Source organism: Scleropages formosus, chromosome 12 (genome assembly GCF_900964775.1).
Source record: "Scleropages formosus chromosome 12, fSclFor1.1, whole genome shotgun sequence".
NCBI lineage: Eukaryota > Metazoa > Chordata > Actinopteri > Osteoglossiformes > Osteoglossidae > Scleropages > Scleropages formosus.
In genome coordinates this window covers 12,035,800-12,092,909 of record NC_041817.1, presented here as the reverse complement: position 1 = coordinate 12,092,909, position 57,110 = coordinate 12,035,800, and the positions used below count along the sequence as shown (strand labels likewise).

At 44.1% G+C, this 57,110-nt stretch overlaps 1 protein-coding gene across 1 annotated transcript; it reads left to right on the top strand.

The window, feature by feature from the left end:
• The first annotated feature begins 40,506 nt into the window (after nucleotides 1-40,506).
• On the top strand, nucleotides 40,507-55,759 carry LOC108929555 (mothers against decapentaplegic homolog 7-like). The gene is made up of 4 exons (XM_018744184.2): nucleotides 40,507-41,923; nucleotides 42,735-42,788; nucleotides 45,459-45,530; nucleotides 54,896-55,759. Exons 1-4 carry the CDS (start codon nucleotides 41,902-41,904, stop codon nucleotides 55,426-55,428), a joined length of 681 nt encoding a protein of 226 aa, XP_018599700.2. The 5' UTR covers nucleotides 40,507-41,901; the 3' UTR covers nucleotides 55,429-55,759.
• The last annotated feature ends 1,351 nt before the right edge of the window (nucleotides 55,760-57,110 follow it).

Sequence of the window (57,110 nt, the reverse complement as noted above, 5' to 3'; positions counted from 1 at the left end):
TATAATCGATAATCTGTAAATTTCATTTCTGTATGACTGAGTCTTTAGCATTCCAGTCAGCTGCTTCACAGAGGTATCAAGTTTATCTTATGCACTGGTTGTTCTCTCATCATTGTACCATCTTTCTTACAGAGCTTGCCAAGAGCTCATCCTGAATGTCCCTCTGAGATCTGTCAGACCAGGCTGTGCGAATCTTCTTCCAAAAGTGTTTAAATTAACCGGCGACATGTTCTGAAATGCTTTCTTTCAAGATTTTATTTCAAGAATCTCTTGTTTGTCCATTGTCATGCTGCCGTGTACTGAAATTACTTTACAACTGAGCTACAGCTCTGTCCCCTCATAGATGCCCTGCATTAGAACCCACTTGATTAATGTTGTTAAAAGCTTTAGAGACCCAGACCAGAGTGGCAGCCGTGTTCTAATTTCATAACTTGATGAGTGATAAAAAAATTTCATGCTTTGTAAATTCAATTTTTATTCACTTTACAAATTGATATGAAGTACAATTTGTGCACACAGATTTCAACAAAGATAAAGCCATGCTTTTCAGTTGTCTGGTACTCCCCAAATGCAAGGTTACTAATTATTTTTACTAGTGTTTTACAAATAAAATAATCAAAGAAAAGGACATAACTCATGACATGATCTAAAAAAACATTTTATTATAGATTTCCACTAACTAAAACTTATATATTGTTACAATACTCTATGTACTACAGTACTCTGATGTACTGTACAATGGTTTAGAATTTATTTACTTTATCGAACAGCTGCATTCTATTGACCCTGTCTACCTTGTAAGCATATGTTTGGCTCCATGTGTGCCCCGAGACCTCTTGCTGTTACGTTCTGGGCCCCTCACACTGCCTTCCGTGGAACGTGCCGTTATCCCTCATATTTTCCACTGCTGTTGACCACAGAAAAGACCACGTTTGAAAGAACAATCTACTTCAAGACCCACTTTTTTAGGGGATTCATAAGACCTTTTGTGAACATCTGAGGCATGTTTATTTTCTGTTCTTGGTTTAGGGCTGCAGTAATAATCTCCCTCTAGTTATATAAGGCAGCAGGAAGTTTTGAGGGTCACCAGAGGGTAGGATGAACACGCCAGTCCTCAGGCCCGGCTGGAATCTCCACACACAGTCAGCGGTGATGGTGGTCCCCTTAAACTCTAACCAGAAGCTGAACAGCACTGAGAAGTGCAGTTATTTCCTCTTTCTGGGCTTGGTCGTCAACTTCAGCAGAACAGTTACTGTTTCTTGATTTCATCCTCATTTTATGCAATACGTAACACATAAATGCAGCCATTTACAAGAATTTCCGCATTTCAGTTGGGTGGGCTGCTCCTGTAAAGGTTAAACAATGTGTTAATTTTCTGTTTGTCAAAGGCCTTAATCCAGATTAAATGCTTTCATAAGCATGTCATGAGAGTGACAGAAAGGATGTTTTCAACAAGCACATGCTTTTTAGGGATTTTTGGTAGTTTTCATTTGCTTATTCACTGACCTCCTGGGCCACTTTTCTGTAAGTTACCTGTTGCACTCGTCTCTGCAACACAAGTACGTAACACAGGATTTTCCCCAAGGTACCTCTTGCTTCTGGTCTTGCGGTGTACTGTACTGTATGTAGAGAATGTATAGAGGAAACAAGCAAAAAATCTTAAAGCTTGGTACATGTTACCAGCTGCCAGATGCCCAACCAACAAGCTTTGTACAAGCAAACAAACAGCAGCCCTGTGCTTTGTGGTTTTTCTGCATCCAACACACAATGTGACAATGCCCGATTCACAGAATCTGAAATTCCCTGTGATCCATATACACCATCTAATGAGTAGGGCCAATTAATTTGATTTTAGAGCCCAATACTGAGCTGCTTCTTCCTGTCAATTAATAAATTACAATTCATATTATACCACAGAGCATGAAATTTCAGCTTTCAGAAATACAAATAAACCTGGTCATAGGTCCAGGATGAACAAACTTGACTCCCGTCCCAGTTTCCTGTACAGAGCAATAGCCCCAGCGTTCCTAGGATTTCCAACAGTCTTAAACAAGCCGGTACAATTGTTGCTGCTCCAATTGGGTTTTCACATCACAAATTGTTTCTTTTTTCCTGTTTTATGTTACTTTTGTTTACTTAGCCAATAAAGTAGGCCTGAAAAGAACTGATAGTGCTATTAAGAAAAGGCACATAGTTACTATGGAAATAAGAAAAGAAATAAAGAAAGCTGAACAAGGTTGAGAAATTGTAAAGGTTACAAAAGTGTGAACAGAACCTATGAACAGCATCTTCTCTCTGTGTTCTTAACCTTCATTTAATTTTAGTTCATCTTTGAAATAGTTTGACAGTGTTACTAGTAATTTATCGGTTCTTAGTTCGCAATATTTACATTTTTTTCTTGCAGGCAAATTCTTCGTAGTCCTATACTGATCTTGTGTTAACTGCAGTGCAATATTTCAGTCTGAATTTTCATCATGGTTATCTTGTAACCTTCCGGGCCCTTTTTTGTGCATTATAAGTCACATTGGACAAGGGAATCAGCTAAATAAGGAATAATAGAAAACAAAAAGTCCTCTATGCTTTGAGTAGTGGTTATTTTACAAGTTTACAAGTAGTTTTTATTGTTATTCCTTCATACAGCTTGTGTACAGTGGAACAAAATGTCGTTTCTTCGGAGATCTTGATGCGACACAGAACATAGCACAAGACAATAAATAAATAAATACGCAGGACAGGACGTGGACGCGGGTATGGCTGTTGTGGAGTAGTGTAGTGCCAAGTTAATTGTTCGACGGAGCCAGGTGAGTGTTGGGAGGCAGCTAGGTGTTGAGTAGTCTGACTGCCTCAGGGAAGAAACTGTTGAGGAGTCTGCTGTGGTAGCGTGGATGCTCCGGTACCTCCTGCCTGATGGCAACAGGTCAAAGAGTCCATGAGAGGGGTTATTTTACTGCCTAAATTAATTATTTGCATATTTATATATTTTCCACATTTGATAAAGAATGAGAAAACTTCAGCTCTGTTCAACTGCAAACCTTTTGAACAGAATCATACATTTAGGATTGTATAATCATGGAATTTACCAACTTCTGAATTACTCTGGTAATAGCTGTAAATTGTTAAAGAACCCTGGTGTACGCCGGTGCATTAGAGCAACTAGGCTGTATGATCCCCTTTCAGTCTATGTGGACTTTGCATGTTCTGCCTTTGCATGAGGTTCCCCGAGGTGCTCAGGTTTCTTTTTCCAGTCCAAAGACATTTGTTTCACATGAACTGGTGGCTCCAAATCGCCTGTTGTGTGTGAGTACGTATGTGTGTGATTGCCCTATGATGAATTGGCATCTATCCAGGGTGTACCCTGCCTTGCACCCTATACCAGACTGTCACGATCCTGTATCAGGACAAGCAGTTATTGATAGTGAGTGAGTATAAATTTTAGGTTTACATCATTTTTTTAGAAATACCTTAACTATAAGGTTGGAGAACAGAGTAGTTACTTATAAGTACTGTGATATCTGTTCAATAAAACTCTAAAGCACTGTACAGTATTTCAGACTTGGGTAGTAATAAAAAGGAAGCTGAACAAGTGGATTCTATGTACATCCGGAATCAAATCCAGAATCAAAACCTGCCAGAGGGTCATCTGTTGACTCAGAGGCATGGGCATCATCTATACTTCTTCTGCGAGCAAACCATGGCCTGTGAGGAGGTAAGGCTAATTTGTCCTTGCACTAACCCTGCATGTTCAAACCGTCACTGAATTTGAACATGTTCAGCTAATTGTACATCTGAAGCAGAGCATTTCCTCCAGTTGGCCCTCCATGCTGTGAAACCTGGACACGTTGTATTTTCTGTGCACGTCTCTGTGGCGGCAACTGGCTCTGCCTTCCCGGGCTGGCCTGTTGACAGGTCTGCATCCTGCTTGCCTTACTGTGTATTTCAGACATAAACAAGGCACAGTGTGTTTGCAGGAGGCACTCCACTGAAGGCCTGCACTGTTTGCAGTCCTATTTGGGATCTTCCTTGTGTTTTGCTTCCTGCTCAGCTTTTACCATTCTTGTTTTTGGACAGCTGATTGAGCAAAACATAACAGTACAGCTTTGCACAACTTTGTAAAAGACCCATATGGGACATATTTCTTCATCAATCATTTTTTCATGATTCAGAGTGGACAACAGTTTTGTAATCATTTGTCAAATTCTGAATCCATGTCAGATTACACTGTACTCAGAGTTGACCTTGAATAATGTGAAAAACAGACCATTACATCCTTATATAGCATACCAGTACTAGATAGAACCCTGAGATATTTTTTCCGTAAGGAACTTTACTCATAATCTTAAAATGCTAAAAAAAGAGCATTGCAGTATATCCAAAATGTATTTGTCATCTGAAAATGTTAGCTCCATAATTTGCTACATAAGCTAATTTTGTTTCTGTTTCCAGAACTACACTGAGAGATTATGCAATTCTCTTAGAGCTGATTTTAAACAGCCTATTTTATTGAGTAAGAAAAGCATTAGTGATCATTAACCTGACTGGCCTAATAATAATCTTATGGGCAGAGCTATGGAGAGCAAAGCCCCATCATGCTAAGTTCTTGAAGTAGGCAAATTATGATGGGTAGCTCAGTCCATTAGTCTATCCAACCTGTATAGCTGGGGAAATGTTGATTCACCATTATGGACACTACATCGAAAAGAATATCACTGGAACATGTCCTCAGAAGCTGAACAAGAGTACTTGGTGAAGGCTGGTGCAATGACCAGATGCTCAAGATCGTGGCAGAGTCTAACAGTGTGAAGATAACTCACAGTAGCACCTGCTGGCCAGCAAAAGCACAATGGTATGTGGAGACAGAAGTGTGTGCGCCCATCAAAGTAGGCTGCAGGCATTTTGCAGGGAAGTCTTTATGGAGTATGTTAGAAGCCAGAAGAAGGACACTACAAAAGCTGTTATGGAGGTTTAAATTCACTCATTTAGCTGATGCTTTCCCCAACAAAACTCACAATTATTTACACATTTGAACAGCTAGACAATTTTTACTAGAGCAATTTAAGGTAAGTACATTGCTCAGGGGTACTACAGCTAGAGGGGAGATTTGAACCTGTGGGTCCAAAGGCAGCAGCTCTAACTACTACACTGCCATCTCCCCGTTGTTATGTAAAGAACATCTGCATGTTCTCACAACTGAGAACTGAGCTGTGGGTTCACAAGCAGCGCTACCTGGACACAGGCCAGAGTCTGATCAACCCTAGCTGAGTCACCTCGGACAGGGTAACTGATACTGAAAGACCACAAACACCCCATGACCCCAGGTTACATCACTGATGTGTTCAGGTGCATAACAAGATGTGTGATATAAATGAAGTGGTCATTAACCTGACTGATATAATAATTAAAAAGTAGTTACAGTTACAACAGACAATAAAGTTCAAGAGAAAAAAACACATGAAGTCATTACAAAATGAGTAAAATATGGAACATGTGAGCAAAGCAAAATGTAGAGGGCAAACCACAAATAAAGTCTCATTGGACCCTAAAAAGGCTACTCAAAGGATTCATTGAAGGCTGGCACATCTCTGTACTATCTAAAGTCAGTATAATTGATTGTTTTCTTTAATTTTAAAAAACACTATTTTACAAAGGCAGCAACTTGGGTTGGTTGGTAGTGAAGTGGTTAGACCTGTTGTCTTTGTACCCAAAAGTCATAGGCTTGAATCCCACCTCTAACTGTAGTACCTTTAAGCAAGGTACTCACCTTTAAATGCCCAGCAGTGTAAATAGATAAATAATTGTAAGTCACTTTGGAGAAAAGCAAGAGGAATAAATGTAGTTGCTCTTGTTCTATCTTCTATTTCAGCTTGCTTTCATTAAGCACTCTCAAAGCTGAGTAACTTTTGCAGTCAGGTAAAAGAGTCATTTTTGTTTGCAGACTTTCAAAGAAGGAATTTTTTTCTCTTGCTAAACCTGTCAAACAGAATACTAAAAACTGGAAGTATCTAAGTACTTTTTTCTCATTGGCAGACGTGGATCTAAAACTTGTACATGTACTGAGCTACACTGGCACCCTTATCCGTGTCCAGGAATGACTAGCCACGCAATACTTTTTGGAAACAAATCACTGCTTAGGCTTTTCTCACTAAGACCCCTTGCATGCCAGGATTCCCTCCTCCTCCTGCTGTGCCTTTACATTCATTCTAGTTCCTTTGACATCATCTGTCTAGTTCATACCATATCATGCCTCCTCACAGCTTTTCACGCAACTTTGTAACTGCATCTACTCGCACGCATCCTGTCACTTTCACTTCCAGTTTGTACTCAATTGATGTCATTGCCACACTCAGCCTACAGCACTTGTTCAACAAATGGAAGACCTCGCTGATTTTTGCCATGACACATGTAACATCAACAAACTATTAGTCATCCATCAAAACTACCCTTAGAAATGTGGACCTTCACCTGCCCAAACCACTCAGTGCTAGAGAGCTGCCTGCTCATCAGTTGTTCGGAAAACTACTTTATTAGTTGTTCATATGTTGTGCTGTAATTTGAATGCACCATGTGCCGTCCGTTTGCAAGGAGTGTATATTGTTTTGGGGTGGTGTCGCGTTATAAAGAAACACAGCAGGTATGGAAACTGATATCTTCCTATTAACAATGTTTCCTGGGAGCGTGCCCTGTTGTGACTCAGCAAGTCAGCTGCCTCCTTCCACCCCTCAGGCAAGGCTCTTAAGCACTGTATGAAAGCCCAGGCTTGGACAGGCACTTCGCCCCCGCAGTGGCCGGACGCCGGCGCCACGCAGTCGGCTCTCCCAGCGGGTCACCCTAACACGACTTCCAGCCATCCAGCGACGCCCGCCAGCCCTGTCTAGACAGTATAACACCACAAGACAGGTCTGCTGCAAACACCAAAATAAGTCAACTACTGGCCATCTTGGTCAGTGGTAGAATGATGGATGTCATTTATACCACAGAAGTTATCAGAAGAGAATTCCCCCACACAAAGAGCCATCTCTGGGCAATTCAGGTCTCATCTTTGTCTTAATGGAAGAGCGTGTGGTCCAAATTCTACACCAACAGTAACACATGACGAGGTGACTAATGCCCTTTTTTCTGTGAACTGCTGAACTTGTGCTCAGAATGATGAGTGTGAGTCCTGGAAGCTCAGTGTCTGTAATTATCTAATTAGTTGCCCTCACAGGTCAGTCCTCTACCGTGTGCAGGTGACAGAGCGAATTCCATCTGGGGAGGTGGAAAAGGATACCAGCGTTATGGATTCAGGATACTTCAGGTGGGTATTTTCACAGTGGTGTCAGCATGCTGCACGACAGAGTACTGTCACACATAGAGAGCGTCATTATGCCCGGGCCCACTCATAAGCAACTCTATTGTTTCGTCAATGCTTCGTGCCATGCGAGTGGATGGGTGTGTGGCTGGCTGAAGTAGCAGGTCAGCCGGGCAGGAAGTTGCATCGCCCAGGCACTCATTGTGAGCCATCTGGAGTGCCAGCTGGAGACGTTATTGCATTCTCGCTCAGAGCCGACTCAAAAGCCATCACGATGCACCAGCCAACGGAGTCACGAATTCGTGATCACCAGCTTACCATTCTTGAGTGACCAGTAGCCTGGACCTCCTTCTCCCCAAGAGGACTACAGTCCTAATGCATTTGTGTATCACAGGTCCTGTCCAGTGCTTCCCCAAATAAGTGTACAAATTATAGGCATGTGGAGGAGTCATAAAGAGATTTACTGGGGATGATCTTGTAACCTGCATATTGAAAGATGCCACTGTTGCCATTGTGTAGGAGCAAAACACACACTACATGATTGCTTTGAGCTATGTTAAGAATCATTATATGCTACTGAAAATGGTAATTTGAGCCCCTTGCACAGAAATGCCAATTGTGATGTGACAGATCCAGAGCCCCTTCCATTACAGTGAATGAGACATCTCGCATGCCAAAACGGGAAAAGAACCACTTGCAATGTTGTTTGCTTCATTTCAGTGCTAAAAGCCAAGAAGACAGCAAGGCTGTGCCTGTTCTCCCAGGACTCTGCCTGATGTGGACAAGCTTGATTTCCTTCATCATGTCCTAATGACTGGCTCTCCTGTGTCAGTGAGGTCTTCCTGCTGTACATAGGTTTCATGACACAGACTGCAAGAACATCCCCATCACCGTGACACCTGGATGTAACATTCAGTCTGCTAAGAGAAAAACTTCCTGTATAAAACCTCTCTTTCCTTTACAGGAATTTAGTAATTTGTTCTGACGCAATCTTTGTCATCAAATCAGATCTTTTCATTGATTCCGTTTTTTTTAAATTTCAGAAGCATGCTATTGAATTTGTCTTTTATTTGACAGGGTATTATGCTATTAATGCAAATACTGCAGAATGAAAAACGTCTACAAAGTATAACTAATTTCTGCAAGGCTTTCAAGAATGTTTATCCAGATTCCAGGGATTACAAAGGCAGGCATTTGTTTTGTCTGGATACAGACAGTTTCACTGTGTGTGTTAATAGTAAAATCTGTGAGCTCAGTCTGGCTGCAGACTAGGGATATACTGAAACCATTACAGTGGAATGAGGATTACTTTGTAGTATGAAAAATCCCCCAAAAATTTTTTTTTGAAAATTCTATTTTTGGCTCTATGTTTAAATGTGATTTAATGAACTTAGATTGCCCCAAATTCTCCAATTTTGTGTCGTCCTACTTATTTTTTTTTTTTTTTTGTGGTTTTTCACAACATCCTAAATTCCTCCAATTTAAATTCAAACACACACACATTTTCAGAACCGCTTGTCCCTTACGGGGTCACGGGGAACCGGAGCCTACCCGGCAACACAGGGCGTAAGGCCGGAGGGGGAAGGGGACACACCCAGGACGGGACGCCAGTCCGCCGCAAGGCACCCCAAGCGGGACTCGAACCCCAGACCCACCAGAGAGCAGGACTGCGGTCCAACCCACTGCGCCACCGCACCCCCTGCTTAAATTCAAACATCTAAAATTATTTTATCTATTTCTATATAAATGTAGCCTGAACTCATCATTTGTCAGTCATTTCCCACCCTGCCAGACACTTAATAGGCAATATAAATATTGATGAGATCGCATGTAACTCTCATCAGTTTTCAAGAAATGTTACTGAAGAATATAAAATGGGCAAAAATCTCGATTTCTTGAATTTGGAACATTTTTAGGGAGACGTCCAAAAAATGAATCGTTAAAGTTATTATTTGCCTCTCATCTTTGACCAAGACATATAACAATTGTGTAGTATGTTTAATGAGGCAAAAATGTATCAAATCCAGCATCTTAACCATTACACCCCCTGCAGTTATGTAATCTAGCAAACTTTATTTTTGAAATTTTTTTTTACCTTCCTATTACCCTATGGGGGTTTGGTGGCGCAGTGGCGTGGTGGGTTGCTCCAGGTCCTGCTCTTTGGTGGGTCTGGGGTTCAAGCCCCGCTTGGGGTGCCTTGCGACGGGCTGACGTCCCGTCCTCGGTGTGTCCCTTCCTCTTCTGGCCTTGCGTGCCGGGTTAGGCTCCGGTTCCCCATGCGCTGTCTGGGGCAAGCAGGTTTGGGTGGGCCTTGCTCAGGGTTCCTCCCGCCATCCTATTACCCTAGAACTGAAGATTAAAGTAATCTCTGGGAAAAAAAAAACAAACTTGGTGTTTTTAGAAACTCTGCAAGACCCCTGGAATAAGGAAACACATATCAAATGATGGGAGCTATTGCTGCATTGTGGATGATCCTAAGAAGTGGACCGTTTGTTTTTTTGAAATGGTTTGAAACCCACAGATCTTTGCTGACACACAAAAAACACTTATGCCAATGCTATGGTTTATAATGCTATTTGAACACGGCGAACTTGTTCAGGGTTCAAGACCTTAAGAAAATAACAAGCAGTGCACTGTGGTTGAACTCCTGGCTTTGAAATAGGTAGACATATCAACCACTTCAGTAGGAAAGATTCCGTGGAATCGCAAGCTTTGGTTTTGGGTTATTATTTATTTTGGTACGGGCAAACATTTTTTCAAAAAGCTAAATAAATGTTATTCAGGAAAGCTGATGACTGATTCTTAAAATGTATCACAATGAACTTCAGGAAAGTCTTTTGTGCTGCTTTTCAATGAGCGCATTTTCACAATTAAGCTCCCAGCCAAACATGCCATTGATATCACACTCTGTAATATAAAGCAAGAGTGATATTGTCAGGTTGATATTTTCTGGCATTAGTCAGGGCTTAGAGAAAGAAATAATGTTACACTGCTATTAAGGGCAAGCATTTCTCTGTGAAACTATGGCTTGTGACTTAAAAGTGTAGAAAATTCCGTGCACTGGACTATTTCTGAAGGATTATTGACAAAGAATTGATGGGGGATGTGAGAGAAACAGAGCGAGAGAGATGTTGAGACAGACAGTGCTGTTACCTCATTTACATTTATTCCTTTACGAGACACTTTTCTCCAAAAGTGACATACAACACAATAAACAAAAGAACATTTCACAGCACATAGAGAGAAACAAATAGACACGTGATCCTCCGAATACAGTCACTTGGTCCAGTACCATTGTTAGTGGCACATTGCACCAGGAGCTGCATATAGAATTAGACCAGAATACAATCACAGGATTACAGAATTAGAATTCTAGAATTGATGATGAGCCCCTGTCCCACTTTGTGTTGCATTTGATCAGCAAACTTTTCAAGTCACGAACCAACTCTTGGTGCCAGTCAATATGGCATACGATGATAGGTTTGTATATTACGCTGTTAACAGTTTTCACCCATTTAGACACTTGGGTAATTTTTATTGCATCACTTCAAGATAAGTGCTGTGCTCAAAGGGAATTACCGCTAGAGTACAGATTTGATTCCAGGAAACAGCTGTAACCACTATGCCACCTGCTGGCCCAGGAAAGTTTTTTAACAGAACCACAAAACCTGTATAGATTTTGACAGGACAAAGTGTTAAAAACAGAACTTAAAATCAATATACATCTCCTTCATGAGCAGACTCTAGGATTCCTGGTATACCTACATGAAAGGTAGCAAAGAGGCTGAGCAGAACAAGGACAGGCGAAAGAAGGGCAGTTCTTCCTCACAGTGTAATGTTGATAATAGAGAGGTACAATGGCTTGTTCTTATAGCTGGCCTGAAGCTAGGATGAAAAGGTACAAGGGAACTGACTGCTAGCTCAGTGTCCCATCAAGGGGAAAGCCAGACTGGCCCACAGAAGCCAGATTAGAGAGTCCATAGCAGATTACATCTTGAGTCAGGTAACTGTAGGTACCATTCATTTTCTTGCCATCATGTCCAAAAAGGTTTGCACCAAATATTGGCCTATACATTTTAATAGCTCTTTTGATACATAAAATTGACAAAAAAAGTTATTTCAAGATTATATCTTAAATTCCTCACAAGCAAAGCATGTGGCCAACTTTTGACTAAATTCAGAGCTCAGAAACTTCAAAATAGAAAACTTTTGTATGAATTTTTGTGATCACAAAATACAAGTTCTAGTTTAATTTAATTTAAAAAATAGGATTATTCTGAGAAGCAGGTTGGACAATGAGTCACGAAGCCTTCAGAATCATTTCCCTTTTTAATTCTGTCTAGTCATAGCACAGATAATTTTTGTGCTTTGTTCCCTTGGCATCTTGCTGTACAACAATGCCCTCTTAGCCTAAACATGCAAAAGTCATAGTGCTAAAGTGTGCAGGAGTGAAACACAAGTTTGTCCTTAGTCAGAGCCTGGAGTCCATGGAACCGAAGAAGTATTTGAAACCTTATAAAGATGTCAGATTATATATCATTTTAAGGGGCGTGGAGGGTGAGGAAAACCTACCTGTTTCACGGAAAGTACTGGTTCATCTTATGCTCATACTCAGGAGATGGAATAGTTCACACTCAGCTTGCACTCAGAAGAAATCTCAGATGAGCAACTGACTTGCCTATAGTTACTGTTTTCAGTAGAGTTTGTTCTATCCTGATATATATGCAGGGCAAGAAATAGACAGATCTGGAAATGCACTGTAATCGGGGTACAGTATTTGGCTGAAATTCTGTTTAGAACACTACACGATGCTTAAATCGTGAACAAAGCAAGTCAGCCGGTGTGAGCGTCGTCTGAGACCCTGTACTGAGAGACACTCAACTCTAACATCTTTTCACTGATGGTATGTACAAATGGTGGTGACACTTATCAAAGGGAAACATTGTGAGTCATATGCAAACCATCCCACCCGCCAAATAATAACACTCTTAAGCACATTGTAAATAACAATTTTCCCCACACACGGTCATGGTCTTGGAGGGCTCATGGCAAGATTTGTGCCTTGTGGTTGCTATTATTCCTGTCTGCTGGCTGCTGTACACCTTCATTAGACTGATCTCCTGTGGAGGCCCAGGTTGAGCTCAGGATAGGTGGTCTGCAACAAGCAGCCACACCGCAGGCAGTGGCAGCACTCCCAGTTAGGGGCTTTCTGGACCTAATTGAGCTACTCAACCTGATGGTGCCAGGAGGCAATTCAACACTCTTACGTAGGTTGTCCTTTAGGACTGTCCTCTTTTCTTCATTTCTAAAAGGTTTCCAGGATTTTTTGTTAGGATCCCCCCTCAATTCACTGTTACATGATTTTCTGAGAAGCATTTATTGCTTATTTTTCATAAATAGAGCAAGCATACCAATTTAAACTGAGCACCAAAGCCTCATCCTATGTGTTGACAGTTAGCAATCATGAATAGTAAGTGTTGCCTGAAGTTTGCCAACACCCTGTTCAAGCTCTCACCAGGGTTCTTTACTGTGCTTTCTTATTTAGAGTGGGTCATAAATACCCAGCAAGGTGAGTCAGAATGCGCAGACACTGTATGAGGCTGTCTCCCAGCCTGGTCTTCACAAGATGCTCAGTAGGGGGGTGAGAGAAACAAAGCAAGACAGATATAGAAACAGATAGTGCTGTTACCTTATTTACATTTATTCCTTTACGAGACACTTTTCTCCAAAAGTGACATACAACACAATAAAGCAAAGAGCATTTCACAGCACATAGAGAGAAACAAATAGACATGTGATTCTCCAAATGCAGTCACTTAGTCCAGTACCATTGTTTGTGGCACATTACACCAGGAGATGCATACAGAATTAGATCAGAATACAATCACATGATTACAGAATTAGAATTCCAGAACTGATGATGAGCCTCTGTCCCACTTTGTGTTGCATTTGACCAGGAAACTTTTCAGGTAACGAACCAACTCTTGGTGCCAATCAAGTCTGTAAATAGAGGGCCTGCGGTATGTGGAGCAAAAAATTGTAGTTAACAAGTATTAATTATTGTGATTTGTTTGCACAGTTTGCATAGAAAAAGACATGTGAACAAGTTGCTATGACCTGTAAGTTTCGAGCTCGGGTAAACCAGCTCACGGTTGTAGCAGGGCCTGACGTACAGGCAAGGATAGGGACTAAATGGGACTGAGTCTACACTCTGAACTCATGGGAACATGGGAACACTGACTGCCGTGACATCATTGGACAGATTTGTCATATTGTTTGGTGGCAATGATGGTGGTAAAGATACTGAAACACTGGAGTGCAGTGCACCCTGGGATAAGGGATCAAAGTTGGCGGTCCCTTTGTCCCGCCTGATGCACTGATGTCCCGTGTGGGCCAAACCCTGTCTGGCTCCAGGCTGTGTCTGCTTCCCCTTTCGTTCCCAACAACCGCTCTTCCACCGCTGACCCTGTCCACTTCCAGTTTCCCTATGTGTCGCACTGACAGCTGACAGCCCATGAGGGAACTGCGGGGAGCGTTGTACAGCAGCACGGGCAAAGAGGCACTAACGCACACCACACAGAGCGCTTCTGCAGACATTGCAGCAAAAGTTAGGAGTCTGACTCCAGGTTGCTGTCACACACTTTTCACTTGGTGGACAAACAATCAGTCTCACCAAGATTCAACGTCTCCCACGCTGTAACAACTCATTCACTTTAAATGAAAAGGCGCAAAAAGCTCCAGACAAAAGTACATGTTTAACCAGTTTTTGTTTGTCAGCTGTCATTTCTCAAAACTGAACTACCATAATCCATAATCACAGCTGTTCCTGGTAAAAATCAATAACTCCCTGTTGGAGAACACACATCAGCAGTCAACTTTGGTTCTCCGGCTGCCCCCTCCTCTGTCTGGTTGCCACAGTGACGTTGCGGCTCATCAACGGGGGGGAGAGTCACAACTGACGTCTCCCTCCGCAGGTGGTCAGTCCAGTCTGACCTCAGCACCTACAGAGACAGACATAAGCAGAGCCAGACTGCATCCTCCAGGGGCAGCAGGAAGCAGAGGAGGGGGGCGACCTGACAATTGGCTGCAGGAACAGTAATACAATCTTCCTGGACAGAACACCTTGTCCAGGACTTACCACAATATCAAGGTGCATTGTGCTTCTTTCAGAACATTGTAGCCACTGGTGTTGTTGTCTGAACTAAATTGGGTGAAACTTCCCTGAAGAATGTCTAATTTTAACAGCGACAAGGTATGGTTGCACGATTTCGTGCAACCATACCTTGTCGCTGTTAAAATTAGGCATTGTACCTACCAACGAAAATGAAACGATGCCATTTTTTAGGGAACGTTCTTAGTATTAAATCCATTTTCAGTGTTGAGAGTGCTGGGATTGTGAAGTGTTGCTGGAGAGAATGTTTTACTAGAAAAAGAAGCATTAAGCAGTTTAAAGATAATACCAGCCTTCAGCTGCAACTCTCAAACTGATTATGTGCTGTATATTGTATAACTGATTCTTATAGCAGATAATTATATAACTTATTACTTCCCTGTCAGACAGGAAGTCTGCCTGTTGGCCAAAAGAATAACAAGGTTCCTGTTTCAGAAGGACTAAATCCTGTCCAGTATGGCTTGAAGTGGCTGACCTTTGTTGTGGCCCCACAGAGGAGGCCGTGGAAGGGAAACGTGGGCTCCATTATATCATTCCTTCTATATAATGCAGGTCTGAGAATAATGTACCTGGGGATTCCCACAAGCTGTTGTTTTGGTGATCCTTTTCTTTGCAAGCTCTGGTGAGGTCCCTGGTCTTCATCCTTGCAAACTCCAAAGGAGCAAAGGTGAAAGGGCATGTGGCATGAAGCTGAGATTCCAAGAGCTGGAGGATTGAAATAGCTTGCAACCTTTTCCCCTTTTTTCCTATGTCAACACCCTTTGAATTAGTGCTCCTCAAATTTGTCTTGTTGCTTCTGTTTAACTCCTGTTGGCAAGAGGCCTTAACTCACAGTGTCATCATTACACTCACGTGTTGTGTAATCAAATCACCTTGTTGGGAACTGACTTCCTGGCTGGTTGTAGCACTAATATTAAATTGCTTGTGCAAACCACCTGAGTGGCAGCATGATGCTACTGCTGCTGAATTTGGGGAGTTGAAAGTACAGAATTTTTTACTGCTAGATCAATCCTGGTCATGGATCTCTTTCTGCTTTTTATTCTACTGAAAATTTTGAGCTGTAAAATGATCATATGTGTTCAGCACAAAACATTACACTTCACCTACTCACACTGGGATCCTAATGCCAATACTGCTCTAAGGTCCTTATGCAACCCCTCATCTCTTGGCCAAAGGGTTGACCTGTGAATGAGTTAATGACTCTGAAATTGGTGTCCCTGGTCAGTTAACCACTTTGCCCTAGACAGTGCTCATACGCGGGTTTCCAGAAATGCATGGAATTCAGATGAAAATGACCAAAAGAAACATGCCACTCCCCTTCCAAAATGTAAAACACAAAAAGTTCAGAACTTTTAACTCTGTCACTTCACCAAAAGACATGTCTGGTCATATCATTTACAGGTGTATGCACTTCATCATTAGGTTATTCCGGTACAAATGCTGGACCTGCTTTGTTTTCATCTATTATTGTTCTTGAAATGTTTATGCCACAATGTATACTTCGTTTACATTGACTTAATTTACATACATATTCATTGATATTTGGGGATTTATGTTACTTACGTCTTACTTTTTGTGTGGATTTGGTTTCTCTGTCTTCATCCTTCCCAATCTCCTTTCCTTTTCTGTCTCTCTCTGCTTATTGAGTTCAGTTCCCTCATTGGCTGTGAGGTTTCTGTGCACAGGTTGTTTGGTGTATTCCCATGGAGACAAATCCATTGGCATCCCCTTTCCTTGCCTTTGCTGCTATGGTGACTGAGGAACTGTGTTGCGGCACTTCTGCTCTGTCCCGTGTTTTACTGTTTGTCTCCGACAAACCCCGCTGCTGAATGCTGAAATGATGAGCTCTCATATTCTCCCTACGCACCGTTGCTCGAGTGTCACTCTTTGGTAGTATCAGAGTTGCAAAAAAGCTGCAGAGGAACATGTTGGCAATGCCAGGAACCCTTAACACCGTGAAGGCTGCTTTGCACCTTGTTTAATCAGACTGCAACATCCCTCCCCTAAAAAGCCAAGCTTAGACATTGGCATCTGTCCGCAAAACTGCTTGGCCTATTTTTTTAGCTGACCTTATTAGGCCTCACCGAAGCCCAGGAAGCAGCAGTAGAGGCTGAAGAGCAGAGCTGCCACAACTCCCTACGGCTTTACTAATTACCACATTGCACCCGGGGGCCTCTCAGTGTCTCGCTGTGACAGCTGATCGATGCCACACACATCTGTGACCGCAGCGGCCCGCCTGGCAGCCAACTTCCCTCTTTTCTGCATGGCTTGCTCATCTTTCTATGTGGGTTTCACATAACGTGGTCCCTTGATTCTTGGTTTTTTACAGGTCATCTGTTGAGCCAACTCTAGCACTACCCTTTTAAATTGAAAAAAAATGTGTCCCTACCGGAACACAGTTTCCATATTGCCATTTTAACTCAAGAAAAGCCATAAACAGAAAAAAGTGTATGAAAGCAATTTTACTTCCTTTAAAACATCTGACTGAACCTGTGCTATCCAATGACTGTTATAGCAGTAATCAGACTTGATGAGGGCTGGTGACACTTTGGGGGCAGAAACTTTGGTATTGTGTCCACAGAAACAGGGTATTCAGTCTGGCGACTACCAGCCAGCGCCCTGCTGTCTCACTGCGGCCCCCCCCCCAATCCCATCCCACCCCCACATCACTCCACCAGACTCAGCTTATTAGCATAGCCAGCCAATGGCCCTCAGTCTGGTCCCCGGCTGATCCCCAAACAGCCCACGTGAAAATCAATAGCCTGTCTGCAGACACCCCGCCAGCCTAGCCTGGGGTCAGGCCACACAAACAGACCTACGGAGGGGGCGGCTGTGGGAGTTTGGAGCGTTTGGAGTGGTATGTGTACTCACAGGGTAATAAGTCTTCCTATGGCAGCTTGGTGGCTACTGCTGACCACTTAATGAAGTACATCAGCCTGCAAAGTGTGTCAGGGACAAGAAAAACAAGGGAGACGATGACCACCCAAGTCACACAGAGCAAAGAACAAAGCAGCGTTCTATCTGTAAGAGGCTTTCAGTGCACGGTGCCGTCTGGCTAATGATTTGGGCCATGTGACAGCCATAGGTCAATACCCTGTTGCCCTGTTGGGCCTGCGACAGGCTGGCACAGACAGCTGGCAGTACAAGCTGTCTCCTGAACAACTGTGGTGGTGTGTTGTGTTGGTTTTAAGTTAGGGGGTCTGGATGTGCCTCAAGTGATCTTCAACACTGGGAGTATAGAGAGATCCAAGGAGATTTTCAGTGTTACATTGCTTTTGCATTGGTTAAAATTATTCAGGTTTCTATGACAACAAGGGAGTAAATGCTTGACGCCTCTGTAATCTTCTCAGTTCAGCCAATTTTTTTCTCCAGCTTATTTCTATCAGAGTTTACCAAGAATAACTCTATGTGTCCTAGACTCTTAGAAGAGTGATAGAAAAAGTATTAAACGATAAAAGGTGCATTAGTAACTCTCTCCCATGTTGTTATATGCATACAGAATTTAACCAGTTTTTTTATTCAGAAATCTAATTGGGGCTTAGCTCTCCATAGCATGATGTCAAATTCCTAAAGGCTGAATAAATCAGATTCGGTTATGTAACAAAATCATTGAAATACAAAAACAGGACTTTGTTGATCTTTGTCTTCAAATTAATATGATTTTTTTAATCCATGCATTTTCAGCAGTCTTTTATCCAACCAGAGCCCTATAGCATAAGGCCAGGCAAGCCCAAACAAGTCCATCTATGGTAGGGCACAAATAAACACAGTCACTTTGTAGGCTTTTTATGGTCATCAACTGACCTGAAAAGCATTGCATATCAGGCAGAAAAGCTCAAGGAACACAAGATGAAAAGGCAAAAAGAGCCTGGACTTTAACCCACAGCTTTACTGTGAAAAAGTGATAACCTGCTGAGCTCCCGTGGTAACCTTACTACATCTCAAATGCATTTACAAAATTGTCTACCCCTGGTGACTGGTGAATTTGGATGGTCAGGACTGTGGGGTTAGTCTGGATTGGTTTCAGGATCAGTCTAGCTCTTCAAGGGATAAACTGTAGTCCAGTGCATTTTAAAGTATTTTTCAGCGATTACTACAGCAAAGCCATTATGAATGATATAGTGCACCACATTGCTGAGATGGATGACATAGGAATGATGGATTGCGGAATGCAGCTGAAAAGGTAGGAAGTGAATGCTATCAGTGGTATGAGCAGACAACAATGCAATTTCAGTATTTCAGATTGAAACCAAGGTTATTTTATTCTGTGGTTATGGAGCATGACAAAGCATCTGAGTGTCGATCAACAGTAGAGGTCTGGGGATCCATACAGTATCAGGGTGATGAAATTTAATGGTTTCTATGTAATCAGTGACCAAGACAATTAGAATGAGTCGTGACATACAGTAATGCTGTGGGACTAGCAGAATAGTAGATGAAGGATGTAGAAATGCTTTTGTGAAGGAACAGAAAGCTCTAACTGGAAAGCCTTGCAGCTGTGATGCTGAACTATGCTCAGGCTTTCTTAGAGCCTTAAAAAATGTCTCTGTCAATGATCTGAATTGCCACAGTTGTACTATATACTATGCAGTTGGGCAGCGCAGTGGCACAGTGAGTAGCGCTGCTGTCTCACAGTACCAGGGTGGTATGAGAGGATATGAGTTTGATCCCTGCTCAGTTTGTGTGGAGTTTGCATGTTCTCCTTGTTTATTCTGGGTGCTCTGGTTTCCTCCCACAGTCCAAAGACATGCTGTTCAGGTCTTCCATAGTGTGTGAGTGACAGAGAGAGTGTGTTCCACTGATGTATGGATGAGTAACCCAGTGTAAGTAGTGTATCTAGCAGTGTGAGTCACCGCGGTGAATAAGGTGTGTGGGCTCATAACACTACATAGAGTTCAGTGGAAGTCGCTTTGGAGAAAAGCATCTGCTAAATAAGTAAATGTAATGTACCTTAAATAGTTCTGAAAAGTCATATGTTTATATGTACTCTATAGTGTGTCACCACGCTACTTAAACACAGAAGTGACATGTAAGTAATGCAATGCAACATCAGCTTTGAAAAATGACATTTTTCAGCTCCTTCACACAACTGTGCCACAGTCCAGCTCAACAAAACAGGAGACTATGCACTGAAATTTCATTTAAGAGGCCCAAGGAAGGTGGAGTTCAATGGATTTCAGTGGACTAAAGCTTTTCTGTCTATGTGAGGAACACAGGTCCCCCGTCTCATCTTTTGTGTCGTTCCACTGCTGTCTTCATCTCTGACACATGCACCTCTGCATCTCTAACATCACCGTATTGCCACTTGTTGTCTTCAAAGCTCTAAATATTTGCAGAGAACTTCCTACGGGTGACAATGGCCTTTTGTTGAGTTTCATTGTTATCCTGAGCACTTCCTCATCAAATCCTTGACCTTTACGGGATTTGACTGTGCGCTGGATGTGGTTGTTTTGATATGTCTGTGCGTACGTGTGTGCGAGCGTGTCATTTTGTCATTTCTCGTCATGATAGCTGGTTCCAGTGCAGTAGTCTTGTGCAGGGCTTTATAGTATGTCATTATCACTCTGGTTATCAATAGAAAGCTTCTATGTGGCATGATTACTGGGATGATCCACATGTGTCAGCTCTCACCCAGGGACTGTAAATTGTTCCAAAATGAGCCAATCTGGTATCTGTGCTGGTATAAAAGCCCCAATTATGTTCTGTTTTATGTAAATTTATGGCTACAGAAAAGACTGATAGGCAGCTTTCAAACAAATAGCTTGGCTGAACTGGTCCGCTGAGATTACATTACCGTTAGGAGTCTTTAATTAGACCTTGGGTACGTGCTCAGACTCCTGCCATCTCAGATAGGGAGAAATTATGAATGGCAAGCTGACGCCAGCCATTATATTTTCCTAGCTGAGGTCAGATCATTCAAATCCTTTGTCCCTACCTATTTTTGTCGGACCCCCACTTCCTGTTTGTACACATTTTGGCTTTGGTGGGTCCCTGCTCAAAAGTAAGTTATCTCTGCTGCCTTGAAGACTTTGTTGATGTATTTTGCTGAAGGGCCTCCCCTTTGGCCTCTCCAGTATCCCTGCAAGACAAGAGGTGCATTCGGTTTGTTCCAGAGGACCTCAGAAGCAGCAATAGACATTTGGCCATGCGGGGATGACCATGGGGGTTAGCAGAAATGTCAGCTATCCAGTCAATTTCAGCCTTTAGGGACTTTATTTTCCACCCATGTTTACCACAAAGGTGTGCACTGCATATGTTTCTGTATTGATTGCAGATCACACAATTTGAGATCAGTCATGCCTTGAGTGGAGGTTTTGAACGCTGTAGTTTCGGCTAAAGATTTCCAAATTCAATTAAAACGCTAACCTTTCGAACTCTAGGCCGTTTTTAGATCTTCTAGCAAAACTTACATTTCCATATGTAGAGGACAACTTTTCAGAATACATAAGGATAAGATATACATCATTTATTGCTATAATTCATTTTGCTCTGACAAATTCGGCTCTTTCAAATGGCAATAATTTCTTTCCATGTATATTTATTTTTAGAGTGCGACAGTTTGCTTGATCCCGAGGATCTGTCTCGTCCTCTGGTGTGCAATACCTCATATATTTCCATGCAAATCTAAAGTTTTTGATCTCATTAGTGGGCTTCTGTACTCCAACACGTTAAAACATAAAATTAATGAATACTGTTCTACATGTCTATGGAATAATATTTCAAAAACTAATGTAGCAAGGAGAATATGGCACAGGGATGCTGCTGCGAAGGTACTCAGTTCTGTGGTGTTTCCATAATCCAAGTGACCTCATGAGAGTGGAATTGACCATGAAGTTGTGTGAATACCTGGCAGAAGAGGAACAGCTGCCAGACATGAGACCAGTTTCCCACCTCCTAACACACAACCCACAAGAAAGGTTTTCCATGAAAAGTTGCTTGTGAGTCCACTGACTTGTAAGTAGATATACAGGGAGAAAAAACTCATCACTGCCCCCCAGGTAAGGTTAGAAACCACTCGGGGGGGTTATTTCCTGGCAGGGTTATTTCCCTTTCGGGTATCCACTCACCCCCATCTCACCAACAGCAGCATCACCTGCTTCACATCCAGTGATCTGAGTTTTTTCCTCTGTTTTTTCCACCTTCATCCCCTGCACACAAAAGGTCTATTTAAGGTTAGATATCAGTCGGTGGGAGAGTAGTACACATAAATAAAGGAGTGCACTTGATACCCAGAAGAAGCTTCTAATACAATACATGCTGAACCTGTCTTCTCCCATAAATTGGAGAAAGAAAGACTGAATCCAACCTGGGAATGACCCCTCCTCTCTTCTTGCCAATTTGGATCAGAGTGTCATGCAAGACAGAGCTCCTGTTTTTCAGACAAACCAATTTATTTTTTTTAATAGCATAATAGCATCTACCTTCTGAAAGCCCTTACAAAATAGCTGCAACAGTGTCCTTTGTGCATTTTGGAAGAAATGAAGGCGTCACACAATAAGCTGCAGTCCACATGTTATTCTGAAAGCAGCTTAAGTGGTCAGGGCTTCATCACTTTGACTAGCAGCAGGAATTTCCCCTAATTCTCCACATGAGCCGATTTTTCCTTTATAAATTGTTCATGCTAAAGCAAATTTTTCAGATACCAAACAGCACTGTTAAACCTCATGAAAGTGATTGCCGCCAATCCAGAAAAAAACAATATTTCCAGCCTGTATTACCTTCTTTGACTAAGTCATTCCTTTCCTACCCATTGTGACCTCAGTTTTGCCAGAAAGGATGGGAACAGTTTGTGTGTGATATCAGAATCGGTTGATAATCAAAGCGACTTCTGGTTATTGTTTACAGCTCTGCTTTGACTTTCCTGAAACGTGCTCGGGCTTAGAAGCAGCAGCAATTCTTTAGAAACAGGACTTTTGCTCTGCTGGACCTTGAATAACCCTTGAACAGTGAGCTTGACCTTCAAAGTGGACCAGCATTCAGTGGTTCACAGCACAGGGCACGCGCTTCATCTCCATTGCAAGTTTTTACTGTCTTCAGGAAAGCTTATAATGCTTTGAAAATTTTTCTCTACAACTTGGTTTTTGTCTGAAACGTTTTCTTAGACATCTCATTGCAGGACGTTAATTCCTTATTACCAATAAACATTAACGACCAATTAATAAATTGCAATTAATAATTGATTAGTCATGGTACTATAACGCTGGTGCTCCTAGGTGAGTCCTGTGATAGCATGTGTTACATGCATAAATTAATACACAATTAGGGCGCTTACAGCCCAGAAGTCTAATTATGACTTTTCAGACTCCTGATAAGTGAGGATCTGTTGAGGGCAGGGGGTGGGGGGCAACTGAGCCCCCCCTCACCCGCATAAAAACTGTTTACTACAGAGTGTTTTCTGACCTTCGTCATATCAGCCTTGACGCCACAGGCCCAAGGGCAGCCTGTCTGCGTCTGATACCAGCAGAAGAGTTTCACTGGTAGAAAAAAAGGAAGAAAAAACTTAGAAGAGCAGGACAAAGGAGGACAAAGGGATTATCTGTCTGGACAGAGCTGGGAAGTTTTCCTTGTAGGAAGATGCCATTCTGAGAAAATCCTCTAAAGTGAGTGCTGCCTCTTCACTACCACAAAAGCACCTAAGGAACGTAATTATCTCAAGTGACCTTGAGCATCCCTGATTCACAGCATTAATGGCATGAACTTTTAAAGTTTCTCAAGCCCCAAGTTTTCGTTAAAACAGTGCATAGAAATGTAAACATACACGAAACTCAGAATCACATATGAACATATAAGATCACACACTTGTGACAAGATGTGATAAAATGTATCGTATGCAAACAAACATTGATTTTTTCAGAAATTGCAATCTGGAGGCACTTTGGCGGCACTAGTTCAAGTATATTGTATCTTTGGACTGTGGAAGGAAACCAAAATACCTGGAGGTCACTCACTCAAATATATGGAGAACATATAAATTGGTATCGCCCCATGCTTATAGTACATGCACACATCAAATCAACTTTTAATTAAAATTGACTTGAACACTTATCAGCATCCATTGTTATGATGAAAGCAATGAGAAAACACTTAAGCATTGTACTGAGCATAAAAGAACCTCAAAGAGCGAACCAGTGACCAAAGTTATACAAAAGGAATTTGTGCCCCAGAAAGAAAAGTAAATTTTTGCTTCAGACTGTATAACAGAAGACTGATAAAAAATAATTAATAATAAAAAGTTCTTAACAACAAAAACAACAATAATAATAAAGTCATCATCATCATCATCATCACTGGCAAATTACCCTAAGGTAAGATGAGAACATACAGCATATTTCATTGGTGACTTTTGCCATTTCCTCCATAATTAGTAACACAATATGATCCCCAGCAACAAAAATATACTGCTTTCAGATTATATGATGCTATGTATACCATTAGAGATGGTTTATAATGCCATGTGTGAAGTATGTGATTCTAGTGATATTTTGTCTTGTACACACAACTTGCTGTGATTGCCCTCATAGATTCCATAGATTTTTCAAGTACCTACTCTGAGAAACTATGTAGATTCACCATCAAAGAAATAGCACAGATTTGTGATAAAACTGGCTTGACATGGTTTCTGTGTTCTATCAAAATCATCTTTGATGAATGAAAATGTTAGATAAAGATGTCAGGTGTTTTGCAATTTGCTCACACTGAGCGACTAATTGTACACAGGAGTCATTTAACACTATCCATCACCTATATATTATTAATTCATATGTCATTAATTCATTGGTGATTGTTTTGAAATTAGGATTAATACTGCCTAGACTAAAAACTGATCTAGATTAAAAAATGATTCTTGGAATAAAACCCAATATTGTTATCACGTATCGCAGGACACTCTCATTCACTTACACCTACACACACTGTGGGCAATTGAGAGTCCCCGATGCACCTGAATCACATGTCCATGGACTGTTTCAGGAAACCAGAGCACCTGGGGAAAACCCATGCGAACACAGGCAGAACATACAAACTCTGCACAGACTGAGCTGGACTCAAACCCACAATTAAATTGTCAGCCCAGGTACTGTGAGGCTCCAGTGTTACCCGATGTGCTACTGTGAAGTGAAAAAAGAAAAAACAATTAAATGAAAAGAAAAATGTTTCATGGGGTGTTTTATTAAATGAAACAATGTTACTGAAACCCACTTTACGTTGACACTAAAAGGTCTTGACCTTAAACTTCAAAATAGTAAGTTTTGTTCTTGATAAATTATAGACACTACACTCCAGTCACACCTCTTACATTTGCAATACTTTATTTCTGTTTTCAACTATATATCCATAAGACTATGTCTTTTCTGTGTATTTGTTGATCCATAAATTGATTCAGGCTTTGCTCCATGGGTCTCATCTAGTTTTCCATGCCACCGGTGTCGTGTCAGCTAGAGGATGCTGCTAAAGACGATATGTAATGCTGCAAATTGTGTTCATTGTTCAAATCTCTTCCTTGTGTGAGTATTTTTTCCTTAAAACAGCACGTGCTAACATTTCATTGAAACCATGCTTATGAAAATGTGTTTGAAAAGATAACCCACATGGAAATATTTGCATCTGTTGCTGTTGTCTGATTGCCCTTATGGAAAAGAGGTAATTGCAGCATGATAAACATAAGCTAATATAGTCAGAGACACATAGGTCTATAAGGTTTCTTAACAAAGAAGTTAAAAAGTTAGAAAAGTGCAAAGTACCTACATTAATTGCTTTACGACGGATAACTGAAGTCCAGACCTCGCAAATGAAATGTCCTGAGTCAGTAGTCTTTTGCGTCAAAACTCGAACAATACAAGATTCTGTTCTCATGAAATATTCAGTGGTGATGTCAGAACTTGAGGGCAATATCTCTCCACATTGTTATGTAAGGATAAATGTGAACATCATACTGCACGTCAGATTCCGCACAGCCATACTGAAGAAATGTAGGGCAAATGCCAATTGTGCCAAAACCCCAATAGCCACCTGGGTAAAAAGGCATAAATATTGCCTTTCGGCCAGCCACCTCTATGGAACTGCTTCTTGCATGTCCATGACTTTGTTCATAACAAGCAGCACACACCCACCTGCATGTTTAGACGAATCATACCCCTGAAGGGGGTACTGGCAATGACACCCTTTGTTATAATATGGGACTGTGTCATTTTACAGTATTATGATCTTGCTAGAGCATGGTTCCCCGTTCACATGTGTCTCATGCTGACCTTCCTCCTGACCATCCAGCTAGACTGCGGCTGTCTTCTGACTGGTGATGGACACTGTATGACCACTACCTTAATGACACAACAATGCAACCCTTTCAGAAAAACTAAGCTACTTATAACTATTTACCCATTAATATAGTGCGGTAATTTTACTGGAGGAAGTCAGGGTAAGTATCTTTCTCAGTGGCATTACACCAAGAGGTGGGGATCCTTCGAGTGCAATTGGGCAGCTCTAACCTTCATCCTATACAGCTAAAGTGCCATCATTAGTATAAGTATTTATGTGTATGTTTGTTTTTCCCACTTTACCTTTGGCAAGGATGAAGAAGCAATGGCAACCTTAGCAAATGCTCACGCAGAACCTCCCCTCTAGGTACAGTCTATAAAGTTCAGTTCTTGTGCTCAGTGCCAAAGACCCAGGTAATGCAGTGGTTTGACTTGCTGTCCTCCACTTGAAGGACCTGTGTTTGCATCCTACCTCTGGCTGCTGTGCTCTTGATCGTTAATCATTAAAACAGATTGTTGAATATGTTGCAAAGTGAGGGGTTGGGACCAATTTCTTGAACGATATCTGAGGAACTGACTCAGGTGCAGATTTTGGGTGAAACGGAGAGAGGGGACCATACACCTTCTCTGCTGCATCCCTCCCCCCAAGTCAGCACCCCTCTCAGTGGGCCAGAGCAGTTTGCTGCCCCATCTATCAGGCCCAGTGCCCTTTTAGAGGTCGTGCCTGTGGAATTTGCTGCGCAGCCAACGGCCTTTGGCACGATAAGCACAGACAGCCTGACTCCGCAGCAGGGGAGTCCACTGTTCATTGATGCCTGTGGAAGATCCCCCCCCCCCCCCCCCCCCCGTCCCGTCCAGAGACACTGACTGTAAGCCTCTGTCATGCCTACATTGCTGTTTGGTTTATTTTTTGATTTTGTCACTGCTGATGTTTCATGTTCTTCACACTTTAATTGAGGACCTGTCTGCCCCATGGATTACAGCGAGAATGGAGAATTTCTTGCAGGACCCTCTACACTGAAGATTAGCTTATCCTCATAGCTACCATCACCTCTGCAGCAGCGCATTTGATCTGTTCTTTGTCACCTTAGATATCCGAAGACTTTTTCTTTATGTTCCGTCTCAGTGTTTTGATTTATGACTCTAAAGCTTCGCAATCATAAATCAGAAACTAGAGATGGTGTCACTTTCCTGGGTTCTCTAATGCAGCACCTTCTTATCTCTGTGAGACATTAGGAGCTACTTGAAAGGAGGGAGCGCAGCACAGCCATCATTTGTGCCTTACCTGACAGGACCTGTGTGCTGCGACTCTTGCTTGTGTTGAGCTGAGAAGCACCAGACTTTGAGACCGTTTCTGACTGGCAGGACACGGTGGAAGAGAACGTCACTGTAGGAATGTTCCAAGATTGATGAGAGAAATCCTTCTGTCTGTTGTTACTGGAAGTGCCTGCAATAGTTGTCAAAAACAACATAACTTTGACAAAGCCTGCTTGACTTTCCCTCTAAAGCTTTTTTTTTCCAAAAATCGTTACGTGAAACAGTCGCATGTAACCAAATTCAAGAAACATGAAATGTGCTTTTTTAAATTCAAGTTGTACTGAATTCACTACATACCTAATGGCGTATGGTGAATGGTAAATTCACTCAGTATACTGCAAACAGGTTACTATGCTTCTCCACCTCTAGCTGTTTGGTGGCCCCACGTACAAGAGGTCTCAAAAAGGCATGAAGGGTCTCAATTCTGGCTCCAGAGTCATGGAATGAGCTCCCTCTCTCACTCAGAACTGCTAAATCCAACTCACCATTCCAGAAGGGTTTTAAAGTTCGTTTCTTTTGGATCCACTTCTTTCCTGATCTCCCGTCCACTCCAGAAACTTTCACTACATTATGTATTTTAAAAAATGTACTACTTGAACATTAGCAAAATGCAGATACTGTACTTGTGCAAATTACGGTGGTAGAAATACTGGACTGTTCTTTGAGAATTGTGTGTCCACATCTGTATCTCTTTGCCTGATGTTGAAATGCACTTTTGTTTACTACGAGTGATATGTTGCTTTGGAAGAAATATCTGACGAGTTAATAGATGCCAACATAACAAACAAAAGTAGGATGAGAAGCAGGAATACTAAGAATCTGAGCTCTGTGTCTTTCAGTCTGTTGCAGCTCTCTGACTCATAAGGATAAGAGATATCTAAATGCTCATGAAGAGAAGAGCACAGGCACCCTGAAGTCTTCTGTAGGCCCCCTGGGGTCTGCATATCCAAACCCGGAGGCCAGCCTGATAAGAGACTGGGGCCAGCCCATCCTCCCTACTAATGACTTGGGACAGGGAGTTTGTCTGTGTTATTGTTTGTCTCGCTTTTCTCACTCCTGTCTCCGTTTTCTGAAATGCTTATTAATGGAAAAGATAACGTTCGCCAGAAGTTCTCCTGGGCAGTCAGCAGAGATCTGCAGGAATACTCTCCCTTTCCATTTCCGCTCGGTTCGAGAAACCAAACATCATTAACTGGGGTTCAGACGACTGGTCTTGCCCAAAATTCTGTAGTACCTATACAGTTATTTTAGCCAGGGCAACCCCAGACAGGTTTGTGCTTTGGACAGACCCCTGTGGGGCTAGTTCAGACATTTTGATCTTGGAACTAGCACGAACCTTTCTGAAGCTAGCCCAGATCTCTGTAGGACCAGCAAAGACCGCTGTGAGACCAGCATAGACCTCCAAAGGGCAGGCGCAGATGTCTGTGTGACTATCCAAGACCGTACCAAAGTCTCCTCCTGTTCTGCTGTGGAGGAGTTTCATTTGTGTGGGGGAGTTCATGAGCAGTAGGTATTAGTCACAGATGGGGCACTACTATAGGTGCTGTTTATCACCGTGGAAACGAGGCTTGTGAAAAGCTTTCTCTGGACAGCTGTCAAAGCAGGTCCTCCAGGCCTTTCGTGTGTTGCGAGGGCATGCTGCATTCTGTCAGGGAGAAGGAGGACGGCTGGGTGGGCGTTTATGTGTGCGTTTGCATATGTTGTTGTGTGCTTGAATTTGTGCGTATGTTTGCATAACATCAAATCCATGTCTATGGAATGTATGTCGGGAAGACACACCGTGCCTGGGTCGGTCTTGCTTAGGCGGAGCACGTAGGATGAAAGAAAATCTCTGAGACCTTATCAAAAACAGGAAAAAAGCCCTGGCACCTGTCTTCTCAAGATGCAGACTAGATACAGCTAAATATACTGAGATTTTGTTCAAGATGAGTAAACACATACAGGCCAGGTATTTGAAAAACTGGCTATTAATGATCAAAATATATCTAGATGTCCTTCAAATGGGGGGGGGGGGGGGGGGGGGGGGGGGGGGGGCACGGTGGCACAGTCTGCTGGGCCAGGCCCTGCTCTCTCTTGGGTCTAGGGTTCAAGTCCCACTTGGGGTTCCTTGCAACAGACTGGGGTCCTGTCCTGAGTTTTTAAAACATGGGTGCTCTTCCTACACTCTGGTGGCTTCTTTCTTTTAAAAATTTTGGAGCTCCAGACACAAACTAGATGGATTTAGATTTCAGGTACTTATGTACGAAAGAAGGATGCTAAAGAAAAATCTCGATTCCTTGCCATTCTCCAAACTTGAAGGTGTTCTGAAACCTTTCAGGGAAATGTAGAGAAAGTAAAATAGCTTAAAAATTGATTATTGAAGGACATCTAGATATATTTTGATCATGAATAGCCAGTTTTTCAAATACCTGGCCTGTATGTGTATAAAAATTGTAACAATAAACAGGATTCTTTATTTCTGGTGTGATTTTAAATGCTTTCTTGCTTTTATATTACCTGAAAGGTGAGTCCTTGGTTTGTTGTGACTAAGTAACAAAGCCACCAAATACACTGGTATCCAGTTGCTGCTAAAACATTTGTCCAGACTCACCAAACACACCCCTCCCCTGCACTGCATGGTTCCTACAGTGCATTTGAGTGTGACGGTAGAGTTGGAACGCACATTGGCATCATCACGTGTACCTCACCAAACAAACTAAACCAGCTGTTGCCAAAAACAGTGTATACTACTCAAAATCATTTCACACACTTGCAGATTCACCTCTTGTCCTTCTCAGGATTATGGTGGTCCAGAGTCTATCCTGAAGTGACTGGGTGCTGGGCTAGGAAGGATACACCCTCGATACCATTACACGGTAGCCTCACACTCCTGCTACAGGCGGTTTAGCCGCAAGTCAACCAGGAAACACCAGAGTACTCAGAGGAGCCCCACACATGCAAACTTGACACAGACAGAGCTGGATTCAAACCCACATCCAAACAGCCCAGGTTCTATGAGGCAGCAGTGCTACTACACCACCCCAAAATGTTTAATAACTTGTCATACAAATGATACAATATGGATACGAATTGCTATTTCTTCAAAGCTAGGCCTGTAGTCACAGTGATGTAAAGTTTTATTTAGTTAATACTGAGTACTGTATTTCTGTCAGGCTGTATGAATAATCAACTGGAGTAATTTTGCTAGATTCCCAATGGAATAATTTGATTAACTGGGTTCTTTGTCATAATAATGTACACACACACACACACAGACACTGGCAGAAACTGCTTGTCCTGAGCGGGGTCGCGCGGCTAGGGAACACTAGTCATCACCTTATAATAAAAGTAGGTAGAATGTACTTCACACATTTGTGCTTTTCTTAGTGGAATATGTTTTTCAATACTGTGTGCTGATGTATACAATATCACATATAGTGGATTGACCTCAAATCCACACACACACTGTCTGAAACCGCTTGTCCAGAACAGGGTTGTGGCGAACCGGAGCCTAACCTGGCAACACAAGGCGCAAGGCTGGAGGGGAAGGGACACACCCAGGATGCCAGTCTGTCGCAAGGCACCACAAGTAGGAATCGAACCTTAGACCCACCAGAGAGTGGGCACAGGCAAAACCCACCCCAACCCCCCATCCCCGCTGTCCCCCCGTCCCCCCGACCTCAAATATAGTACATATTTTTCATTTAGCAGATACTTTTCTCCAAAGTGACCTGCAATGATTTCTATTTAGTTTCTACCTGAAACCTTTATTCAGGATTACTTACAGTGCTAGATACACTAGCGTAAACTCCCTAAAAATTCATCCATCTATACAGCAGAACAATGTAACACACAAAGACATACACACACATTGTCTGAACCCGCTTGTCCCAAGCAGGGTCGCAGCGATCCGGAGCCTAACACAGGGCGCGAGGGGGAGGGGACATACCCAGGACAGGACGCCAGTCAAGGGGGACTTGAAATCCAGACCCACCGGAGAGCAGGACCAGGTCAAATCCGCCGCGCCACCGCACCCCCAACAAAGATGGCTACTATGGAAATTTTAGCGTCACCTGAAACATATGTCTTTGGACTGTGTCAGGAAACCCGAGTACCTGGAAATCTTGTGAATAATCATTAGGCTATATAAATTGTGCAATAAAATATAAAAAGCATGTACCCAATGAAAATAATTTATACAAGAATGTTTAAGTGTTAGTGTAATTTAAGTACAATAACTACATTGCATTTATCTGACACTTTTCTCCAAAGCAACTTATACATTAAGGGACTTGCACAACCAGATAATTTTACTGGAGGAATTTAGGACAAGTACCTTGCTTAAAGGTACTACAGCCAGAGGTAGGAATGAAACCCGCATCCTTTGGACCCAAAGGCAGCAACTGTAACTACTTCACTACCAGCTATCCCTAAGTTGGTACTAGTAGCATAGTGATCACCTCATCTTTGAATTCAAAGGTTGTGAGTTTGAATCCCACCTCTTGCTCTATTACCTATGAGTACAGTTTTTACCCTTAATTCACATTTACATTTATTCACTTAGCAGACACTTTTGTGCAAAGCGACGTACATCTCAGCAAAAGTACAATTTATGCATTACATTAAGAGAAAGAGGCATAGCTGCAGACATGTGACTCAAGTAAACCTAATTTGTTGCCTACCACTTGCTGCACCAAGGTTCATCGTTCAAGTAGATGCATAAAACACAGGATAGACAAATCCTGATACCCTCCGACCAATTTTTTTTTTTTTAAATTACATTATAAGACACACAAGCAAACAAAAACAATGCCGGAGTAGTGCCTGAATAAATGCTTTATCTGGTGATGCTCATGAAGTTATGGTGCATAAACATTTACACCGTACATGAGCTGGAGAGATCTTGGGTGAATTACCCTAGTTGAAGTTACCCAGCTATATAGATGGGTAAATCACTGAAAGTAGCTTAATTTTCTAAGTTGCCTAGGAGAAATATTTCAGCTAAATAAGTAAATGTAGTTGATCTCAGGGTTTTATGTGGTTTCTATGTTTTAATATGTTTACATTAAAGTGTTTCTTTTCATAAACAGGACCTTTAAAGGTAATGAAAAAATAACAAGATCCACCCATCCATTATCATTAACAACATGTCCAGTGCAGGATCACAGTGGTCCAGAGCCTATCCCAGAAGCACAGGGCACAAGACAGGGTACACCCTGAGTTGGGACAACAGGGCATCACACTGCACTTATATACATACTCATTCATCCACACATACACACACTGTGGGTAATTTAGAGTCCCAAAACAACCTGAAACACACTTCTTTCAACCATGGGAGGAAACAAGAGCAGTTTGAGGAAACCCATGTGAAAACAAGGAGAACATGTAAACTCCATGTGGACTGAGCCAGATTTTAACCTATGTCTGATCCCACAATTCAGGAGCTGTGAGACACCAGCACTACCTGTGAACCTGTGAACACCATGCTGCACCAATAATAGGAATACGTACAATTAAATACATAGTTTAAAATATATTTAATTGTAAGTTTTGTAGATGTATTTAATTTATGCAGTCTGTTTTATGTTTCACTAGGTGAGTTCTACACACATCTTTCACAAAGAAGACAGTTATGGTATGTTGATATAACTGCATGTGTCATCTATGAGCAGCTTCTGTTGAAATGGTCATGGTTTGTGGACCACTGGAGCGGAATATAATAGTCTGACCACTCTCAGTGTTGACGTTCGGCTACCTGTTATTACCAGCATGCCTCATTCCACGAAATATTGACTTACCCCTTGCAGTAACACACTGGTCAAATCATATTTCTACATCTCCACCTGTTGCTATCTCCATACACATATCAATTTCTCTTTCAAATCTCCATCTTCATACATGAGTCCCCTTAAGACAATTGTATTTTTTATTAATTTTTTTGTCAAAACCTAATTTACTTATAGCTGAATCTGTGGCACACTTTTACATACTGGTACTTGTATTGGTAAGTGTATATAGAGGGTGCGGAATGGTGAATCCTGGCAAGCTTCAGATGTACGACGATTTTAATAGGAATACTAGGTGTTATACTTACCCGCTATACACATAGCATGGAATTGGGTTCTCCTTAATGCAACATTCTTCTTGATATTTATTAACTTAAAAATCTGTGTACATCATCTGCTGTCACAACATATTGTAACTGTTGAGGTGTTCGGTTGTTCGCCGATGCTTCCAACACAAATGCCACGTTCGGCGAACAACCGAACACCTCAACCATCTACCCGAGCTACAAAGACCACCAATATTCTCTATGATCCTCATATTGTAACTGTTCTTTTTTGCTGCAGGTAAAGGGAAATGAAAAGGAGAGCAGGACAGGACATTGCTCAGTGATACAAGAAGGGAGTTTCAGAACAAATGAGATTGTTTATTTAGTGGTTAGTTTATAATGAAATGAAACATGAAGTAAAAAGCAGATGTTAAATTTTCAGTTCCGTTTATCTTGTCTGACTCAGAGTTGAATGAGGTATGAACATTTTTTAAAGTTTTAGAGTTCACACACTTTCTTGCAAACACGTAGGCCATGAGACTCCTCTTACTAACAGTGAACGGCATTTAAACCATCCTGTTTGAATTATATACTGTACAAGAGCTTCAGTCAACCAACCAACAAGTCAACCAGTTTCAAAAGTTTTATATCCTCTCAGCTATTGAAAGGAGGCAGAGAGCATAAAATGGAGTCAATTAACTCCAAAATAAAAGGATGTTTACTGTTATAACTCAGCACCAGTATCTCTTTCTAAGGTACAACAGCAGGATCTCTCCAAATTTCTTTAAGAGAAGTTGCAGATTTCTTAAGAGATCATGGGCTAAGTGAGTCCGGAAGAGGTGAGTTATAAGATCCTTTTAAAATGTGGACAGAGATTCAGCAGTTCTGAGTGAGAGGGGGAGGTCGTTCCACCACAACGGAGCTAGAACTGAGACCCTTCGTGCTTTACCTTTTGTGCGTGGGACCACCAAGCGGGCAGATGTGGAAGAGCGTAGGGGTCTGGTTGGGGTGTAGCAGTTCATCAAGTCTTGTAGATAGCTGGGAGCAGTTCTATTGATGCATTTATAGGCAATAACCAGGATTTTAAATTTGATCCAGGCAGCTATAGGAATCTGCTGTAGCACCCATAAGTGCAGGAGTGTGTTCAGTACTGTGGTGGCAAGTCAGCAGAAGATATAGTTCTCTGTATCAAAAATGTCAGCAAAAGAAGCTTTTAAATTCTTGTTTACAGGGAAAAAAATGCAGTTTGGATTTAAAATGTGAAAAATGTCATGCTTTAAAATAGTCATTGCTTGGATTCACTTATAATAACCAAAACTTCTTATTGGTGCATATGCATATTTTTTACATATTTCTTTGGTTAGCATTTTAGACTGCAATATGTTATTCCGGGGGGAACACAATGGCACAGTGACACAGCAGGCAGCGGTTCGCGTCCTGCTTGGGGTGCCTTGCGACAGACTGGCATCCTGGGTGTGTCCCTTCCCCTCCAGTCTTGCACCTTGTTTTGCCAGGTTAGGCTCTGGTTCACCACAACCCTGTTCTGGACAAGCAGTTTCAGACAGTGTGTGTGTGGATTTGAGGTCAATCCACTATATGTTATACACACACACACAAACATTTTCTGAACCGCTTGTCCCATACGGGGACACGGGGAACCGGAGCCCACCCGGCAACACAGGGCGTAAGGCCGGAGGGGGAGGGGACACACCCAGGACGGGACACCAGTCCGTCACAAGGCACCCCAAGAAGGACTTGAACCCCAGACCCACTGGAGAGCAGGACCCAGTCCAACCTACTGCACCACCACACCCCCTAGTATATGTTATATTGTATACATCAGCACACAGTATTGAAAAACATATTCCACTAAGAAAAGCACAAATGTGTGAAGTACATTCTACCTACTTTTATTATAAGGTGATGCAGAGGGTTGGAGAGAAAGACCTTAAACAGTGTAGATGTAGGCCTGCTTACCCTCATATAGAGGAAAGACAGGAACACCAGCAACGTCTGTTTGTTGACATTCTGCCTCACCTCTTCATTTTTCATTGTTTATTTTAGTTTCTATCATAGACAGCAGGTTGCCTCACTTTCTGGTGACAGCATAAAATTGTCATTACTTGAAGGACGTTTCCAAATTTGGCTCTGGAATTGCCCTCATGCACCCACATCCCAGCTCATGTGGTGATTGCAGAGGTCAGTCCATCGGGGGTAAGAGTGAAGCCCAAGGCCTTTCCGCACTTAAAAGTAAACGTCACACACCCCCACTGTCGCAAGAGTAGTTGTGTCAACACCCCTGTGCTAGACAGGCTGCTGACCAGCTGCTTCTTCCCACATGCTTCAGGAACAAGGCAACGGTTAGCTAAACAACTGGCACCTGAGTTGTTTCTGGAAGTCTATCAAGCTGTAGGTGACACACTTCTATGCAACAAGGGCTCCTCTGCCACTTGTTCAATTTGCATTTATACTTTACACATTTGTCACATTAAACGAGAGTTTTAATAATTAACACTACACCAGAAAATCTAGGCCCTTTTCCATGTTCTTTTACATTTACATTTATTCATTTAGTAGATGTTTTTCTCCAAAGCGATGCACATCTCAGAGGACAATACAAAGAGTGCATTAAATCAACAGAAGAAGAAATTTGGATGCAGACACATAATTATTCAGTACAGTCCATTTGTCACATACCACCATATGAATCAGTATGTATTACATGAGTAGCTGCATAAAGGCTTTCCCACTATTAACAAAAATTGTTAAAAATGATTAAACATAAACGTATGTTTATCCTGCACTTACAAGATCAGGGGAAAAGTGAGTCTGAAAGAGGTGAGTTCTGAGACCCTTCTTAAATGTAGAGAGATTCAGCAGTTCTGAGTGAGAGAGGGAGGTCATTGCACCATATTGGAGCCAGAATCAAAAACTGTTGTGCTTTTGATTTTTGACACCTTGTGTGTGGGACCACCAAGCGGGAAGAGGTGGAGGAGCGTAGCAGTCTGGTTGGGGTATAGTGAGTGATGAGGTCTTGCAGCTATTGGGAAGAACATCCGTTATTGGTTTTGTATGCCATAACCAGGGTCTTGAATTTGATCCTGATTTGATGGCAGCTATAGGAAGCCAGTGCAGAGAGACGAGGAGGAATACATGGTTTCAGCAGTCAAACACGTGTGCTATCTATGCTTTTTAATATTACTTCACTATTACTTGGTGGAGGGGGTGCGGTGGCGCAGTGGGTTGGACCGCAGTCCTGCTCTCCGGTGGGTCTGGGGTTCAAGTCCCGCTTGGGGTGCCTTGCGGCGGACTGGCGTCCCGTCCTGGGTGTGTCCCCTTCCCCCTCTGGCCTTACGCCCTGTGTTGCCGGGTAGGCTCCGGTTCCCCGTGACCCCGTAAGGGACAAGCGGTTCTGAAAGTGTGTGTATTACTTGGCGATTCAGAATCATAAAACCGATGTGCAAAATTTGAGGTAATAAACCTTATGAGCAGTTACTACAAATCATGCATGTATTTTTACAGTAAACAAAAGCTTTGTTTCCCAAAAATCAACATGTACACATATGGACAAAGAAGGAACAAACACATATCTGCTGGGACTTACACACAGTGCTGCTAACAATTGTAAACACAGGATTATTAACAGATGAATCATTTTAGGTACAAAGAGTACAACTGTAGCAGCTTTAAATTGATATTTAAAAGTATCTATAAAATAATTTGCACATTCCTTCTGCAGTAACAAATTGCCCAGGTCATTTCCTATTGCCATTCCCTGGCAGTACTTACCCTGGGTTTATGACCCCTTGTAAACACAGGGGCTCTGATGTGCCGACACTGGGGCCAGGACTGGGGTATGACGGGGTGGGGGAGCTTTTTAAGGGGGCATGAAAAGTTCCTGGTGCTTCCATGTGCTTCACTGTCCTCAGCTGTACAACTTGACTGGTCTCCTTCATCCCATTGCTATGTGCTGTCTATGGTTGTCATTATTCAGCACAACTAGAGCTTGTTAGCGTTGCCTTAAAACGAAAACTAAACATTCTGACACGGTGCCATTTGTTTGCAATTACACTGGATGTATTCTGCGATATTTGGCTGGTGGTTGGAGAATTTAGCAATAAAGTTTCAGCACCCACTGAGAATGTGCTGCCAAAGCTCTAGTAAACACCTAAAAAAAAAAAACCTGCTGAGAAAATAAATTGTGCAGTGGTGAAAATGGGCATCCATATCTGAGAGAACACTTCCTCCAAGGTCAGTGTTTACTCTGCATTTGCTGGAGGAAGCGGTAAATGGCAGCAGGGCTCAGGACACATGATACTGGCAAACAAGAGTGATGCAGTTCAGCTGGGGTCTTACGTTCACGTTACTTCATTTAGCAGACGCTCTTCTCCAAAGTGACTTCCAATGAACACTATGTAACGTTCTCAGCCCACACCTTATTGACCCAAGGTGACTTGCACTGCTAGATAGACTACTTACAATGGGTCACTCATCCATACATCAGCAAAACACACTTTCTCACTATAGGTGACTTAAAGTCACCAAGCCACCTGAAGATCATGTCTTTGGAGTGTGGGAAGAAAGCATGCAAACACCAGACAGACTGAGGAGGGATTGAACCCACATTCTCTCGCAAAACCCAGCTGTTGTGAGCAGCACTACTCGCTGTGCCATCCACAAATGCACAAAGCCTTTGAATCTCAATGCCTTAGAATGCCTACAGCCATCAAATATTGTTTAGTACAAGACAGTTCTTAACACTGACTCTTATAAGGTTTACATTCATTTAGCAGACACTTTTCTCCAAAGCAATTTACAATTATTTACCCATTTATGTAGCCGGGTAATTTTACCACACAAATTAGCGTTAAGTACTTTGCTCAAGGATACTACGGCCAGAGGTGGGATTCAAATCTGTGGGCCTTAAGGTCGCAGCTCCAACCATTAGGCCACAAGCATAGGGGTTAGAGCTGTTCTCAAGCAGTGATGTAACTCTTCTTAAAAGAACTGAAGACACAGTCTTGTGTCCAATGTAAAGACATACATGGCGAGTCAACAGAAATAAAAACACCACCTTTTTCATATACATTAATGCAGATTCACATGGCATTTTTTTTTTATCTAGTGTATGAATACAAATGACAACTTTTAGCAACACAGTAGCAACTTAAAATCTAAGGTTCAGTTGATCTGTCAGAGGAGCTAGATTAAATTCAATTAAAAGATTAAGCATGAGGATTGAGAGGCAGAGCATAGCTACTCTTTACATCAAAACAATTAAAGGCATGAATAGGTGGTAAATATTTGTAACTTTAACGTCTAAATGTAATGGAGAGTGATAACTATAATTGTCCATAATCTATTGCATTTAGACATTTTGGATTAGTAACTGCTGAACGTGGTGAATTTAGTTATCGGGTGTTTAGGTGAATGTTAAAACAGTTGGATTCATACATCAAATTTGTGTGTATGTCTCTATAAACGTCGATTCATGCAGCTTCGTCTTCTGACGAATTCTAACCGCTAATTCCGCCGTCGTTACGTCGCGCTACGTCTACGTATCGCGTGCCAGACGCTTTCTCACAGAATTTCCGCAGCTTTTAAAGTCCCACCTGCAGTGACGTCAGGCCCAGCTCTGGCTGCTTCGGTGCTGAGGGATTGCCCTCGGACTACCTTAAACGGCGGAGGCTGTTAGCCGAGAGCAGCTCCTGCGCGGCGCCAGTGGGGAATCTGAAAACAATGGGACTGAAGCGATCGACCGGCGGCGCCTGCGAACACGCATCTCCCATAATCATTATCATCCATCGCTCTGCCCTGCAGCGACGCTAACTGGCACCCGTATTTACATAGTGCACCTCCTCCGCTGTCTGGGACGGAGCTGTGCTGTAGCTGCATTCCGCGCGCAAGCCACGGAGAGCGTTTAAAAGAGCCAGTGGACTGTCGCGTCTTTCGTCTCACACACACGCTTTCCTCACTATAATATATATACCGCTCACGTTATGAAACTGTCTCTGCAATTATATACATATAATCACCTATAATAAGTATGATCCACTGTTGTTTCTTTAACCGAAAAACACTTAAATTCTAATCGATTTATTCAAAATTATATCTACAAGCACTATTTGTCTAATTCAGCAGTTCTGATTCAAATTAATTTAGTATCTGCAAAATAATTAAAATATAATATAGTTGTTTGCATCCTACTGTAAATACGGTTTCTTTAAGTAGGCTAGTATGATTGTTGTATGGTAAAACGAAAAAGGAACTTAAAAGTTTTACACTTTTCAAACCCTTCGCATCTGTCACGAACAACCACGATAATAAAAAGCTGTACAACGAGTACAGTGGACTTTGTAATGTGGCCCCGCGTGGGGGAGGAGAGGATTTCCCACAGGCTCCGGTTTGTCTTTGAGGGTGAAGGCCGTTCTGTTGACGAAATAATTAGGCTAATGAAGAGTGGCTCCGTCCTCCTGACATGGCCTGAGGGAGCCAAACAACCCCCCCCTCCTCCCCCGCGCACTCTTGTCATTCTGCACAAAACAGCACACAGGAAAGAGGAGTGGTGGAAGCGCATCCTCTGTACAAGTGCACGAATTAAACCTGCTCCTGGAACGCCAAGGTGACTTCACCCAAAAAAAAAAAAAAAAAGGTTTATAACACCATTTTCCACCAGGAGGAGGCAGTAGGATTTCCACAGGTTAAAAAAGATCAATTCAAGTGTGCGCTATTGTTTTTATTAATAGTTATAATAGCCAACGACACAATAATACGAGTGGGGATACTTTAGTTTAAACATTTCATCAATGACATATTCATTTTGGACGCATATACTGTAGTCATTTAATGTAAAGCCAACTCTGTATTTCTCTTATGCCTTTTTGTTCAGCGCTGTGTGACAGTGAGAAAAGCGCTCTATAAAAATAAACTGAATTGAATATTAGCAAAACTAATAGCCCTCATTAATCAATCCGTGTTCATTGTTTCAGGGTAGTATTTTATTAACCACACTGAAATACACGTTTTGTTAAATTCCCCTGAATTAAATTGAGACCAATCGTTTCACAGCACAAGAAAGAGAAATACAAGCATATTTTAGAGTACCTCATTCTACATTTGCCGTAGTGAAATACAGGCAGGCAACAGATTTATATTCATTAATCACTGTTAAAGATCTAACTCAAATTTGTTTCTACTTTCTTGATACAAGCCCTTCTTTGGGAAAATAAAGGGATACTGGTAACTGATACCTGCCAAAGGCTGCACATTTTGCGGAACTACTTTCCTTTATACATATATACGTGTATGTGTCTGTTTTGTAGCTTTTCCTCTGCGATGAAGAGCTCCTCAGCTCCAAGTTTGATCTCTTGTTTGCGCAACACAATCACTTTTTAAAGCGACAGGGTGTCTAGACAGCCACGTGACGGGGCGCGCCAATGCGCGCGGGAGACGCGGCGCTAAGAGCGCAGAGTGCGCAGGGAGCGCGGAGAGCCGGTGACGCGCGCAGCCACAGAGGCAGACACAGAGGAGACAGGGGCGCCGGGGCAGTTCGTGTCACTCCTGCAGGACCTCTTCTACGAAGAACACATCACCTTGTAGTGCACGAGAGGCTGGACATATTTTTAGGAAGAGCAATACACTCTAATTGGAAACGTTTATTTTCCGTGCTAATAATATAAGGTGCCAGGAGGAGGCTTCGCCGGGTCTCCGTGGACGCGCTGCCTTACTCACTCACTGTGTGTGTTAACAGAGCACTGGACCCGTTCGGACAACCCGGGCTCCGCACAGTAATGAGCGAGGTCTGATGACTGAGGAGAAGCACGCAGCCGGTACACGGTCACGGATGAGTTACCGGGACGGAGACGGAGGAGCCCGCAGTCCTACATAACTGGCCGGATCAAGGATCGAGGGGATTAAACCATCGTAGGAGAACCGGGACAGTCTCTGAGTCTGGGCACTGTGTGGAAACCGGAGTTTCAACCTCTCTTCTACTTTCCTTGGAAGAATCGTCATGGGCGCCTTCTCTCTGTCTGTGTATTATTTCACAGGAGGAGCAACATTCGCGGCGCTTGTCATCATAATTTATCGTTAACACTAGTTAAATATTGCCACAACGTAAGATTCTTTTCCCACAAACGTGGAAGTCTTTCAGATTTTCCCAGTGCCGTTTTTATTTTTCATCGGTATTATAGTTGGTGCATGTGCAGGATTTCATTTTAAAACACGGATACTGGAGTATGTTACACATCGCCTCCGCTGCCTCACTCCGCAGTTCCTCCGTCGTATTATTAATATCATTATTATAGGCTGCTCTTCGTTGCCTGGGCTCGTATCCCGGATCCTTCATGATTTGCGGACGTCATGCTCGTTTCTTAGCCGGGAAACCCTCCTCTCGTCCCGCATGTTCAGGACCAAACGGTCGGGGCTCGTCCGGCGACTCTGGAGGAGCCGAGCTCCCGTCGATGGTGACGGGGAGGCAGACGCTCGAACCCGCGGTCCCGGGGGCTGCTGCATGGGCAAATCGAGCAAGGCGTCCAAGTCCAACTGTGCGTCGGAGGCTGAACTGAAGTCGCTGACCTACTCCGTGCTGAAGAGAATCAAGGAGAAACAATTGGAGGCGCTTCTGCAGGCGGTGGAGTCCAAGGGAGGCGCGCGGAGTCCCTGCCTCCTGCTGCCCAGCAAAGTGGACTCGAAGCTGGGGCAGCACTCGTACTCGCTGCCGATGCTGCTCTAGGTGTTCCGGTGGCCGGACGTGCGGCACTCCTCCGAGCTCAAAAGGCTCTACTGCTGTGAATCGTACGGGAAGGTGAACCCGGAGCTCGTCTGCTGCAACCCGCACCACATGAGCCGGCTCTGCGAACCAGGTGAGCGCTGGCGCCCACGCGCTTCTCCTCAGCTCGCGCCTTTCTTTCGTCGCCTCGCCGCGGCGGTCCCGTTCTTTGCGTTTGTGACCGCGGCACTTACGGTGACGGTTGTTCTGCCGCGACTTCGAAGCGCGATGGGGCGGCGAATGGAATGGAGCTGAGAAGTTGGAAGCAGCCCCGTTTCCAACTGACGTGACAACCGAGTTTTTTTTTTTCTTCAGTAAATTCCGCATAAATGCATGTAAAATGTGTGTCACCGACAACGAACGAGTGAATTTGTTACTTCTCCTCTTCCGATACTCATCCGTAATATTCATTATTGGCCTTGGTAACTGTACTGTAATTATGGGTTCACATTTCAAAAGTGTCTGATCTGCACAGTTTTATTTTTTGAACTCAGAGAGTAGTTGCAAAAACCGCTTTCATTCATTGTCTAACACTTAATAATTTATTAAAAAACGACGCCGATCCTATGTTAACAAACAGTCAGTGGCTTTCCGATTCTTTTTGTAAAGTTCGTGCGCAAACAAATGACAAAGTTACGGTTAAGACGGATCCGCGGTGTGTTCGCACCGTCCGGCTCTCGTCACTGGAGCCGAGGGGCCCCTATTGCCCGGTCCGGGAGGCTGATAGCCGGGAGACGGGCGCCAGGCGCCGCTGTGTCTGTCCCCCCGCGGGGTATCAGCAGATCAGCGGCCACCAGCGCCGCGCGCGCGCACACGCACAGTCTGGCCAGGAACGAACGCCGCTGACGCTGTTATCGCGCCTTCCATCACCTCTCCCTCATGGCTCTCTCTTCTTGTTTCTCCAGAGTCCCCACCTCCACCTTATTCCCGATACCCGGTGGACTTTCTTAAACCACCAGGTGAGTTCTCCTTTTTCTTCTCATCAGGGAAAGTCCTCCTCAGTCTCATAGGGCACCCTGTTCAAATGAATCGTCTCTTCTTGTGTATAACCTACGTGTGAAAGTCGATTTTTGGCTCAGTTTTGCTTGAGAACAGTCACGGTGTATGACTCCGATTAATGTCCAGCATCGACAAAACTGGTCGCTCCTTCATGGTGTTCTCTCGGCAAGGGTCCTTACGGCTTTTTAAAGTGCTGTGGGGAGCTATATGATTTCCTTCCTTTCTGTCTGTGTCTTCGCTGGGATGGCAAGATTCTCCCTAAATGCTGTGATTTAGGGCAGGCTGCTCTCAGGCTCCGGGGCCACTAACGCTGTGTAATAGGGTGGCAGGCCGCCAAGGCCGGGGCCCATGCCCTCCTGGCACCGTCTCCGTGCTGCTTGTCTGCACAAACTTTTGGCTGACGGCTGACCTGGCAGGGCACGTAAACAGCACAGGGATTGAAATGTGGCAAGCTGGGGGTAGGGGTGAGGGGTTTGAGCAGGGGTGGGGGGGTCAGAGAAGGAGGGAGTGGTAGTATTTGGTTAGTATCTGTGTGTGGGGTGTTCTTTAAATTCCCCCTGCTTCCTCCCCAGTTCCATTCTAACCATCTCGGGCTTATGAGTTTAATCTGAACAGTGTGCCCCACATGAGATGCTGTGACGCTTTGCGGTCCAGGCAAGTGTAGCCGAAAGCTAGTGTCCAGGCTGGGTCAGTAAGTGGACTAAAAAGTGCATCTAGGAACAGAGATGAGCAGCTTAAAACGGCTTGTTCGGTGGCATTTCTCAACATAATAGTCCCCTATTCCGGACAAAATAATCTCTTTGGGAACATAATGGGAAGAAGCGAAAATGCTTGATGCATAGTGTTGTCAGGAATATACCGTACATCAGCTGATTAGAGTAAGAAGTAAAGTATGTAAATATTCAATGAGCCAAATACATCCAAGTGTAAGGAGCTGACATTCTTTGTGGTTCTGCTTTAGCTCCTTCCTCAGTGAAGTCTGAAATGTTTGCAGCGCCAGCTCAGTGCCTCGGGCTTCCTGGCTCCGCACGTTTCGGACTGCGTGGCTGCCGGTATATGCCCAAAAAGCGACTTCACCTCCGGCGAGCTAAAAGGAGGGCCGGGCCGTGTGCCTCCTTTAACATATCTTCACAGCAGGCAGACAGAGGAAATCATCCAGCCCACAGGAGACCTGGTGTTCTAGAAGGCCAAAGAAGGCAAACAGTAGAGAAAAGGGTCTTGTACTTCAGGTTTGTTTGTGTAGAGCGTGGCTCTTCAAAACATGTCATCTGAGGTGCAGTACTATTGGCACGAATGCACTAAAGGAGATAGATATTCCAAGTCCTGTATTTATGTAGCTGATGCTGTTTTTGGTCTAAAGCAACTTGCTGGTTAATTGCATGCGACTATGGTAAATCCATAAAGTTGTGAGCGCACTGAGTTTACCCAGCAAATGTAAGTGAAGGTTTGCTTCACATGGGGAAATGGAGGGGGAGAGATTCATCATTCTTATCCCTGGCTTTTAGGAGATGGGACAGTAAGATGACCTAGCAATGTTGATGGGGTTGACCTTGATTTCACTGAAGGTCTGTAGGTAAGGTGGTACTTTGCCCATGGCTGCCCATCATGCCAGTACCAGGGTTTGAACTTCACTCCTTTTTCTAAGACTGGAGAGAATAGGGGTAAAGTGGCAGTCTGGATATGGGTCTTTGACTGTCCGAGCTGGGTCATGCAACTGGTCTGTATGTATTGAAACGATTCTTTTAGTGCTGTAGACATGTCCCAGTGAGGAAGGGAGGAGGGGAAAAGACCGGAAAGTTGCTTGCGCCTGTTGGCATGCTATCAGGAATGACTTCCAGACCCAGGTCGTTTCCCCTCTCCTGCATTGTTTAGTTTTGATTAAGTGGATCCTGTCAAGCTCCGCATTCCTAATACATGTGACGCGTTGGTCTGATAACCTCAGTGAGTCTTTCTTCTCTTCAGCATGTTTACATACTCTGATCTCCACCGTGTAAGATGAACATGGAGAAGGGCGGGGGCGCGGGGGGGGGGGTGAACATCTTTTTTTTAAATACTGGGACTTTGGTCCAGTTGTGTATAAGAGCTTTTGTGGCTGGTTACTCTGAAAGCCACCTAGTTTATTTGCATACGTAATTAGAGGTTCATTAACATTTACAGGCAGGCTGGATCAGTAAAATTCACATTAAATGTACAGCGTGCACTTGCATAGCGCTTGGGTGCTACTACTTTTTGACATACTCTTTATATTTTTCCCTCAGTGTCAAGGTGGCCCACCCTTATTCAGAGTCACCTGAATAGCCCAGTTCTAACCCAACTCGTAATTCGGCTGGTAGTCAGATGCCCATTCCACCTAATCTGTTGCCATCTCCCTGTCTGAGTCCTGCACATTGATCAGAGCTAAATGGAAGTCAAGAAGTGTATTAAGGAGGAAGTTGCAGAGATTTGTATATTTTATATATATATAATTTCTTTTTGGGAAGCTTGGCCGTACTGTGAACGGTGGTGTGCATTCTTGGGCCCAAGCCAAACAGGCTCCCAGCTTGGCACTTTGGTGAAGCGTTGATTTCACGCTGTGATGAACAAGCTCACAGCTGCTGAAATGCTGCTCTTTCTGTCTCCCTCCCTTGCAGACTCTCCAGACTCGGTGCCTGCTTCCACTGAAACTGGGGGGATTAACTATTCGGCCCCTGGGGGGCTTTCAGGTAAGGCGTGCTCTGTGCCGTTGCTTCCCTCCCGTATCCTCTTCTCGTCTCCTGCCGTGCTAGGAAAAAAGAACTGAGAAATTTCTGTAGTGGGATGATCTATGGTAGGGGGACTTTAGAACAACTCCTGGGGGGATGCATCCAGCCTCTTCTGTCTCTATCCATGCTGGATTGCTCAGTTCTGGCCAAACCTTTGCGATGTGGAGGGAGGCGGTTCCTGCCGTGGACTTGGGTTGGATGTTATAGATCAGCGTGTGGTGTTTCTCCGAGTCGGGCGACAGATACAGTTAGTAGCTCTTTGCTGCGTGGACGAAGTGAATCTTGCCTGGGTGTTGTGGAGAACAAATAGTTTGGCCTGAAATGGGTGAGCTTCAGGGTTGCGGATGACATATGGGAGCCTTCGTCTGAACTGAGGAGAACCTTGGTGCTGCGGTAAATGAATCGCTGTCAAGGTTCAGGTATGCCCGAAGCAGAATGACCAGGTGAATCTGGCTCCCAGCGAAGTGCGGCACTGGGATCAGCCTTCGGGGCTTGGTGGTGGGGGAGGGGACAGGGGGGCCTTTGTGCCTCTTCCTCAGGACGCCGCAGAGCAGGCGAGAGCACTCAAAGGAGGGACCCTCTGCACATTCTCAGTTACTGATAACATCTTGGCCGGCCTGTGGGGCGCTTGTGGGGCCCAGCGGAGGGAGGTTGAGGGGGATTTCTGGGGGGAGCAGTGTGGGGGAGTGTAGGAAATCACAGCTCTCACGGTGGGCGGCGTAAAGAGCCCTTTGCTTTGCAACCTGGAAGCACGGAAAGGGAGGAAAAACAAAGCAGGCGAGAGAGGGGAACGGGGTGAGGTCGCTGCTCTAATCAGGGCTGCTCACGCCAGGCTGTAAGGGAGCAGTGCCACAGGGCTTGTTCAGAGGTGCCCCCCGGGGTCTGTCTGTCTCTCCCTCCCAAAGACAGCGATAAGGCAGCATTTATTATTGGGGGTGTTGGATGGTGGGGATAGGGAAAAACAAATAGAAGTGGAAGGAGCTCTTTTCTGCTTCGCGCACAGATGTTTCTCATTACTGAGACTTTAAAGGTTTTATGGCATTTGGAGTACGCGACCCATGTGTGTGTATAATTTGTCAAGAGGAGTTGAGGTGAGGGGTGGATTGGTGGCATGGCGTTCTCTTCTGTGTTTTATTCATTAGACCCAGGACAAATGACAAGGTTGCAGCAAACTACAGCACCCGTGCAGTTCATGTGTAGTCTTAGTGCACTAATGTGAGCAACTTAAAGCAGTTTCATGGCATCTTTATTCATTTTAAATGGAAGGGAAAGTGTTGAGTTTTGGTCATACCAGCAGTTGAGGACATCTCGCTCTGTTATAGTTCGACAAACGGTTGCTTAGTTGTAGGGATATGTTCAGCCATTGAGTTAAAGCAGGATCTCTGATGGACCTCAGCCTGTTCAGAGCTTTGACATGTCAGACAATACAGTACAGTGCCCCCCTCCCCCAAAACTTGCATAGCCACCCTGTTCTCCTTCCTACCTGGGCTTGCCATTAACTAGGATGTGAGAGCGGCTCCGTGGAGGCGCGTGGAGACGGCTTGGTGACAGTCCATGGGCTCCAGCTGAGGCCTTGGCTCCGCAAGGGAGGGTGGGGTGGAATCCCCAAAGGGTTCTTACAAAAGATGTGGGGAGGGGGGTCAGCATAATGACCACGCTGCCTGTGAACTCTGGCCTTTTCATGTACATCAGGCAATGCTGCCTTCTGAGGAAACGGAAGGATGTCTGTGCCATGCTGCCACTGAGTAAAACAGGGTGAAGGCAAAAAGTTTCTGCCTAGTGAACTTCCCTAACTTCCAATAGACTGCAGTGATGGTGTCAATACAAAAGATGCTGGTAAGTTAAAATCTGCGATGCAAACGTACAGGGCCGTGGTGTATGCAACGACTACAGCCCGCACTCACTTATTCATTCAACATGCTGAACGGCGATGTGAAATGATGTAAAACGACGTGTCTGCAAGACAGCTGTCTTAATCAAAATATTTTAAATTAAAAATAAACAACAAGGTCTTAAAACGCTGACCTCCACCCTGCTGTCCCCATCGCAGCGGAGTTGACAAAAAATTAAAGGCGCCGAGCGCTTTCCACAGCAACGCCGCTCTCGTGGCGAGAAGGTGGCAGCGGTCATCGAAGAGTTAAGCCGTGAGCGGCGGCCAGAGGCTGTGCTGCGGAGCGGGCTGGCCGCCAGCGGAGCGCTCTGGCTTCCCACACATCGTCCCACTGGAACAGCGCGCTGGCCGGGGTTTGCGCCTTGGCCCGGCCTGAGTGTAGCTCTTGGCCCCCGGTTCCCGGTTCCTGTTCCTCCTCCTCCCTCACCGGGCCTTTTCTGGCAGTTGCTTTCTTCTCCCGCCAGGGTGGGCCGCTCTGCTCAGGATCCCAAACCCGGGGCGCGGGTTTCTGCTCCGCTTTGCGCTAAACGGGCTCCGTTTTACTTGCCTTTGCAGGTCTGTGCTTGTGTTTTACGTGCGTGTGTGCGTGTGTGTGTGTGGTGGTGTGCCCTTGTTGCCATCTTTCCAGGCTTGTGTGTTTCACGACCCTCCTTGCACAAACAGTTTTCTGTTTATTTATTTATTTATTACAAGCTGTTAATGGCTTGTTTCTGCACGCGACATACTCACATGCAGCATTCCTCCCAGGGCATGCGCACCTCTCCGCGTAGCGCACGCCTCCCGTCTGCGCACATGATCCCGGCGCGGAGGAGGAATGTCTGCCGTTGGTGCCGTAGAGCGTCGGCTCCGGAGGCCCTTTGTAAGAGGATCCGCTGGAGTGGCGCTGCTCCGGGTTAGGCCAGGGATTGAATGACCCGCCCTGGGCCTGGCTGCCAGCCCACTGTCACGGCAGCTTCCTCCACGGGTTAATTTTAGGCTGGCGGAGGTATTATTAAACCGAGTCGTGGGGTCTGGGCCAGCCTTTCTGTCCCCAGTTAATCACAACACTCACTGTGGACTCTTACAAGGGATCCTCTCAGTGTGGTTTCTCTCTGGGCGCCACACACTGCTGTCCTTCACTTACTGGATTGCACGGAAGTGACCGGTGCAACTCGGTCAGTCCTCCCTTGGAGGCAAAGCGTCTTCTCTACAACGGTTTCACCTTGTCAGTCAGTCCTTTGTAAAACTTACCGTTAAGTTCTGGTTTCCTACTGATATTTTTTTTAGCGCGTGGACGTTATGTTTTAGTCTGTAAATGTGAGTGTTCTAATAGAAAAATTAAGCATTCTACCAGATAAGGTAGCTCAGTCTTGTACTTGTTTGTTCATTTTTTCTTTGTTGTGTTGAACTCAAAGCACACCTTTATTCTATACCAGTCATTTTACACCTGTATAGTTCAATTAGAACACCAATTTTATGGTAGGACATGGTACGCAGGACCATCATGATGGTTCATTGTCTTATGGTGTTGGTACTTTTGGGGCCATGAGGCAAGTAAAGAGCAATAAGAATAATTTTGGTCTTTCTGAATGTCTGCTTGTGAGGGAAGCTTCGCTCCCTGTAATGGAATATACCCACATGTTAACTTTACAGTGCTGGAAGCCTTCAGTCTTTGGTACGTTTATGAAAGCTTAAGAATCTTGCGTCTGCATCGATGTCTCTTCCTGCTAACCTAACGTACACACTGTATTTTCTATGAGATGTACATTGCTTTGGAGAAAAGCTTCTTCTAAATGAATAAATGTAAAGCACCAAATGCTGAGCTGGTTTCAGTGGAACCAGAAACCTGCTTTTGTCACTTCCCTCCAGCATTCATGGCAGATTTGTGCGTTTGGCCCAACGTAGCTCTACCTAGCAAGCGTGCGTCAAAATTTTCCAAATGGGTGAAAGCACAGTTGCCACCAGGTGGGACTGCTCAGGGCATTAGGTGGGAACAAGGTGAGCCGAATTGCTAAGGATGCGATGCTCTTGTTGAAACCGCTCTCCTCCATGAACCGGTTTTGCTCAAAGAATTCCTTCAGCAGAACTGTATTCCTCTTGTTTTCCAAAGAGGGGACTCTGTGTCAGCCAAGACCCTTGTTGCAAGCTGGCTTTGCTGTCATGGCCCAGGACTGAGAACAAGGTGCTCTTTGTTTGCTTGTGGATCACCGGGGTATCGGGATTCGATGGAACACTGTGTATGAAAACGGACCCAATGGGAACTGTAGTGGAACATTCCTCTTTTTGCATTAGTCTAAAATAGCCCTGTTTACATCCGTCATGGGGAATCCACAGGCACCCCCCTCCAAGTATTTACAGATCTATAAGCAACCTTGCTGAAAAATGGTACAGACCAATTTGAGATTACTGCCCTTGGTGCATTCTGAAGAGCAAGAGGTGGCAATGGCATCAGGTGGGAACCCACACGGGCCAGACACAATGTCTCGGCGCAATGGTTCCGATAGCCCTCACCGAAACAGGAGCTGTGGTTAAGAGTACTGTATTCATATTGCTCAGGGGCCAAGTGAAAGGCTAAGTGTGGGATCACAGGAACAGTCTGAGGAGTCCAGATGCTGTCCATGGAATATAGTTCTTAAAGTGGGAGGGACTAAGTCTATCTACAGGCAACTTGCATTTCATTGTCAGAACCCACATTCAGCTTTCATTGGTCATCTAGAAACCAAACAAATTGCACGTATGAGCGTAACTCAAGAATTCCTTTGAATGGTGAAATGTTGCTTGAAAGGGCAAGGTTGTGACTGAATTTAGCAGCGTTTTTTTCTTTTTTTCCCAGTGTGAAATTTTGCAGTAAGAAAAAAAGGGAACGCTTCCTCTCTGTGTTGCACTTTCCTGCGATAGACTTGTTTACAGTTCCTGAATTGAAGGGAAAGCGCTGCGAGTTCTCCTTATGTAACACACTTCCTTAATGAGTGACTTCCGTCAACAGCTGGCTCCCCCCCGCCCAAAGTGACATCTAATGTTTGCTGTGTTCTGCAGACATGCCGCACCCTGTGCTTTCTACTTTTGCCCACTGGACCCCTTTCAGCTGCTCCACGCCGCTCCTCACGGCACGCAATTGAGAAAGCTAGCCATAGCACCCGCCGTCATTCACGCTTGAGTCATGCTCGTTGCTGTGGGTAGGACCACCTAGCAACATTCATTGTTGTGCTGTTAAAGATACCAGTTGTGAGCAGTGGGTGGAGGTGCGCGGAAAGCAGAATATAAATCCATGCAGGCATCCGGCGGGCTGTTCCGTGGTCGCTACCCCCTCTGAGTTTAAATTCTGGGGCCAGGAGAGCCTGCTGTCTATGTGGTATACAGTGAGGGAGAGTGGAAAGGTGATGGGTAAGGAGGTCGCCACCCTCGTCAGACTCGCACCGGCCTTGTCAAGCAACGGAAGAATGCTGTCGAAAGCGCGGATGACCTTCTAAGGTCCTCATCTGTTAACTGCGGGGTTGTCGCCGCTAACAGACGAGCCTTGGCAAACTGACACGAGTTGATGCCGCGCTCTTTGCGTTGGCATCACTTCCTGTCCCGTCTGTGCCTAATTGGTGTGTCAGGCGTGTACTGAAGTGCATATGCATGCGTCCGTTTTGTTTGCGCGACTAACTGGTTGCTCTGTACGGATGCATGTGTGCATGCGCACTTGTGCCCATGTGTTTTCCTGGAATAGAAACTTGTTCAGGGTAAGGAGTCAGACGGTGGTAATGATTAACTTTTTCAGACGGCTAGCGTCTGCTGCGCCGTGCCGTTTCTCTCTGGCTCAGCCCCTCCTGGCCTACGCTGGCAGGCTGTGATGACATGGGGAGGAAGGGAGAGTTGGAACAAAGGGCACGCACATACACGCGGTCAGGGGTGCCCAGGCCTCTTCAGTGTCTGTCACCATATCTCTCTACATCTCCTGCATGCACTTGACACATGGGGCGGGGAAGTAGCGTGTCAAACGCCAAGCTTTGAAGGTCGTCTTTTCTGTTCGTGTTGAATGTTTGATGGGGCTGTGGCTACTGGTTTTGTAGGCCCCTGGACTTTCTCAGGTGCAACAATTTGTATCTGCATGCAAAAGATGAATGTAGAAGCATAAATGCTCATGCTAATTTTGAGCCAGTGCTGCCACCCCCCTCCCCCCCCCCAACACCAACCAAGAAAACCTCAGATTCTTAAATTAGCTTACTGTCCTTATTCTAAGATTTCAGGAGTTGTATCCCTATGCAAAACTTGATGTGAAGAAATATGGGAGGCACTGGGTAATAGGTGGAGACTTGTGAGAACACTGGAAGCAGAGTGGTCATGTGGAAAGACTGTAGACCTTGGACCCCAACAGCTTCCCTAAGACCTTGTGAAAAGCTGAGGCTCCAACTGCTTAACCTGACCTTGTTTGTATCAAGACTTTTTTTTTTTTTTAAATATTTTTTGTCTATGGCCATTTCTCTCCCTCAGTAAGAAAATACTGGGTATTACTTGACTTGAACATATTGCTTAAAAGTAGTTCTGGCACTGAAAGCACACAAGCCCAAATCCTTAACCACTAAACCAACTTTTCCATGTGCTTTATTGCACCCATTTCTGTGCTCCTGAACTTAGCTTTGACAGACTGTTGCATGAAACATCTCCCATCATAGCACATTTCTAATGACTGCAGTTGTGCTCAATGTGTTTTCTGAATGAGAGACCATTTAGGCAGTATCAAACGGCAAAAAAAATCCTTGAGAAAAGGAGGAGCTGGTTTGTACCGAGACATGGTTAGTGTAAACAGCACTGTAGCGTTGGCAGGCACTGGAATGTCCCTCCCAGGCCTGGGGGCCCATTTGAGGTGGAGCAGGGGGCACGGTTCAGGGTTCCACACATTTTCTTTCCTGCCAGGGCAGACGTATCTGAGATTCTGACACATTTGCAAGGTCCAGGGCTTAATGTCGCTTATGTTCTCCTATTGTCGTCTTGGATCATTTTGTCTTTTTGTGAGCATAAGAGCAATTCAGTTTTTGTTTTGCTCGTGGGTTCTCGGTAGCGGCACTCATCAGCTGTGTACCCTAGTCGCAAATTGATGTCCAGCTCGTGCCAGTGTGAGGGATCTGTGCCTTTTTCCCAGCATTTTAACTTTTAGCGTTGTGGTTATGGGAGCAAGCTACGAATACTCCTCAAGGAAACAAAAGGTGGTGGGAGGTAGGGGAACAGAGGTGCCCTGAGAAGGCACTGCCTGCATTGCAGGAGCTGGTGCTGTGCCTGAAAGAGTGCGAGGTGGCACTCCGTTCCTTCCGTGCAAGCAGTTGGTGGGGTGTTGCCCGCCTCCGTCAGCTCTTTAGAACCTCCCTGCCTCTGCCTACACTCATATCTGATGCTGCTCCGAATCTGCTGCTTTGCTCTGAACTGTGAGTGGGAGGGGCTAAAATAGTCTCCCAGCTGGTCCCCACTGACGGGTCGGTGACATGGCTCCAGATTGATGGCCCATGTCAGGCTACCCTGGACCTTGTTGCTGACGTGCTAGAGGCTGGGCAACTGGCAGGGACTAGAGGGCAAGACATTCAGGAGGTGGGAGGGGGGGGAATTTGAGAGACAGTAGGGACTGGCTCTTAGCTCCTAAAAGGGCACTCAGCTGACAGTCTAAGATCGCGCTCTTGTCCTTATAACGTGCCTTGATGAGTAGTGACAAGGTGACCCCCACTCTGCAAAGCAGATGGAGACAAAATACTGCCAGCAAGCTCGTAGCAAGCACGTTTAACTGCTTTCAGAGAAACTGCAAGCCTGCTGTCTTTTTTGCAACCCCCCCCACCTTGTGTCTCGTTCTGTTTGGGGAAATGTTAAGTAAAAATGCCACAGCTAAAAAATATTGAAAACGCGAGTCTGCCAGGAACTGAATTAATGACAATTCCCCACCCAGCAGTTTCAAAGGAGAGTTGCCTCTAGCATGGAGGAAATAAACCTTGTGTCCCTGTTTCTCCTTCAGCCTTTAATGCAGGCTGGATCCTTGTCTAATAACAGGCTGCTGTAGCTTTAAGAGACTTGCTGAGATACTGCACAATTAACATAACTGAACAGTTCCCTCTACCCATGTTTAGAAAATTATGGGGTGTACTTGGCATCCCATAAAGATTAAAGGAACAAAGAGGGGAAGGAAAACATTGCAGAAATGAACCCCGATGAGGTATTCGGTTACTTTTTATGTCCCGCAAACGCTAAAGCTCAAAACAAGACAGAATGTTAAACAAGGGTATTTCTCAATGGGAAAAATTTGGTCAACTTGTCATTATTGTGTTGTGTATCCAGAAAAGAGAAGAGTAGTCAAGATATGTAATTTAATATAGCTTGGAAAATTAATCAAAATGTAGATTCACAAATAGGTGGTTGTTCTGAAGCACTGTGTCAGCTTCAGAGAGACAGGATGTAATTACACGTCCGTAATGATACCCATGTGTCTTAAAGGAGCAGTATTATAAAGAATAAAAATTGACGGGTCCTGTTTTTCACTGATGCCGTGCTGAAGTGTCTGCTGTAAGACATCGGGGAGATCCTCGCACAGAAACAGTACTTTGTTTCCATGGCTCTTTTAATTACTTGAAGGAACAAACTGTAGCACTAGATAAACTTCACTTCTGTTTATAAATGTGCGGTTAGTCTGTGGGAAAACGTGTCTATGGAAAAAGCGCCACTGCTTTTATAAGAGTCTAGCATTTTTCCATCGTCTTGCTGCAAACACTTCCAGTGCTGCCAGACACAGAGGAAAGTAGTCCACAATTCCAGTTAGTTTTGATTTATTATTCAGACACCGGTATAGCTTTTTTTTTATATCAATTTCCAGTGTTCTGTTTATACTGTTGGATAAGCAGTTCAGGTCAAGTAGGCTGTTCAAAGGTCTTAACTACAGGATTGCTTCTGTGGCTTAAACGTGGTTTAACTAATCCACTGTCTAAACTGCTCTGTAAAGTTGCCTGTAAAATAGCAGAAGTTAGGACGAGTGGTCTGGTGTGGTGTTTTTCCTGTGCATCTCATTGCGTGTATACCTCCTCTATTGATTACTGACACAAGGAGCGATGCACTTGTAGGTAATTTGAATGGAAGGGGAATGGCAGTTAGTGCCTCAAGGCCATATGGAATACCAATGGGTCCCCCCCCCATCTGAATCGTAGCAAATATGGTAGCATTTGTCAGTCTATGACCATACCTTTTAGCTTAACGTTTACCGCTAGTGAGCATCTTCATTCTATACATGTTCAGAGTTCCCGTCTCACTTCTTCTTTGCATGTGAAGTTGCAACTGGGGGCCTTGTAGCTAATGATTTATCCTTTTTCCTCAACCCTTAAACGCACGCTGGGTTCTTGGAAAGTTAGCGCTGTGAGAGGTCACATGGGTTGAGCTGTCCGTAGGCCCCGAACAGTACGAATCTCTTGTCCGTGTGCTGACCTTGTTTCCCTTCACCCCTCAGATTCCCAGGCTCTCCAGGAGGAGCGTGCGCACTGGTGCGTTGTGGCCTACTGGGAGGAGAAGACCCGTGTCGGGCGCCTCTACTCGGTCCAGGAGCCCTCCCTGGACATCTTCTATGATCTACCTCAGGGGAATGGCTTCTGTCTTGGGCAGCTCAGCTCTGACAACAAGAGCCAGCTTGTGGAGAAGGTGCGCAGCAAGATCGGCTACGGCATCCAGCTGACACGTGAACAAGATGGCGTGTGGGTCTACAACCGAAGCTGCTACCCCATCTTCATCAAGTCAGCCACACTGGACAACCCTGATTCGCGGACTCTGTTGGTGCACAAGGTGTTCCCTGGCTTCTCCATCAAGGCCTTTGACTATGAGAAGGCAGGCAGTCTACAGAGGCCCAACGACCACGAGTTCTCGCAGCAGCCCCGTACAGGATTTACAGTGCAAATCAGCTTTGTCAAGGGCTGGGGACAGTGCTATACGCGGCAGTTCATCAGCAGCTGCCCCTGCTGGCTGGAGGTCATCTTCAACAACCGATAGCAGTAGCGTGTCTCCCCCATGGACTAGGGAAGCAATGGGGATCGGCAGGCTGAAAGCAGAAGTACAGTCAAATCCAAGGACTAGTTTAAATGAGTTAGATTTAATTAATAAAAAGATAATGTATTTTATGTTATAAATATATTACGTGTACATACAAAGACATTTTATATACAGCGTTATTTATGTATTGTGCAATGTGTTCATGAGGAAAAAGGAAAGATGCACTTTGCTTAATATAATGACAAAACAAAAATGCCAAAACGTAAGTAATACCTGAGACACAAGATTGATGTTTTTCTATGGGTTTTGTAACCCAGTTGAATGTTTTTAAAAGGGGTAAAAGTTCTATTAAATAAAACTACACCTTTAACTTTATACTGTGTCTCTATTAAAATTTTTAAAAATCAGTCCTTCCATCAGGAAATGGTATGGGTATATTTTGCATCTATACTTGTATACCCATATGAAATCATTTTACAATATGGATCCCATATATCTCAAAGTATAATTAAACACATCTATACACAATATAATTTCCACATAAATAGGCATAGCTATAATCCTTTTTAAATATACAATACTGTGTGTGCTGTAGTTTGGAAGGCTTCCATTTCCAGCTCCAGTTGTCTGATACATGATTGTCTGCAAAACTTTGCCATAGATGCCAGGCAGCAGCTTGTCGTGCAGTAAACTGCAAGACACAGGGAAAGAATGCCAGCGCAGTCAAGCTTTTAAAACCTTTCTCCAACCCTCATTTGGACATGTGCTGCTTGTTTCCTATATGTAGTTAAGATTTTGGGAAGATCCTTTCCCACCCCCCTCCTCATTAGCAGTCTCTGACACCCCAGGAAGGAAGCAATGATAATGACATCCAGGGGCCTATAAAAGCCACAGGCCCTGTCTGGCTCGGGGCCTCTCGACCGCAGGCCCAGACGCAGCCGCTGTGGCATGCCACTTGGAGCCAACACCAGGGGTGGGGGGTGGAGGTGCTGCAAGACTGCAGTAAGAGGAGGGAAGGCTTGTGGCTTCACCATGGTAGGAGGAGGCGTCTCGCACGGCCAAGGGCAGAACTTTATCCCATAGGAAACGATGCCAAATGTGGCCAATTGTGGCTTCGTGGATGGGAAAAGCAAGGGGCACACCTATATCTGCGCTCCAAAGCAATCCATTTTTTTTTAGTTCCTGCGCTGTGACACAAGTTTGTCAAAACAAGGCTTCAGCTGGGAGGAAAACCACAATGTTCCACAGGGTCAGATACTGCAGATATGCACATTCCCTCATAAAAACTTCTTTGCAAGACAAAATTATTGCAGAGAATGGTGCAGTAAAGAAGCGGGGACAAAGACAGTCCTCTACAGTGTTCTTTGTCTCGATCTCAGGACGCATGATGGGGATGGGTGTGGAAAGTCTTGCCAAAATATCTCTTAGCAAATTGCTAAAAGTTACACAGTAGAAAGGTTGGGGTCCGAAACATTCTAGAACTGTTAGAGGTAATTTCTAACATTTAATCTGAGTCCTTTCTCAGCCTTCTCCTCTCAAGTAGAAATATTTTTTCCAGAATGCTATTAACTTTAGAAGAGAAGGAGGTATATAAAAGCTCCATATGCACTGCACTTATGTAGTTATTCCTCTTGCACAAAACCGCAGATTTTGGTCTCATTATGCTGGTGTTGATCAGCAGT

Bases quoted from the DNA above. Each gene is read 5' to 3' on its own strand.
- LOC108929555 (XM_018744184.2), top strand. From the start codon at position 41,902: ATGAGCCGGCTCTGCGAACCAG. The intron at 41,924-42,734 runs GTGAGCGCTGGC...TTGTTTCTCCAG, and splicing joins GAGCCGGCTCTGCGAACCAG to AGTCCCCACCTCCACCTTAT. The intron at 45,531-54,895 runs GTAAGGCGTGCT...TTCACCCCTCAG, and splicing joins GGCCCCTGGGGGGCTTTCAG to ATTCCCAGGCTCTCCAGGAG.